This window comes from Protobothrops mucrosquamatus, unplaced genomic scaffold (assembly GCF_001527695.2).
Source record: "Protobothrops mucrosquamatus isolate PMUCROS unplaced genomic scaffold, P.Mucros_1.0 scaffold2270, whole genome shotgun sequence".
Taxonomy (NCBI): Eukaryota; Metazoa; Chordata; class Lepidosauria; order Squamata; family Viperidae; genus Protobothrops; species Protobothrops mucrosquamatus.
In genome coordinates, this window is record NW_015388359.1 from 4215 (window position 1) to 75882 (window position 71668).

The 71668-nt window shown below is 46.5% G+C and overlaps 1 protein-coding gene across 1 annotated transcript; it reads right to left on the minus strand.

Annotated features, from left to right (window-relative positions):
* Positions 1 to 16266: 16266 nt before the first annotated feature.
* SOX8 (SRY-box 8) lies at positions 16267 to 38765 on the minus strand. Its single transcript, XM_015824516.1, has 3 exons — positions 38335 to 38765; positions 22049 to 22287; positions 16267 to 17091 (listed from the first exon to the last, which is right to left on the minus strand). The coding sequence occupies exons 1-3, from the start codon at positions 38763 to 38765 to the stop codon at positions 16352 to 16354; spliced, it is 1410 nt and encodes a 469-aa protein (XP_015680002.1). The 3' UTR covers positions 16267 to 16351.
* Positions 38766 to 71668: the final 32903 nt, after the last annotated feature.

The window sequence follows — 71668 nt, forward strand, 5'->3', positions numbered from 1 at the left end:
CCTGCTCCGTCTCTGCCACTTGCCAGCTACGCCTCGGCCGGCGCAGGGGGCAGAACCACGCATGCGCGGCGCTCCCGGGCAGGGAAAGTCCTTGACTTACGACCGTTTGGGTAGTCCTCGACTTACGACCGGTTTAGTCCTCGACTTACGACCGGTTTAGTCCTCGACTTACGACCGGTTGGGGGTCGCGGCATTAAAAATGTTGAGAACCACTGACCTAGACTTATATACCGCTCCACTGTGCTTTTATAGCCCTCTCTGAATGGTTTACAGCAGGGGTAGTCAACCTTGGCTCTTTTATGACTCGTGGACTTCAACTCCCAGAATTCCTGAGCCAGCTAAGCTGGCTCAGGAATTCTGGGAATTGAAGTCCACGAGTCATAAAAGAGCCAAGGTTGACTACCCCTGGTTTACAGTATCAGCCTCTTGCCCCCAACAATCTGGGTCTTCATTTTACCAACCTCAGAAGGATGGAAGGCTGAATCAACCTGGAGCTGGTCAGGACCGAACTCCAGGCTGTGGGCAGAGTCAGCCTGCAACACTGCATTCTAACCATGGCGTCACCACATCAAACCTTAAGAATGAAAAAGAAGTGAGGTTCAAAATTAGGAGCACCCATGGGATATGTTGAACCTGGAAGTTAATGAAAATGAGCCCTTTAAGAGGGGAAAAAATAGCTTTCTTCTGAGTCAGGCTAAACTATGGAAAAACAGGCTAAACAATGGAAAATTTACAGCTTGAAATTCTCTGTGTGATGGACGGTCCAGTTGGGTCCTGGAGATCAGCAGAAGGATGACCAGGGAGGTTTCAGAGCTGAACAAGACCAGCAGTCTCAGGGCTGTTTTGCTCTGCAGTGCCTTAAATTCTCACCAGAATGTAGAAAGGCTACAATTTTCAGAGTCACAAAAAGAGTCTCAGCTCTGCCTCTCCCCCCCCCCCCCCATCATATTGAGCCTGGAAAAGGGTTGGAGTGATGCATCCTTGTTTGCTAACACACATACACCCCCCCACACACACATGCAAAACGGGCAGCAGAACTGGACTGACTTCCAGTCCTTTGCGGACTTGAGTTTCCAGAGGATCCGTCAGTTGATGCAACGGCCGTATAGATCAAGCGTTAGGATGAGACGAAGGGACAGTTTAGAATTCCTGCCCCCCACAACGTGCCTGGCTGGGGTATTCAGGGCAGCTTAATTAGTTGTGCATTCAGTAGCTTGCCATTTTTTTTTCTGTCCAATTAATTCTTTTATTGGGGACCGGATAAAGCGAGACAAAAGCTTTCCAAGCCTTGACAACTCATTAGCATTCAGCTTCTCTCACTCAGCTTCTCACCAGCGGCTGGCCACATCTTCCATTTGTGCAGAAAAAGAGGGGCTTCCCCCCTCCCATTTTTCTTTAATTTAGAAATAAAGATGACTTCCTTTCTCCCCCCCCTCAAATTAACTCTCCCTTCCGCCCTCAGGGAGGGGAGCCAGACCGCAAGAAAAATTCAAGGCAGCTATAACTGTCCATAAGACCAGATCTGGGCTGTAAAACTCCAGATACTTTTAGAGGCCAGCAAATTGATATAAAAACTGTTTCTTTCAGTCCTTCAGGGTAACATTCATTATGTTCATTAAATAAAAAAAAACAAATGTTATTAAAGGCGGGAAATGATTGAAATATATTGTGATGGGTAATCATTTTGGCTTATTTTACTTCTGATACTTAACACCTGACAATATATCCATTATGTTATCTGAGAAACTGCATTAAAGGGATTTGCTGTTACGAATGAAGGCAAATATATATGTCTCCGGATAATGTGGCAGGATCCAGTCTGGGTCAGTCAAGGGACCAGAAATTTAGTCTTCCAAACTTTCGGACTTGTGCCGGACCCTATCCTCAGGGAACATTTCTGTCACCAGAGCATGTGCTTTGGGCTATTCTATGTCTAATATTTATGTGGTGCCTGGTTGTGTGTAGCTTTTTAGGTGTTGATTGGGGTGTTGCTGGGTGGCTATTAAGTCGTTGTGGCCATTTGCAACAAATTGTTGGATTTGCTGTTGCCCTTTTCTAGGATTTTTGGACAGGAATAATGCATGAACATGTTACAGAGCAGCCTACACATTGTATAAACCAGGGGTAGGCAACCATGGCTCTTTTATGACTAGCTGGCTCAGGAATTCTGGGAGTTGAAGTCCACGAGTCATAAAAGAGCCAAGGTTGCCTACTCCTGGTATAAACAAACACAACAGTACACATAATCCTTGACTCACAATACTTTATTTAGTGACCGGTCAAAGTTACAACATTACTGAAATAAGTAACTTATGACTTTTTTCACACTTATGACCGTTGCAGCCTCCCCAAGTTCATGTGATCAAAATTCAGATGCTTGGCAACTGATGGTTGCAGTGTCCCGGGGTCACGTGATCCCCTTTTACAACCTTATGGCAAGCCAAGTCAATGGGAAAGCCAGATTCACTTAACAACCGTGTTATTAACTTAACAACCGCCATGATTCACTTAACAACTGTGGCAGGAAAAGTTGTAAAATGGGGCAAAATTCAGTTAACAACTTTCTCATTTAGCAACAGGAAATTTGGGCTCAATTGTACTGGTAAGTCGAGGACTACCTTGCACTGAAGCAGCTTTCCAATTATCTTTGTCAGGATGTGCTGTAGGTTACCCAAGTCAGCCTACAGCCCAGGAACACCAAGCTGCTAGGCTGGACCCAATTTTGAGATCAGGCAAGGTTGCCCAGGGCAACCAGCATTCATTTTTTCTCCTGGCTCTATATTTATTTCATTTGGCTCTACCAATCTCAAATAAAATATTACCTTCACTCCAAACATATGTTGTGTGCTTCTCTAGCATGCTCTTCCCCAGTCTGGAGTTTTCAAGATCTTGATAGAATAGAGAGTAGAGTGGAGTGGAGTGGAGTGGAGTGGAGTGGAGTGGAGTAGAGTAGAGTAGAGTAGAGTAGAGTAGAGTAGAGTAGAGTAGAGTGGAGTGGAGTGGAGTGGAGTGGAGTGGAGTGGAGTGGAGTGGAGTGGAGTGGAGTGGAATAGAATAGAATAGAAATGGAATGGAATGGAATAAATGGAGTGGAATGGAATCTTGGAATAGACTAGACTAGATTAGACTAGACTAGAGTAGGCTAGACTAGACAATAGAATAGAATGGAATAGGAAATAGAATAGGAAATAGAATAGAAAATAGAATGGAATTGAATGGAATAGGAAATAGAATAGAAAAAATAGAATAGAATAGAATAGAAAATAGAATAGAAAATAGAATAGAAAATAGAATAGAAAATAGAATAGAATAATAACTTTATTGTCACTTAAATGAAATTTCATTGCATACAGCTCTCAAAAGGTCACCACCTCCAATATACACTACATAAACATGACAAAAATAAATAAATACAGAATTATGCATATACCCACATACATTATATGACACAGAGAGACAACACAGTCTAGTTCTGATTATGTATACATGTGCATGGCGAGAAAAACGAATCCTGCCAATTTACCAGACAGATGGCATAGGGAACAAAGCTGTTACAGAATTGGGTAGTTCTGCTAGAAATACTTTGAAACCTCCTCCCAGAATCATCCAGAATCACCTGTTTTGTGTGCTTTCCCTTGACTGTTCCTATTTCCATCTCAGCAGCCAAAATTCAACCCCAAACAAGGATGAATAGGAACTATTTTAGTGGATTTTTTTTTTCTACTTGATGCCTTTGACAGAGAAGTCTTTTATTCCAAGTTCTCTAATTTGAGAGCTGATATAGGTAAGGATGAAAAGAAAGAAAGAAATGAAAGGTGATTAAGACTAAGCAAATTTCCTCTTCCTTACTTCTTGGGACATACCTGTAAATCTGAAATAAGTCACTGGGATTTTTTTGGGAGGAACTAGAATTACTCTTTGCCAATATTTAACAGTTTTATTGTTCATGGATTAAAGGTGAGCAGGAATAATGATTATGTTGACATTTCCCAATTCAGAATAACAAAACATTTGCATCAATTATTTTCACAATCACTTCATAAGATCTCCAATAAATGTTGGTCGTAAGGCAAAAGCTGCCGAAAGAGAGAACAGGGGCCACTGTAAAAACAGGTATTTTAAAAGAAACTTTTAACGGATTCCTTCCACGTCCCGTTAAAAGTTCAGAAACACATGTTATTAAAGATACCCAATTTGCTGAAACCACACTAAATACAAAGAGAGAACGTTTCAGTCTGAATTAGAGAAAAGGGAACTCTTCAGAAGATTTGGGTGCAATTTCTGGTATCTGGCAAAGTTCACTCCATAATTATTGCCCAAGAAAATTACTCTATTTACTCTGCTTAAATTCTATTTTTCACATAGGCGAAACATCCAAGTGTTTTTGTAAGGCATGCTTAGCACTAAAACAACCCCTGAAAGCCTACAAAATACAGGTGGTCGACGTACGACCACAATCGAGCCCAAAATTTATGTTGCTAAGCGAGACATTTCTTAAGTGAGTTTTGCCTGATTTTAGTTGGGAATGTTGCGAATGGCAGTGATATGACTCTGGGATGCCACAACTGCCATAAATGCATGCTGGTATTTTGATCAGCTCACTGTGGGGATGCTGTGATGGTTGTAAGTGTGAGGACAGGTCATAAGTCACTTTTTTCAGAGCTGTGGTAACTCTGAAAGCTTGCGCAATGCATGGCTGTAAGTCAACCTGTATGGATTTTCTTAAATCTATTGCTATTACGTATCAAGAAAACATCCTTCCAGGAGTCGGGATGTCTAGAGATTCTCAGTCATCTAGGCCAGGGCTTTTCAACCAGTGGTACGGGTACCACTTGTGGTACATTGGCACCTTGCAGTTGGTACGCGACCATCCTAGAAAAGTGGTAGTGGGGGAGGGGAATGAGCTGAACCGATGGCAACATCGCACAAGCCTGAGCGAGAGATGGCTGGAGCTGCAGGGCTGTCAGGGCTCAGCGGAAGCGCCAGGATCAATGCCGCTTTCCAGCTGATTGGCACTTCTTTGGGACTGTCAGACTCAGTGGAAGCACCAGGATCAGCGCCAGGCTCCAGCTGGAGCTCGGCGCTGATCCTGGTGCTTCTGCTGAGCCCTAAAGAAGCACCAATCAGCTGGAAAGCAATACTGATCCTGGTGCTTCTGCTGAGCCCAGAAGAAGCGCCGATCAGCTGGAATGTTGCAGCATCTCCAGGGTCTTGTGATTTACATTCAAATGCTTGGCAACCAATTCATATTTATGACGGTCACAGTGTTGCAGGGTCATGTGAAGTGACCAAAACCTGCTGCAACCACCCAGCAGACGGGGGGAATAAAAACCAAACACCCTCCCACCCCACCCCCGCTGCCAATCCTCAACAGAAATGCTCACAACAATGAAAACCTCAGACAGGAGGAAGAGCGCGGCCGAGCGGGCAGGCAGGTGTCTTGCTCGGCTGTGGTTTGGGGGGCACTTTTTTCAGTGCCATTTTTTTTTGTCATCAAGTTTTTGACACCTTGCTAGGCGACTGGTGGTACTCGGATATTGCCATATCCTAAAAGTGGTACAATGGGTGAAAAGGTTGAAAAGCCCTGATCTAGGCCAGGGGTAGGCAACCTTGGCTCTTTTATGACTCGTGGACTTCAACTCCCAGAATTCCTGAGCCAGCATGGCTCAGCTTGGAAACCTCTCCCTTTTCCCCCAGCGTGGCTGGCTCAGGAATTCTGGGAGTTGAAGTCCATGAGTCATAAAAGAGCCAAGGTTGCCTACCCCTGATCTAGGAGGTCCTAGTTGTCTCAAAGGTGCTTTTTTTTTCTTCAAAAGGCAACTGGGCTGTTTTTTTTTCCCCTTTGAGGAAGAAGAAAATATTTCGCTTCTCATACAAGAAGCTTCATCAGTTGTAATAGCATGGGGGAGACGGAAGGATAGGTACTGACAGTTGAGGCTGGATCGGTGGGTGAGTGGAAGGATAGGTTCTGATAGATGGAGGCGGGGGACGGAAGGAATTTATTTCTTTGCAGTCATCTGGTCATTAGGACCTAGATGGTGACCTGTCTTCGGCCGTTGGAGGCTTTGGGGACGACTGGAGGGCACAGGCCTCGTCTCTGGTCGGCGGAGGATGGCCTGGAGGATCCGGGCTTTGGCCCCGTTCCAGCCGATGGAGAACTTGGTGCGACCGAGACTGAAAATCCCTTCCCCCCGCCTCTTCTTTTTGATCTTCCACAGCCGGACTTATGATTTGAGCAATTTATCCGAGGACGGTCCTATTGGCCCTGCGCGATTCACCCCTCGCGCAGGCCTGGCCCATTAAGATCACAAGGGCCCACCTTGAGGATGGGGTTTGGAACCCCGAGAGGTGGCATGCTGCGGGTGCTAATAGAAAATTATTGAAATCGGCCAAATTAAGATNTGACCTAGGGTGAATTTTAAATAGGGAAAATTTTTAAAGATTTTAATAATGACACAGCTATAAATATTTGGTTTTTAATTGGCTTTTATAGGGGAAATGTTTTTGTGTTGTTTTAACATGCTGTGAGCCGCCCTGAGTCCCGTGGGGAGAAGGGCGGCATATAAGTTAGTGAAAATAAATAAATAAATAAATAAATAAAAATTAGTACTCTCTCTGAGAGCTCTTGAAGCCACCTGGGGATTTATCTGTGCCCTCAGGATCACCTCTATCAGGGTGCATCGGTTGTGGAATCTACTTGGAACTACTGGAAGGGCTGCACTGTAGACAGGAGATAGGTGGTGTCTTATTCCTCCCCCTCTGTTGAGAGAAGGGTGTTCAGTTCTAACATAGATGACCTCTTTTACCTATCCTTCCATCCCCTCACCATCACAACTGATGAAGCTTCTTGGATCAGAAGCGAAATGTTTTTTTCTTCTTCCTGAGAAGATTATAGAAAGCTCACTTCCCATGATTCAGGATACTGCTTATAAGCACTATGTGCTTAGAGATCAAAGCATTGTTAGAGACTCCACATACCCACTTCATGGCCCATTTCTGTTGCTCCCCTCTGGGAGGAGGTTTCGAAGTATTTATAGCAGAACTACCAGATTCTGTAACAGCTTTGTTCCTTATGCCATCCATCTGGTAAATTCGCAGGATTCTTTTTTCCGCCGCCAGATATATGTATATATTCAAACCAGACTGCGATGTTTCTCTGTGTCGTATATGTGTGTGTATGTGAGCATATGCATAATGGGATATTTTTTAGAGCTGAATGTAACAAAATTTCATTTTAATGCATGCTGATTAGTGTATTCTATTCTATTCCTCAAGGGAAAAATGGCCCAGTTGCCTTTTGAAAAAAAAGAAAAGCACCTTTGAGACAGGAGCCAAGATAATATAGAATAGAGTAGCGTAGAGTAGCGTAGAGTAGAGTAGAGTAGAGTAGTGTAGACTAGAGTAGAGTAGAGTAGAATAGAGTAGAGTAGAGTAGAGTAGAGTAGAGCTGGAAGGGACCTTGGAGGTCTTCTAGACCACGATTTCTGAAGGTAAGCTGTTCCACTGGTTAATTGTCCTCACTGTTAGGAAGTTTCTCCTTAATTCCAGGTTGCTTCTCTCTTTGATCAGTTTCCAACACTTGTTTCTTGTCCTGCCATCTGGTGCTTTGGAGAATAATTTGACCCCCTCTTCTTTGTGACAGCCCCTCAAATACTGGAATACGGCTATCATGTCACCCGTTTCTTCTTTTCTTTAGACTAGCCAAACCCAAGTACTGCAGCCATTATTCGTATGTTTTAGCCTCCAGGCATTTGATCATCTTAGTTGCTCTTCTCTGAACTTTTTCCAAAATCTCAATATCTTTTTTGTAGTATGGTGACCAAAATTGGCTGCAGTGTTCCAGGTGTGGTCTTACTAGGATTTTATAAAGCGGTACTAATACCTTGCATGATCTTGAGTCTGTACCTCTGTTTATACAACCCAGGATTGTATTAGCTTTTTTGGCTGCTGCTGCACACTGCTGGCTAATGGTCAAGTGATCGTCCACTAGGACTCCAAGTTGCTAGTCAACACATCTGATGTAAGGATAGAAAGTAGATTCAGCAGCAGGTAGATTTTTAATTAGGTACATTTAGACTTCCTTGGCCCTCCAGATTTCCAGATGTGTTGGAACAGTGACTTCCATTCACTGCCAAACAACAGGTACATCTGCAATAAGAGGTCACCTATCGTCAAGGCATGACAAAAACCTTATTCCCTTTTTTACATGCATCACATTATATGAGTGATGCATGTAAAAACAGGGCAGGGTTTGGAGTGCCCAGTTATGGGCCTGCACTTTTTTTGACACCCCCCCCCCCAAATGGCTCTCTCCTTCTGGACAGCTGAGCTTGGAGAGCCCTGATCCCTACCTATCTCCAGATTTAAGCAGCAGAGAAAATTTCTCCGCTGTGTTGAGGCACAAAGAAAAAGGGAAATAAACCTTAGCAGGTAACCTGCTTGTATGAAAGACGCATATCATGTGCTGTTGAGCATAACTCTAGATGTGGATTAACATCAGTGACTTTTTTGTGCAAATGACAGGCTGGCTCATTCTTGTAAGAACAAAGTCAGCAGGTGTCCTCTTTCCTGGTTCTGCCCAGCTTCTCTCAGCCTGACGTCAGCTTTTACTAGCTGCCGGTGGATGAAGGAGGTCCATTGGTTTAAGATGGTCCCATTTTTACAATGCTATTCACACAAATATTTCAGTCAGCCAAGCAAATGTTCCCCCCATAAGGAATCAGCTAAGCCATAAAAGAACTAGAACTTTGCATTTCAGAAATGGGGGCTCACAGCTACCAACGGCTTCCAGGGATCTGACATCCTGGTGGGAATGGGATACAGGATGTTAAAAACTGTTGGCCTATATGTCTATGGAGATTCTCAGTTATCCAGGTCATGGTTGTCACAAAGGTGCTTTTTCAAGAGGCAACTGGACTTTCTTGTTTTTCTTTGAAGACATTTCACTTCTTATCCATGAAGCTTCTTCAGCTGTTGGCCTGTTTCCATTGTAGCTGGCCATTATAGACATGAAGACTCAAGGCTACATGTTTTTCCTTTCCTTTCCTTTCCTTTCCTTTCCCTTCCCTTCCCTTCCCTTCCCTTCCCTTCCCATCCCATCCCATCCCATCCCATCTTGAACTATTTAGTGGTAGCAAGAACCTCTGGGTATTATTGTTCTCTAAGCCAACATGGGAGATGTTGGAACAAAAGGGTTGGGTATAAGTACTTAAAGGAAGAAGATACGGAGGTAGCATACTAACTGAAAACCCTTTCTTTATTAAAGACAGGCATGCAGTACTAATTATTTGAAGCCTTGGATAAGCTATTGTTCCTGGGAGTATGCCACTTAGAGCACAGCTACCAAGCAAATGTCTACGTAAAAATGCATAGCTGATGTCTGGCTTCTCTCAAATTAGCCAAGTCTTATTGGCCAAGGCAATCTCCAGTTTGCAATCCTGGCTTGCAAAGGCTAAGTCAGAAGTCCTGGTTCACAGGCCCCTGAGCAAGGGGGGTAGAAGCAGCAGCAAAGTGGTCATCCTAAACCAGCATTCGCTGTTCTTGTCATCTGGAAATAGGGACCCTGCTTTTCAGAATCCCAGAAGAAGGGAGGAGACCTTTAAGAGGCAGCTGGCTAGCCAGTCTTAGAAACAGGATAGACTGATTCAGATCTGTTGCAGAGGGAAGAGGAGAAAGCATATACAGCAGGGGTGTCAAACTCAATTTCATTGAGGGCCACATCAGCATTGCGGTTGCCCTTGGGGGGCTGGGTGGGTGTGGCCAGGGTGGATGCGGCCTACTGGGTGGGTGTGGCTAGAGTGGGTGTGGCCTACTGGCTGGGCATGGCCAGCTCTACACCGTTCGCGTCAAGGGTGCCTGTGGGGGCCTGGGCAGGAGTGGGACAGATCTGAGGGTCTCTGGCAGAAGGGGGTGGGACCAGGGCAAGTGCCAAGGCATGGTCCACTGGAGGAGACTCACTGTTTCTTTCAGGCCATGGGGGGGCTGGATGGTGGTGCAGGCTGCCCGCAGCCCTGGACAGCAAAGGTCAAACGCCCTGCCTGGCCCTCGAGCACCCACGGCACCAAGCCCAGCCCCACTTCCCCAAGGGGGCGCCCAGCTGCACTTACCTCCTCCTCAAGGCTGCTGCTGCTGTGCTTGCTCTCCTTAGCCAGGTTGTTCATGATGGGTACCAGGGCAAAGTCAGAGGGACACTGAATGTGTTTCAGCATAGATGGCCACCAAAAAATTGTACATTGGCTCCTGGCTGGCCGGCCTGGGCCAGTATCAAGGCAGTGGGGGCCGTTCCCTCACTGTTTCCAGGATGGCTTCGCGGGCCACATGAAACCACTTCGCGGGCCGCATCCGGCCCCCGGGCCTTGTGTTTGACATGTCTGGTATACAGGGAGTCCTTGACTTACAAGAGTTCATTTAGTGACCGTTCAAAGTTACAACAGCACTAAAAGGAAGTGATTTATGACCAATTTTCACACCTATGACCATAGTAGAATCCCTATGGTCATGTGATCAAAATTCAGACGCCTGGCAATTGGCTCACATTTATGACGGTCGCCGTGTCCCAGAATCAAGTGGTCCCCTTTTGAGACCTTCTGACAAGCAAAGTCGACGGGGGAAGCCAGATTCACTTAACCACAGTTTGACTAATTTAAAAACTACAGGGTTTCACTTAACAATTGTGACAAGAATTCACTTAACAAATGTTTCACTTGCCCACAGAAAATTTGGGTTCAATTGTGGTCTTAAGTTTCCTGCCTGAGCAGGAGGTTGGACTCGATGACCTCCAAGGTCCCTTCCAACTTTTTTTTATTATTATTATTATTATTATTATTATTATTATTATTATTATTATTATTATTATTATTATTATTATTATTATTATTATTATTATTATTATTATTACCTGAATATCCGGAGTACCAAGATTGTCCCTGCTGTACCTGATGAACTGCTGTTTACTTAACTGTGGTGTATTGAAGGCTTGGATAGTACGAAACACGGATGCCATGCTTCAAAGTTTACTAACCAGTCTGGCTGGGTTCAAGCATCATATTAGGCCACAACAGGGTTTGCTTCGCCTGTAAGACGTCACTGAATTTAGGTAGCGAAGATGTCACAATGCAGGCAGGTTTTAAAACACCCTCCTTGGATGCAGATCCGTTTTTCAAGCGCACCAGTTTTGTTCATATCCCACACATCCATTCTTTCTCTGAGGATTCCCATGGTGTGTTTTTTTAAATCAAACCTAACAAAATTAGGAACTGGGGGGGGGGGGGGAACTAGATAAAATTATTTCCAAAATTGGTCAAGTCTAAATCTTCTGTTGGGTTTTTGTCATCCAATCTATAAATCCCCCTTTGAGTTGAGCTGGGCTCCCCATGACTTCATGGTGGGAGGGAATAGATTGAGGAACAGCTGCTCTATCCTTATAGCATCTTCCGCCCTCCCCCTCATTTATATGACCTCCATCCTCCCCTCTTTTCACAAAGCAGACGATTTCGCTCTTTAAGAGAGCATTTGGAGATTAGGGATTGAGGCATGGATGGATTTAAACCCTTAGCAGGCTTTGCCTTATTTTTATACTAAAAGTTATAATTGTTTTATGAATTCTCTTAGTATTAGCCTCCCACGTCAGGGTAGCTCGGCAAACAAGCAAGGGAACAGTGGTGTTTTAATGACTTCTATGTCATTGTCTGAACTCTCAAACTAATCTGCATCCCTTACATTTCTTGGCGGCTTCTTATTCAAGTAGTAACCATCACGATCCTGTTCAGCCTGGATGCCATCGCCTTCTCCAATTACAAGCAGCTTCTTCTTCCAGGCTCCTTCACAAAGGCTGCTGTTGTGGAGTAAGATTTAACCGCCATTAAACCAACTTCTCTTATCAAGCAAGAGAGCTAACTCTTGCATAGATTCAATTTTTTTTAAATCTCTATTAGTTTTTATAAGTAGCTCAAAGTGGTGACATACTTAATACGCTTCCCCCCATCTTCCCCATAAGAATAATCCTGTGAGTGGGTGGGCTCAGAGAGTGACTGGCCCAAAGTCACCCAACTGGTTTCCATGCCTAAGGCGGAACTAGAATTCCATCTCCTGATGACTGGCCCAAAGTGATCCAGCCGGCTTCATGGCTAAGGCAGGACTAGAACTCCCAGTCTCCTGGTGATTGGCCCAAAGTCACCCAGCCAGTGTCATGGCTAAGGTGGGACTAGAATTCATGGTCTCCTGGTGATTGGTCCAAAGTCATCCAGCCGGCTTCATGCCTAAGGCAGGACTAGAACTCGCCATCTCCTGGTGATTGGCCCAAAGTCACCCAGCTGGCTTTCATGCTTAAGGCAGAACTAGAATTCACTGTCTCCTGGTGATTGGCCCAAAGTCACCCAGCCAGCTTTCATGGCTAAGGCGGGATAAGAACTCAGATTTTCCTTACCACTAGATCAAACTAGTAGTCAAATTCAGAGCAGATCAAATTCAAGAAATGCTCTGAAAATACACTTTGCTCATTTTGAACTCTAAACTTTGAGAAAGATTTTGGAATTTAGTAAGAACCTTTCCCTTCCCTTTATAATAATTGTCTTCTACCCAATTATAACAAAAGGTTTGCTAAACATGCAACCCTCTGCTAGAGAAGTAAAACCATTTTTTTTTCAGGCTGGTTTTCTTTCTTTGAGAAATTGAGACACGGAATGAACAGGCCAGTGACAGGGATAAAGGCTTTTTTAATTTTATCAAATAGATCTGTACAAAAGTTAGCATTAGTCAGAAGCCAGTGAACAAAACAGATAACTGACAACTTTCAAACTTTATACAGAAAAATAGATTGCATAAGTATTCCATCTTTAGCCCCCCTCTTTTGTGTTCCAAGCCCACCCACCCCACACAAATACGCATCTGTAAAGGAAAATGTGAAAACAAAAACAAACCCAAGAATATGAAACATAGAAAAGATAAGCTAGATAATCTCTGAAAGTTTAAAGTTTTATAAAGATTTGTTTTTCTTTTAAAAGGCACAAAGTTACCATTAGAATAGATGGTTGTTATATGCTCAGCATACAAAGGAACAAATATCAACAGAATTATTAGCCTACACCTAAGGATTAACCAAAACATAGTAGAGAATGTTAATTTTCACAGCTTTGATGAATAGCATCTGATTCTTAAATAGGGCAATATTAAAGTGAAACAGTGAGGAAATTCTGCTAAAACTGATCTTTCTTTAAAAAAAAATAAAAAAAGCTGTGACCCCCAGACCAATTCAAAATTGTAATATTTTCAAAAATATTTTTTTAGTTTGGAATTAGCTTACAATGGGTTTCCTTTTTCATACAAATTCACTCAAGATGGAGTGAATTCACTCCAAATTCACATTTTGCCAGGACAGAACAGAAATTCCAGTGAAGGACTCACAGTGCAAAATTTCAGGTTGCACCTGTTTCCTCTGGCAGGTGTCTGTGGAGATTCTCAGTCATCCAGGTCATAGTTGTTTCCATGGTACTTTTTCAAAAGGCACCTGGAGTGGGGGTTTTTTGGGGGGGGGAGGAGGAGGAGGAGGGAGGAAGGAGGAAGGAGGAAGGAGGAAGGAGGAAGGAGGAGGAAGGAGGAGGAGGAGGAGGAGGAGGAGGAGAAGGAGAAGGAGAAGGAGAAGGAGAAGGAGAAGGAGAAGAAGAAGGAGAAGAAGAAGNAGAAGAAGAAGAAGAAGAAGAAGAAGAAGAAGAAGAAGAAGAAGAAGAAGAAGAAGAAGAAGAAGAAGAAGAAGAAGAAGAAGAAGAAGAAGAAGAAGAAGAAGAAGAAGAAGAAGAAGAAGAAGAAGAAGAAGAAGAAGAAGAAGAAGAAGAAGAAGAAGAAGAAGAAGAAGAAGAAGAAAGTTGTCATTGTTATTGTGCTTCTCAGCCAAGAAGCGTATGGATGAGAAGCGAAATGTCTTAATTCTTCTCAAGGGAAAAAACAGTCCAGTTGCCTTTTGAAAAAACATCTTTGAGACTCTGGCAGGTGATCTGCTTTCCTTGAAATTTCCTACAGTTCTAGCAGGAAGCTCGTATCACACCTTGCCAGGTAAGATATTGTAATTTCCTTCCGATGGGGAACACCTTGCACAGTATTTTTGCACGTGTGGAATTCCTAGCGGTGGAATTTGGCTTGCAAAAGCTGGGTTGTGCGAAGGCACTTTGGAGATGCCACTGTGGAAGTTCAAGTGGGTCAACCACGGCCCCAAAACTGAGCTTGTTCAATTTGCTTGATAAAAGCATATATTCTGAATTCCATTAGTGCAACCTAAGTTCCAGCCCCCTCTGACTTAACAGGCAATGGATGAGAAAGTGTTTAGAAAAGGTTAACTCCATGAAACCTCTCTAAATAGAAATTAAAAGGACAAAAATTTAGAAAGCACCAGTATGGAGGCACACAGCCTATTTATGGCTGGAAAACCATCAAGAGAAAAAAAACATGTCACTTTTTCTTCATCTGGAATACCAAATATCAAGGTCACCTACTGACTCCGGAAAAGATGGAAAAAACAAGTCAGTGCCAGGAATTCATTTCCACAACCCAGACCTTCAGGTAAGCAACAGTCCTGCAAATTCAGGATCAGACATAGGTGGGCTCCCACTACATTCTAAGGCAGGGGTCTTCAAACTTGGACCTTTTATGACTTGTGGACTTCAACTCCCAGAATTCCTCAGCCAGGCACGCGTGCCTGGCTGAGGAATTCTGGGAGTTGAAGTCCACAAGTCATAAAAGGTCCAAGTTTGAAGACCTCTGTTCTAAGGCAATGTTTCTTAACCTCAGCAACTTTAAGACACGTGGACTTCAATTCCCAGGCTATGCAAAATCAACCATGCTTCTTCCAATTTACCAAGCTCTAAATCAGTGGTTCTCAACCTGTGGGTCGGGACCCCATTTGGGGTCGATCGACCATTTCATGGGGGTCGCCAAGCAAGGCTGTCCGCCATTTTTTTTATCCGCCATTTTTTTCCCCCTTTTCCAGCGGGTGCCTTACCTCCCTTGGGCTGGGCCAGCTGGTGGTCGGCCTGCTCCGTCTCTGCCGCTTGCCAGCTACACCTCGGCCGGCGCAGGGGGCGGAACCACGCATGTGCGGCGCTCCCGGGCAGGGAAAGTCCTCGACTTACGACCGGTTGGGTAGTCCTCGACTTACAACCGGTTTAGTCCTCGACTTACGACCGGTTTAGTCCTCGACTTACGACCGGTTTAGTCCTCGACTTACGACCAGTTGGGGTCGCGGCATTAAAAAGGTTGAGAACCACTGCTCTAAATGATTGTTTAGAAGCCATACAGCTATGCTGGGGCCAACAACTGGAAGAGCTAGATGAGCATTCTCTGGTTCCAGTGGCAGTCTACCTCAAATTCCATGTATTTGAGAAAAACAATATGGAGTGGCCGTCATCTTCATAGCACCTGGAAGTGAATGATAGCCAGAAGCAACCTGGCACAACTTTTGTTGAAACGGGGTGTGAATTCTGCTTTTTCTCCACCTCTTAGGTTCCTATATTATCACTGTTTCTTTTGAAGCATTTCTAATTTTCCTTTCTGACAAACTTTAAACGCTGCTTTTTTTCCTCTTTTTAACGAGTAGTGTAATTAGGGAGATGAGAAAACTCCTCCACTACTTCATGGACTATAAAGTCTTTATTTTATTTAAATTTCTACCTCTTGCACAGAATTACTTCATTAATTAAAAGGACAAAAATTACACAGAACATAAATACATATTTAACAGATTTACTCTCAAACAATGACAATATATATATATATATCAATGCACTTTTTAAGCTTCCAAACAAAATGTTAATTACAGCCAAACCTTGCTCAGAACTTCAACTAAAATTAAGAAATGCTGACATTAGTTGGTCCCCAAAGATTCTTGAATGGTCCCTCAGTATTGTTAATTGAACACTTAGGGTTTTTTAAAAAAAAACCCAGATGGATTTTTGTGCAAGGCTGATCTGTCCCTCGTTTGCCATGAAACCTTAAGCACCATCTTCGCCTCGACTTTTACAGAGTCCTGGATTTGAAATCCAAACTCCTCTCAAAGTTCTCACAGAGGAGTTGGAATGGATTGTCCTTCATCTTGTTCAAGAGCATTCATTGGTCCCGGTGTTGTTTAATATTATTTGCGAATCAGAATAAACAAAATAGAACTCTGCCTTGGAAAATCTAAGAGATTCTATGGAGGGATTGGCCAGGCAAAATGGGAGGCACTTCGGACTATGCAATGATGCTCCATTATGGTTCTTTGTTACTAATTATTATCATCCTTTCTTTGCTCCACCTTTGTTTCGGTGTAGTGCACACTGTTGAAGGCTGGCGGGGAAGACCTGGAGAAGTGGCTCCTTCCATCAGCTCAAGGTCTCGTCAGGGTTGTGTAGACTGGCTGGTCCCAGTTCGCCGTGGGGCTGTGAGAAGGGGGGATGGACAGGCTGTTGAGGATGGGGGTGGCATACGGCCGGCGAGAGGAATGGAAATATGGGTATTGGTAAATGCTGGAAGAGTAGCCCGAGTAGGGATTATAGTAGTTAGAACCCTGAAGATCTGTGTAGTCACACTGGGAGCTGGAAAAAGACCCCGTGGCTAAGCTCGGGGATACGGTGGTGGCACATGCCTGAGCACTATAGGATCCGTAGTCCGAATGGGTTGGAGAGTTGTGAGGCTGGTCACTGTAATGGCTAGGGCTGAGCTGTTCGGTCTTGATGTGAGGCCTCTGCTGGCTGGTTTCACTGGAAGAAGGAGAGGCAGACGCTGGGCTCTTGTGAGTCCATCCCTGGGAAGCCCCACCAGTGCTGCCGTTGGCCGCGTGAGCGTAAGAGGTCCCATAAGATCCTGCGGTGGAGCTCTGCCCGTGGCTGGCTGGCATGGCAGAGTGCCCATTGAGTGGCAAGTACTGGTCAAATTCATGGATGTCAAAGGCCTCCATGTTGTTGATGACCTCACTGCTCAACTCGGAGATGTCCACGTTGCTGAAATCAATGTTCTGTCGACCGCTTTCCATGAGGCGCCGGCCTTCGTGCTTCAGCTCTTGCTTGCCCCCAGGGTGTAGGTCTGTCTTAGGGGTGGTAGGTGGGGTAGGAGGCCCATGGGGCTGCCCTAGAGGAAAGTGCATTTAAAACAAAATCATCGTCTTACAAGTGGAAGATGGTTTAGCTTAAGCGCCAGCCCTGAAAGATATAGGGTGATCTTATTTAATAAAAATAAAAGAAGTAAGAAGCCGATCTGCAGAAAAGCAGAGGATCATCTGCTCTGGAAATCGGCTTTGGAAATCCTGCTATCAAGATATAAAAGAAGCATGGCTGCAGGCCAGGCCATTATTTCTAGAGGTACCCACCTACCAGAAAAACATTAAGCTGGGATGGTGAGGAGCAGGAGGGCCAATTTTAACAGAATAACAGAGTTGGAAGGGATCTTGGAGGTCTTCTAGTCCAACCCCCTGCTTGAGCAGGAAACCCAGTGGTGGGATTCAGCCGGTTCACACCACTTCAGCAGAACCGGTAGCTATTTTTTTGTTGCCCAGGCCCAGAATGGACTTCTGGAACTGGCATCCACACAGAGAACTGGTTGTTCACATATTTGAATCCCATCACTGAAGAGACCCTATACCATTCAAGTGGTTGTCCAATCTCTTTTTGAGAGCCTCAAGTGATGGAGCACTCACAACTTCTGAAGGCAAGTTGTTCCATCAATTAACTGTTCTCACAGTTAGGAAATTTCTCCTGAATTCCAGGTTGCTTCTCTCCTAGTTTAGTTTCCATCCATTGTTTCTTATCTTGCCTTCTGGTGCTTTGGAAAATAGTTTGCCCCCCTCTTCTTTGTGGCAGCCTCTCAAATATTGGAACACTGCTATATTTGAGGGGCTAAGAAAAGGCAAGGAGCAACCTGACAAACTTGCTTTCTGGCCAATGTGGGCTTATGATGTGGCAACCATTTGGCAGAGCATCTACAGTGTAAACTTAGAATCCCAGTTGTGCTAAACAGAAGGAACATGGGAGAGACCAATTAAGGGTTGACTGTACAGTGTACTCATTAGAAAATGAGTGGAATATCCAAAGCTTTACCTTCTACCACTTCCACCTTTGGGCCACCTTAGCAATTTTAAGATGTGTGGACTTCAATTTCCAGAATACCCCAGCTGGCACTGAAGACTACACATCTTAAAATGTCTAAGGATGGGAGACACTGAGCGAGCTCAAAACTTCTTATCTGACAGGGAAAGGATTCTCTTACATTCAAGGGAAGGTCTTTCCAAACCAACCAGACATTAAGGATAACATCTGGCACCCCTGGCCTGTAAAGCAAATGCTTTCCTAATAGCCTTCCCAACTCTGCATGTCGATTTGGTGAACTGCATATGCAGAAAAGTTTTGGAACGCCGTTCTGAGTGTAACCAACTGCAACGGAGAGAAATGGAAGCTATCGGGGGATAACAAGAAGTTGTCAAACCATTTAGCATAGCATGGGCCAGCTGAAAGAACTATACCACACATTGGTCAGGACTTAACCCAGGTCTGATTTGACTTGCTTTGCAGAATGAAGCTGAGTGTGCACTTTGATCTGATGAATGAAATTTGTCCAAATTTGTGAATGGCAACTTCGAGTGCACCTATTGTTTTATGGCAGTTTAGTGCTTTATAATTGGTTTTTCTGGTTTTATGACAAAAACTGCCTGGAGTAAACCAATTTAATACGAAAGGGATGCAGACACATGGCAAAGTCCATCAAATCTTCACACTGATTCAAAGATGCCAGACCAGAAGTCCCAAATCCATTCAGTGGGACAACTTGCTTCTAGAAGTTTTAGCTGCTCCAATACTGGAGGTTTTAAAGAAGAGATTGGACAACCATTTGTCTGAAATGGTCTAGGGCAGGGGTAGCCAACCTTGGCTCTTTTATGACTCATGGACTTCAGCTCCCAGAATTCCTGAGCCAGCCATGCTGAAGGGAAAGGGAGAGGCTTCCAAGCTGAGCTATGCTGGCTCTGGAATCCTGGGAGTTGAAGTCCACAATTCATAAAAGAGCCAAGGTTGCCTACCCCTGGTATAGGGGTTTCCTGCCTCCTGCTTGGAGGACTAGAAGACCTCCAAGCCAAGGTCCCTCCCAACTCTGTTATTCTGTTATTCTAGGGAAGCAGGGAAAGAAGTCCAAGGAAAGAGAGACATAAATCAAAAGAAGGGGAATCTATCAACAGTTCTTCTGATAAAGAGCAGCTCAGCTCAGGTGGGGAGAAGCATTTCCAATCGTGCAAATGAACTCCTTATAAAGGAGGCTGGGAAATTACTCTTGCAGGTTCTAGCGATCTGCATTTGCCCCTAACTCTAGCATTAAAGAGACTTTATTGGAATCTGGCTAGTTCTTGCTTTCTTGGTCTAGTGCAACTGAGTGAGTCTGGAGAACAGCCTTTGAATCTTTCACAGAAGCTTCACACAGCCCTTATATCAGTGGTCTCCAATCTTTCTGGCTTTGGGGACCAGCAGCGGTTCCAATGGGAGGGGGGGGGGGGATGGTTCCGCACAAGCAGTGGGTGTGCACACAAGTGGAGCTGCCTGTGTGAGTGTGCTCACCCACTGCTTATGTGGCCCAATTCCAAATGGGCCGTGGCCCGGGGGTTGGGGACCCCTGCCGAATATCATGTGTATGTCTGCATACACACATACACGCAAGGGAATTGAGCTGTAAGGGGCCTTGGAGGTCTTCTAGTCCAGCCCCCTGCTCAAGCAGGAGACACTGCACCATTTCAGACAAGTGACTGTCCAGTCTCTTCTTAAAAACCTCCAGTGATGAAGCCCCCATAACTTCTGAAGGCAAGCTGATCCACTGGTTAATTGTCCTGCTGTGAAGCTGACAAGGGCAACTACTTTTAGAAATCTGAGCATGTGGTCTGAACAGCAGGGAAAGTTACTGATGACTTTGCATGCCCAAACTGCAGGATCACGACGACTCCAGCTTTGTAACAAGGACAGATAAGACATCAATGCTCTATTGTGACGGGGGAGCCTCGGGAGGGCTCATCCCACTCCCCCCCCGACTTTCCTATTTTTCAGAAAATATGTTATTGTTGCAATAAGCACAGCAGAGGCTTAAACTGCATTTTTTTCCCATCCATTTCCTGCTGAAAACCCATCTCCCACCTAATTCCAGTAGCAAAGTACAGAGAGTCCTTGCCTTACGACCACAACAGAGCCCCAAATTTCTGTTGTTAAGTGAGACATTTGTTGTGAGTTTTGCCCCATTTTACGACCTTTCTTGACACAGTTGTTAAGCCAATCATTGCAGCTGTTAAGTTAGTAACCCAGTTGTTAAGTGAATCTGGCTTTCCCCATTGGCTTTTGCTTGTCAAAAGGTCACAAAAGGTCACATGGCCCTGGGACACGGCAACCGTCATAAATACGAGTCAGTTGCCAAGTGTCTGAATTTTGATCACATGGCCATGGAGATGCAATATAGGTTGTAAGTGTGCAAGGATTTCTTGGGAAGCTGCAAAAAAAATAGGGATGAGCTGCACCGAGTCGGGCTTTCTAAGCTGCCAGAATCCAGTTTCAGTGAGGAACTTTGATTTATCAATTTCTCAAAAACTTTTAAAAATATCCCTGCCGTGCAACAGCTGGAAATAAAAAAAAAAGGGGGGGAAACCAGGAAGTTGCTTATTGGGGGAAATTACACCTTTTGCAGCCTTCTGACAAGCAAAGTCAATTGGGGAGCCAGATTCACTGAATAACCGGGTTACTAGCTTAATCGCTGCAGTGATTTACTTAACAGATGTGGCAAGAAAAGTCGTAAAATGGGACAAAACTCATTGAACAACTGTCTCAGCAACAGAAATTTTGGGCTCAATTGTGGTCCTAAGCCAGGAATGCTGGCTCAGGAATTCTGGGAGCTGAAGTCCACAAGTCACAAAAGGGCCATAGTTCCCCACCCCTGCTATAGGGTCTCCCATAGAATGCATAAAGATACATGCATGGGGGCCCTGCTCCCAAGACCCCTTGGAAGGAAAAGGAGACCCATGTGCAAGAGCTGTCCACAAACGTGTTCAGAGTGCACCAATTTCTGAACATGAATATACTTTTAGCCCTCAGCTGTGGAACTGAGCACAGAGCCACAAGGTCTTGGCTTTATGCCCAGGAGCAGAAGCCAGAAATGGAAAAATCCCAGCTTTCTTGCAAAAAAAAAGACTGTGAGTAGAAGAGAAGTAGAGAAGAAACTGCCAATTTTGTAGGGGGGGGAGGGGGATATTCTCAGATTGTAGCCTGTGTTGGCCAAGGCACCTGGGACAGCTCCAAAGAAAAAGTGGGAGCCCATGGGAAGCATCCTGCAAGCGCCACCGTTCTGGAAGGAGAAAGGCCCCAGAAGTCTCATGGAGAAGGACATCTACTCTATCAAACTTCATTGATTGATTGATTGATTAATGTTCTCATGGTATCTGGAACTGAGCCTTTCTTTTCCCAAGAAAATCATCCCAAATAAATGCACCAAACGGGAGAACTTGAAATATGACCAGAGCTGCCGAATCTCCACCTACATTCATGCTATTTCTCATGACACGAGACATCCAAGATAAAGCAAATTAAGGATTCTGCCCTTGAACAAACTGTCATGTCTGCCATCTCCAACTTCTTCCCTTCATTGGCATCCTCCCATAAATTGTAAGGGAGGAGAGAAGGAATTGGGGGGAGTAACATGTGGGCCTGGGAATGAAAAGGGGGGAGGGGAGGGAAGACACATTGACAAGCATCAGAGGTGCTAAGTTGGAATAAACCAACATCCAAGGACACCTGGCCTGGGAATTGAATGTGAAACTAGATTGAGAGGCGCCAAGCTCCGAGCCATTCCCAAAACATCTTGAAGGCAACCTATTGGACACTGATAAACTGGTCAAGGGGGGGGGCAGGTGTAACCTTTATGCAGGAATACTCAGATCTAGCTTTACTTTCGCTGCAACCACTTAACTTTAGTAAAAGAACCTATTGCTTCAACCAAACAGAGTCGAGGGTCTTTCTTTCCTAAATGTCTAAGATGGGGCAGGTCTGACACAAAAACTCTTCCCTTCCCTCACCTGTGTGGTCACTGGGGTGATGCACTTCACTCATCGAGCCCAGCCCTGAGTCTGATTTGTAGATCTGGGATCCTCCGTGATGGTTCAGCTCAGCTCCTGAATCTGAATCGCTCTGGCCGGCTTTGACACTTTTCCTCCGACGTGGCTGGTATTTGTAATCTGGGTGATCCTTTTTATGTTGAACTCTCAACCGTTCCGCTTCCTCCACAAAGGGACGCTTCTCATTTTCACTCAGCAAGCTTAAAAAAAAAGAGAGAGGAAAACTAAATGAGTCATTCATGTATGCCTTTAACCCAATTTAAGACTAACACTCTTATGTAGTCCCAAAAACATAATCGGTGCCCTGTTGGATCAGATCAACAGCCCATCTAATCCAGCAGCCTGTTCTCTCGGTGGCCAACCAATTGCACAAGGAAGCCCACCAGTCTCCCAACAGAGGGTCTTCACAGGCAGTCCCACTGCCGTCAAAGCTAAGAGTCATGGATCCCCCAGGACTTCTATGAATCTGTCCAAACCTTTTTTTGAAGCTAAGAAAACTTTTGGGTACAGCAAGCATCACATCTCGTGATGGCAAATTCCAAACTTGAATCACTCGTGTTGAGTTGTGTGGTTACATATGTCCTAATTCTTCCAGGATTCAATTGTATTGGTTGGTTCTAGTATTTGAGGAAAAGGAAAATAACTTCCCCTTGTTCACTTTATCCATCCCACATCTAACTTTGTACAACACTGACATCTCATTCACCTCCTTTCTAGATTAAAAAAAATCTTTGTTCACAGGGAAGATGTTCCAACCCCTTGATCACCTTAGTTACCCTCCTCTAACCTTCTCCAAGTTCCCTTATGTCCCTTACAAGATGCCCTGAACAAAACTGTGCACAATATTCCAGATGTGGTCACACTAGTGATTCTTCTAAGGGCGTTATAATATTGGGTAATGGTAAGTGAGAATGACCTTGGGAGACAGGGAGAAGAGACTCAGCCAAGGAAATTGTCAGGTAAAAGGCAACTTAGCCAGCAGCAGGAATGGGGATGGGGCAAGAAGATGCTCAGAAGAGACCCTCCCCCATTTCTTGAGCTGTAAAGGGGATGGGGGGAGGGGAAATATACTTTTGAATTTGCAAGTTTCTGTTAATATAACCTTACAATAATGTAGACTTAGCTCATCTGGCCTTGCTTACTATTTGGTCTTTCTGTCAGACTTGCCACAGCGTAAACCTCTAAATAGAAACAAGCCTTGGCTCCATTTGTTGAGAAAGGTATAGTTTATTAGAAGTTGAGCGTATTACAATAATGCATAGCCAGAACCGAGAATCGCGCGCCAAAATCCTTATGTTCAACTTTTCCCTCCCTTAGCCGCCTCCCATCGCTGACCACACACGCATACACACGCACACCGTATCCAATCAGATTGAAGCAAGGTACCAGAGTTTGCCTCTATGGACACATGAGTCCAAATATTTCCTTCACTTCAAAGTGTTGCTTGTCCTCAATGAGATCAGGAGGGGGAAGGGCTTCTGCTGATGGTCGTAATGGGGAGCATTTTGCTGGTTTAAGCAGATTACGGTGGAAGACAGGATGTATCCTCTTAAGGTTTTTTGGTCATTTAAGTCTGACAGTTACCGGGTTGATCATTCTTACCATAGGGAAAGGGCCTACAAATTTTCTCCCAGCTTTCTCAAGGGTTGTCTAGACCAATCTCTGGCCGTGGCCCACTACTGGACCTTGAGACATTCGGAACCGGGCTGCAGAAGTGGTGGGCGAGCATGCGCATCCCCACTTGCACAAGCAACAGGTGGATATGTGCCTGCCACCCACATGGATCCATCCCATCTCCTCCCTCCGCCCGGTTCACAAAACTGGAAATGTTGGGGAACTCTGGTCTAGACCAGGGGTAGGCGACCTTGGCTCTTTTATGACTCGTGGACTTCAACTCCCAGAATTCCTGAGCCAGCCACGTTGAGGAGAAATGGAGAGGTTTCCAAGCTGAGCTATGCTGGCTCTGGAATCCTGGGAGTTGAAGTCCACGAGTCATAAAAGAGCCAAGGTTGCCTACCCCTGGTCTAGACTGTAGATTCATGGTGGACAAATACACTTCATCCCCTATCTTGATTTTTTTCTGAGGGGACTTCTTGTCAGCATATTTCTTATAGGTTTTTCTGGCTTCATCCAACGCCTTGCGAACTCTTGGCCAGGGATATTAGCACCTCTCTTGTTGATATCGTTTCTCATTATCCCAAACACACAGTGTGTAGAGGATACACCCTGTGCTAATACCTTCATTGAACGTCATATGTACCTTGGGTCATTGAACTGTTTCTCATTACTCTAAAATCTCTTTCCCCCATTGGTCCCTGCAGGCTCTGATCTCATTCCTTTGCATAAGTAGTTAGAATTTTTGGTCCAAGGTACATATCATGCAAGACCCCCATCCTTCTTCTCCATGGGATTTTAACTGCCTGTCCAAATGGGAAATTATCTCCAATGCAGAGCTCAATATTTTTTACTTAATGAAAATAAGCAACAAACCACACTTTTAAAAACTGAGATACACCAAACCAATTCCTCATGGCCCACATCACTATGTTTTACCCCAATCTCCAGTAGCACATAACAAATATAGTCACATTTTTTGTTACATTGCTTTAATATTATTTTTCCCGTTAAAGATGGCACTGCCAATGGCAGCCTTGGTGAAATGCTCTCTAGTTGTAACTATGATTTATAACCTATCACTTGCTGTTTATATGAACATTATGAACTTCTGCACTGGAGACAAATTCCTTGTGTGGCCACTCACACTTGGCCAATAAAGAATTCTATTCTATTCTATTCTATTCTATTCTATTCTATTCTATTCTATTCTATACTATACTATACTATACTATACTATACTATACTATACTATACTATTCTTCATTATTCTATTCATTATTATTCTATTCTATTCTATTCATTATTCTATTCATCATTATTCTATTCATTATTCTGTTCATCATTATTCTATTCTATTCTATTCTATTCATTATTCTATTCATCATTATTCTATTTTATTTATTCTATTCTATTCTATTTATTCTGCCAAATTACAGGATAAATTTCATGACAAACAATATTAAAGATGGTTTCTGGGGGGGAAATGATTACAGTTTTAAAAACACAGAACAGCCAAAGACATTTCAGAACAATAAATTACTTAACCTTTACAGAACTAGAAGATATGCTTCCAATAACAATAAATAAATAAATAAATAAATAAATAAATAAATAAATAAACAAACAAACAAACAAACAAACAAACAAGCAATATAACCAAGGAGTATGTTAGCATGTACATGGCTCTATCTGAAATCAACAGAACTATTTAACTGGTTGGATTCTATGGCCAATCCTTCATTTTAGCCTTTCCCCAACCCTTTGCCATCCAGATGTGCTGTGAATGTCATGGCTAGAATTGTTGTGATTCCAACTGTTGCAACATCTGAAGACTATCACACTGGGGAAGACCACCATAACCGACATCCCCTGGAATGCATCCCACAGATGCTTTACTTTTCACTCCACAAACTGAGCTGGACTTGGGATCCCATGAATAAAGCCCTACTGTCAACACTGCCTCACTCCAGCTTCACACAAGGACAGAATCCAAATGAAAATGAGCTTTCTTCACATTTCCTATGCTTTTAAGTATTTTAAACAAAGCTTCTAAACTTTGCGACAAGTTTAAGAGACAAGCTTTTCCTTTATAATGAATAACCCAAAAAATATCGCAATCCGCCAACGCGCCATGGCTGACTTGTTGTGGCCAACGTGCTGCAGGACAACTTGCCAAGGCCAGCATGCCATGGGATAATTCCCCAATCCAATTCTTTAAAACGATTTAAAAAATGTTTTTAATTTTTGTCATTTACATTTCACTCTGTCCCTCCTTTTGCAGCATTTAATGATTCTGTTCCATCAGCCGAGGTGACGCAGTGGTTAGAATGCAGTACTGCAGGCTAATTCTGCTGACTGCCGACTGTCAGCAGTTTGGCAGTTCGAGTCTCACCGGCTCAAGGTTGACTCAGCCTTCCACCCTTCTGAGGTCAGTAAAATGAGGACCCAGATTGCTGGGGGCAAGAGGCTGACCCTGTAAACCGCTTAGAGAGAGTTGTAAAACACTATAAAGCGGTCTAAGTGCTATTGCCCTTCCTTCCTTCCTCCCTCCCTCCCTAGTAGCTAGAATGCAGCATTACAGGCTGACTCTGCCCATAGTCAGAAGTTTGATCCTGACCAGCTCCAGGTTGACTCAGTCTTTCATCCTTCCCAGGTCAGTAAAATGAGGAGCCAGATTGTTGAGGGCAAGAGTCTAACCCTGTAAACTGCTTAGAGAGGGCTGTAAAGCATTATGGGGTGGTATATAAGTCTAAGTGCTATTGCCCTTCCTTCCTTCCTTCCTTCCTTCCTTCCTTCCTTCCTTCCTTCCTTCCTTCCCAGTGGTTAGAATGCAGCATTACAGGGTAAAATGGGGACCAGACTGTTGGGGGCAAAAGGCTGACTCTGTAAACCGCTCAGCATTATGGGGCAGTATATAAGTATAAGTGCTGTTGTGAGTTGGCCATGGCAAGTTGGCTGCAGCAAGTTGGTCATGGTGAGTTGGCTGTGGTGAGTTGTCCTACCTAGACCCCAAAAATAATGCAACAGAAAACCAAAGAACGCATTTGTTTCCTCTGTTTCTCTTTAAAAGAGAGAGAGAGATTAGTGGCTTACCTCTCAAATGTCCAAAATCTGCATCGGAGAGAAACTGGCTTGGCTACAATACTGCAATCCTGTAGTTGTTTACTAAGTAGCAGAACTCGACTGAACTCAGCACAGCTCAATTTGGAGCTGAGAACCACAAGAACACAATCTTCCATTTACATTTTTCAACAAGGCCTTGTTCAATAAACAAGGATCTATTTCAGGGGCATCGACTATATTTTCTTTTCCAGCTTTCCACATAAAAGTAAATAGCTTCTGAATGGATAGAAATGGAAATAGAATCATAAGGCTACAAGGGTCCTTGGTGGTCTTCTAGTCCAGCCCCCTGACCCAGGCAGGAGTTGAAAAGTTGTCCAATCTTTTCTTAAAAACTTAAAAACAAAACCCCTCTCAGCAACGGAGCGCCCACAACTCCAGGAGGCAAGCTGCCCCATTAATTAATTGTTCTGTCAAGAAATTCCTCCTTATTTCCAGCTTGGATCGTCCTTTGACGAGTTTCCACCCACTGCTTGTTGTCCTGTCCTCAGGTGCTGTGGGAGTGTAAACTGTCGCTTTTTCCCTTGTGACAACCCTTCAAGGATTGGAAGATGCTATCATGTCTCCCTCTAGTTCTTCTCTTCCTGCTCACATCGAATGTTCTTGCTTTGACAATATATGAAGATGCAGCCATTTTCTCTTTAACCTGCGTGTTATTTTTAGAGTTAGAATTAGATGATGCTGGGCGGGAGGGTGAAGAATGTGTATGGAGTTAGACATAACACCATTGCAGTAGAGTATTCTTCAAGGTTGTTTGAAATAAGAGATAAGAAATGGCGGGTTAGAGAACTGGAGGGAAGGTCTGCATTTCAAACTAATTGGAGAATGTGATTTATGACTGTTAATTGGAGGAGGGAATTGTGCTTTGATACTATGTGTTTAAGGGAGGGGAATTCAGATTTTGGCTTCGACCATGTATCAGTCTAACATCTTCAGCGGAGTTTAGGGGAGTTGTGTGGTTGTGTGTCCCCTAAACTCCACTGGAGATGTTACCTAGCCTGGTAACGAAATGTTCGGAAACCAACGCACAAGCTTGGAGAACGAACCTCCGCCCTCATACCTGTTTATCATATGGTTTAGTCTTCAGACCCCTCGTCATCTTTGTTGCTCTTCTCTGCCATAAACCAAACTGATTCCGAATCAAAGTGTATTGTGCTCTTATCCTCCACAAATATGCCACAGAAATGCCTCAATTGCCATATTGATATATCAGTTTAGCCTCCAGACTCCTTATCACCTTTGTTGCTCTTCTCCTCATTAGAATCAGAATAGAGCTGGAAGGGACCTTGGAGGTCTTCCAATCCAGCCACTTGCTCAAGTAGGAGACCCTATATCATTTCAGACAATTGGCTGTCTAGCCTTTTCTTTAAAACTTCGAGTGATGAAGCACCCACACCGTCTGAAGGCAAGCTGTTCCTCCTTAATTCCAGGTTGCTTCTCTCCTTAAGTAGTTTCCATCCATTGTTTCTTGTCTTGCCTTCTGGTGCTTTGGAGAATAGTTTGGCCCCGTTCTTTGTGGCAGCCCCTCAAATACCGGAATACTGCGATCATGTCACCCCGAGTCCTTCTTTTCTCTAGAGTAGCCAGACCCAATTCCTGCAACCACTTTTCGTATGTTTTGGTCTCCAGGCCTTTAATCATCTCAGTTGCTCTTCTTTGCACTTTTTCCAAAGTCTCAATATCTTTTTTGTAATGTGGTGACCAAAACTGGATGCAGTATTCCAGGTGTGGCCTTACTAAGGCTTTATAAAGTGGTACTAATAAGATCAAATTGATTCCAAACCGAGACTAATAAAACCAAACCAACCATTAAACCAAACTGATTCCGAATCAAAATGTATCCTGCTCTTTATCCTCCACAAATATGCCACAGAAATGCCTTGACTGCCATATTTATACATCATTCAGGGCAACTAAAATACAGCAGTGCTCCCAGAGCCCTTTGCACGCGGCCCAAGGAGCCACAGCATCGTTCTTGCACCTTTTGGCAGCCCTTGGAAAATTCCCAAAGACCCCCTTCAAGAAAAGTACCTGCTTTAAAGATTTTAAAAAAACCCCACCTTTTCCCACCCCTTTTGAGAATTGTCTTGATGTGGGAGGGCGAGTTGCACCCATTTCAGACTCTGACCTAAAACAACCTCTTGGTTGCAAAATTCACACTTAGGACCATTGCAGCATCCCCATGAGTCATGTGGTCAAAATTCAGACGCTTGGCAACTGGTTCATATGTATGATGGTTGTAGTGTCCCAGGGTCATGTGATCCCCTTTTGCGACCTTCTGACAAGCAAAGTCAGTTGGGGAAGCCAAACTCACTTAACAAACATGTTACTAATTTAATCACTGCAATGATTCACTTAATAACTGAGCCTCTACTGATAGAGCACCAACAACTTCTGGAGACAAGCTGTTCTACCGGTTAATTGTTCTGTTAGGAAATTCCTCCTTAGTTCTAGCTTGCTTCTCTCCTTGATTAATTTCCACTCATTGTTTCTTGTCCTGCCTTCTGGTGCTTGACCCCCTCTTCTTTGTGGCAGCCCCTCAAATACTGGAACGCTGCTATCATATCGCCCCTAGTCCTTCTTTTCTCTAGATTGATATATTCCATTCCTGCAACTGTTCTTCATACGTGGGAGAAAAGTTCTTAAATTTCCAAAGCTCTGCTCCCATTAAGTCCCACTCATGTTTTCTGGCATCTCTGGATAACACCCGTCCATTCATCGTAATGTGGGCAATCCATGAAGACCACAAAATAAATGTTACCAAGTTTTGTAAAATGGCCCCAGATTCACTGACTGATTGATTCTGACACTATTTTCCGCAGTGCCCTTTGGTTTGTCACCAATTGCTCAAAAGCCCTTAAAAATTCGTCCAATACACTATTGCTTTATTATTCAACTACAGCCCCAAATGCTAACAACATTAATCTTAATTATTTATTAAGCATTTATCCCTAGATATTGTCCAGACACAGAAAAAACAATTGATACAGTGTGTTATAATCAATTATGACATCACAATATAAAATAAGGAGCTCCTAAACTAAAAAGTCCATGGCATGTAATATTCATTTCTATACATTCAAAGGAAAAAGAAAAGCATTTATTTTAAAGCAATTTCACAAGAGCTCATGAAGAAAAGGGTTTTTTCCCCCCAACTTAAGATGACTCAGTATTAAGCCTAAACCTGATGCAAAATATATATCATAATTAAAGATCCAACATGTGTGTGTGTGTGTGTGTGTGTGTGTGTGTGTGTGTGTGTGTGTTGGGTGAAGCACCCGGTCTACCAAATATAGGACAAAGCAATCTGCTACTGCGTCCAGTCTAGGAGCATTTTTTTTCAGGCAGACGTCACTACTGTGATAACTGTAAATTCAAAATTTTGTAGCTGACAAAGGGAGACTAGTATAGCTATTTCGAGCTCTTTAGCTCTCATCAGCTAGTCATACCCTTCTGAGATTTGAACCTGGGCAGCTTGCATGTTAGGCAGCTATATTAACCTCTAGGCCACAGGTTCCCCTCACTCTTGTCAGCAGAAACCTATATTTGGTGCTTCACCTAACATATAGATATATCCTCCCTGGTTTCTGCTGACAGAAGTGAGGGGAACCTGTGGCCTAGAGGTTAATACAGCTGCCTAACATGCAAACTGCCCAGGTTCGGAAGGTAATAAGAAAACCGATCATGGAGAGGATGTTTAGCAGTCCTGACAATACTGCAGACCCTGGTCAAGCAGCGCTTACATGCCGTGTCCTGGAGAGAAGGAAGTGAAACTCCAATCATCTTTTCTGCCATCCTCACCACTCTCAGCACAACCTTCCTGTCCGAAACAGTAATACCTCCAAACCACACAGTAATACAATGGAGACTTGACTGTCAAGAGTTTCTCTAGGGAGTATAACTTTGCTGAGTATAACTTTGGATTTGTGAGCGGGTGACTACACGGAAGAAAAAAATGACAGAAGTGAACATTCAGAAAGGGACTTTCCACAGAAACACCACACACACAGTAAAACGAGCCACATTATTTCAGATTCATAAAAAAATAAATGATGGTTTGATATATTCACTCGTTAATTCAATGGAAAATAAAACGCTTTTGACTACAATCCTAAATCAATTTCTTCTTGCTGAAACAAAACCAAGAGGCATCTCTTGGGTTACATGTCCCACTTCTTGCGATAGCTCTCTCCAATCCAGTGCCTTCTGGTTGTGTTGACTTTAACATCCCGCACTGGCTGAGGATTACAAAAACCCACATCTCAAATATTTGTAAGGTGTCCGACTGAGAAAGACTGAACTGTAATGAGCCAATATAAATATTCCGAAGCAGTTGGACTGTGGATATGAACACAGGAGGGGGGGGGGGAGAGGAAGAGATAGTTCTCTCCGAAGAGCCATAAGCTTCATTGACAATGCCTTAGAGGTCGCATCAGCTTCCAAAATAAATTCCCCCCTGCGTTAAGAAGGTCTACACACACATTTATATGCAAGGGCTAAATACGTTTACTTCTGAGAGAGTCTGGCGTTCACAGCCTGCCTGAAATACAGTGGCGCAAATCTCGCCAGGACGCATTCCAGCAGCTTCACGTGTTCATCCAGAAATTACAAAAGTAAAAAACAGTTGCAACTTGTGTCCTTCTTTTGTTGCCTATTGCTACCCAGAGATTAGTTTTCGTGTCCAGAAAACTGAAGCTCCCATCCTCCCGCCCAGTAGTAAGCCTCACTGAGATCAAAGAGGCCTATTCTGAGAAACTATATTCCTCGACTTACGACCATAGTCGAGCCCAAAATTTATGTTGCTAGCTGAAAGGTTTGTTAAGCGAGTTTTGTCCCCATTTTACGACCTTTCTTGCCACCATTGTTAAGTGAATCCCTGCACTTAATAACATTCTTGTGAAGTGAATCTGGCTTTGTTTGTCAGAAGGTTGCAAAAGGGGATCGCGGGACCCCGGGAGGGGGACACTGCGACCGTCATAAATGTGAGTCCGTTGCCAAGCGTCTGAATTTTGATCACGTGACCCTGGGGATGCTGCAATGGTCGTAAGGGTGAAAAATGGCTGTCAATTTTTTCACTGCCGTTGTAACTTCGGTCACTAAATGAACAGTGGTTAAGTCAAGGACTACCTATACCAGTGATGGCGAACCTTTTAGAGACCAAGTGCCCAAACCGCAACCCAAAACCCACTTATTTATCGCAAAGTGCCAGGGCTGCATCAGCATTGTGGTGTCCTCAGGGAGGCACTGAGGCACCTCTGAGTGCCACCTCTGGCACACAAAAAGCAGGGGTGCAAAAATGGGCCACCGTGCTTCAAGGTGCAAAAATGGCCACTGCCGCACCACGGGGTGCAGATATAAGGCGCTGCCTCACGCAAGAACAGGGCAGGGCTAGTGAGTATCACGCAGGCACTAACCCCGCCCCATTTGCAGCACGTGTGTGCTCACAGCCCCGTTGCCGCCTGCACGCATGCAAAATGCTTCCCCCTTCCAGTCCACCAATCAACAATGGTTGGTTACCTCTGCCCTACCACCTCTACTCAAGCTTGCTAGTCAGCTGCTTCGCCTCCTTTATGCTGGGTGGGGCTTCTGCTCCGGGTGGCGGTGGCGGCCTGATGGACCTGCTGCTGGCAGTGGTGCGCGTGCCAACAGAGAGGGCTCTGAGTGCCATCTCTGGCACGCATGCCATAGGTTCGCCACCACTGACCTATACAGAAGACTCTTCTCTCGGGGGGGAGGGCGGAAAGCTTAACCATTAAAAAGGGTCCCTGAGATCTTAACAGCACTTTAATTTGGAACCCAAACTAAAACATCCCCTTTAGATCAGAGGTCCCCAACCTTTTGGGCACCAGGGACTGGTTCCGTGGAGAGAGGTTTTTCGCGGACCGGAGGGTGCATGGTTTTGTGTGCTGCCTGCTCCCCGAGGATGGGGCTTTGCTTCTTTGTGCAGCCCGGTTGTTGCCATGCCGCAGCCCGGTACTGGTCCATGGACCAGGGGTTGGGGACCCCTGCTTTAGATAACTGTCTAGGTTTTTTTTTTCAACACATCCAGCAAAAAAGGAGCCCACTAACCTTCTGAATCACACAGAATTCTTTTTACTGTCAGGATTTGTTTTTTCTCCTAAAATCAGAGTCTGCTTTCCTGTAACTCACGGTCAGCCTTCTGTGTTCTACATTTGGGAATGATGGAAAGCAGGTCCGATCAAGTCTTTCAGATTCAGAAAAAGGCTAGCCTATCTTTGCCAAAGCTACATCTACCCACTGCCTTCAACCTCCCTTCAACCGAAGACCTCATTTCTAGTCCCCCAAACATCTTTTCTCTGTTTTTCTTTGCTCTTCTCCCAGTTTTTCTGAATCTTGGTTAAGGTGTGGGAGTCTGAGCAGCCCAAAAGAGAGAGGAACAATGGCATCTCATAGAACATAGAATAACAGAGTTGGAAGGGATCTTGGAGGTCATCTAGTCCAACCCCCTGCTCGAGCAGGTGAGTCTATACCATTTCAGACAAAAGGCTGTCCAGTCTCTTCCTGAAAGTCTCCAGTGATGGAACACCCTCAACTTCTGAAGGCAAGCCCTTGCACTGATTGATTGTTTTCACCATCAGGAAATTTCTCCTTAGTTCTTAGGTTGCTTCTCTCCTTGATTTAGTTTCCATCCACTGTTTCTTGTCCTGCCTTTGGTGCTTTGGAAAATAGCTTGACTCCCTCTTCTTTGTGGCAGCCCCTCAGATACTGGAACAGTGCTATCATGTCCCCCCTCGTCCTTCTCTTCACTAGACTAGACAGCTCTTGATTTGGAAACTCTTTTTAAGCAGTATATAAGCGACTTCTCACGGCACAACACGCGGGAACTTGTAAGAGATTCATCTGCATGTATTTTGCATATGCTTCAACAAAGTATTTGCATCTATCTTGCTAACAGTTCTATCCCACATCCCCCTCCCCAACTTGCTACACAACAGTTCAGGACTTTTTCTTCTCCCCATCACTTCTCCTCTGCAGTGTATAAGGGCTGAGCAAATCATGACAACACCCAAGAGCCAGGCGAGGATTCAAACCCACTTCACACCTGATGTCACTCTACTCCAAATTGAGTGGCAGTAAGACCGATACTTCCTCCATCTTCCGAATAGGAAAATACCCCGGTGCCCACATTTCTAAGCTAGACAAACTTATTTCTTGGCTCACAGAAAAGGTCACTTGGAGCCTAGAATTCCCTTCCAGCATATTGCATCAGATTCAGCAAAGTATAAAGCTTTGCATCCTGAAAAATGCCCTTTAACCTTTGGAAAGAACATGCCTTTTTGGCAACAGCTGAATATGCCCCCAAAGGAGACGCAGCCCAAAACCACAAAGACTCTCAATCGTTCACAAAAAACGTTGCCTTCCAGGGCAAATGGTTCTACCAAAAGCATTTATTGATTTCTAACTACTTAGGAAGATGTAGGTTTATCATGCAATTGGACGTTCAGATGTATTTGTATGTTGGGGTCCCACAGGCGTAAACCTGAACAGGGGATATTTTTTCCCCTCTGAATTTCTCACCAACTAACTTCAGAAATGTCACTTTTAAGCCATCCCATGATTCGGTTTTGGCTTCTCGTATATTCTCGACTGCGGATTGTAAAAAACACGGCTTACGGCTTAGCAAATCTTGCAAACGCAGCTCATTGTGACTGGCTCAGCTCGTTCAATACTGGTCGTGCAGCCCAGCTTCATTGGAAAATACAAGCCAGGGCTGGAAAAGTGAAAACTGGGATGACCTGCCTGTATTCACACATGCAGGGCGAAAACCACCTTCTCTATCTTGCTGGAGGGCAAATACACCCCATACAGGGAGTCCTCCACTTACAGAAACACATTTAGTGACCGTTCGAAGTTACAACAGCACTGAAAAAAGGGACTAATGACCATTTTGCACACTTACAACCAGTGCAGCATCCCCCGTGGACACGTGGTCAAAATTCGGACGCTCGGCAACTGACTCACATGGAGGATGGTTGCAGTGTCCCGGGGTCAGGTGATCCCCTTTTGCGACCTTCTGACAAAGTAAATGGGGTAGCCGGATTCACTTAACAATCACGATACTATCTTACACAACTGCAAGTGTTTCACTTAACAACTATGGCAAGAAAGGTTGTAACATGGGGCAAAACTCACCTAACCAATGTCTCGCTTAGCGACAGAAATGTTGGGTTCAAATTGTGGTCATAAGTTGAGGACCACCTGTACTTCCATGCAGAGAATTGCAGCGGTGGGCGGAGGGGGGGCTGGAATTTCTTCCAGAGGGAGAAAATATTCTGCAAATTCTTTGCCTTACAGAAAAGAGGCTGGTGTACCAAACTATCTCTAGGAGGGAGCTAGCTGTAAGGCAACAGATGCCTGAATAAAATCTCCGAGTCGGAAACTCGCTGGGTGGCCTCATGCTTTGCTCGGAGTCAGGCGAGATACAATGCGCACATAACAACAGTGTGTGTGTGTGTGTGTGTGTGTGTGTGTGTGTGTGTGTGTGTGTGTGTATGTATGCTTTATGGCAATATTGGCTGGGTTCAGACAAGACGCCAAGTCGTGGCAGGTTTGAAGTGCAGTGTGCAAGCGAGCCGTATGGCTGCCTTGGCACATAATGCTCCATAAACAGAGCATTAAAAACCACCAGAGCTGGAGTCATGCACAGGCTTGTTTGAGACCAAAGAAACCGAGGGTAGTGGACAGAGATACAGTAATCCCATGATCTGTCCTATCAAACAGAATTCTTTTAAACTTCCAGTTTGTTTTGTTTATGTAACTGCCCATCTACATATGTGGCTCTGAGCAGTCCATAAAGTTTTAAACTAAAAACAAAACACATAAATAAGAACAAAAAAACCCAACAGTAGCAAAATAAATTAATAAAATAAATGGTAGTAAAAAATAAATTAAAGCAATTAAAAAAAACCTGACCACACACACTGCACCCTAGGGAAAACAGGTGGCATGCCCCCTATCTATTTACTCATTCTGAATCTGCTCTGTGCTAAGGGGTTTCTAGGTGGCTTAAAAATAATTCATTTTCAAAGAACATTAAAACAGTAAAATACATCAGCTGGGGGGACAGGGAAAAAACCAGCTGTAACAGCCATTATTTCTATCCAAGTCGAGCAGTTTAGTTTCTTTACGGGTTTCAAAAAGTTGTTTCAAAAAAGTGTTGTTAACGAAAGCCTCTGACTTTTTAATTTTAACTGTATTTAAGTGACAGCAGCCTGAGAAAGAAAAAGCACGGGGTGTGTCGTATTGCACTGTACCAAAATGACAGTTCTTCTAACTATCCCATTCATTTATTAGGGATAGTTTCAGCTCATCATTATTTTTCTAAACCCGTACTCATTTTCTCAAGAGTGCCAGGAAAAAGGATGAGCTTCTAAAAAACTTATATATAATAGAAGTACATATAAAGCAAATATAAACACCCCCGTGTTTTCATAGGTCAGCCAGTATGCTATGCCTGCAAAGTACAAAGCAGGGAATATTAAGCTTTTCTATTCTTCCCTACACAGCTCTGTTCCAATGTGCTACTTAAAATCTCGACAGGGCTTCCCTGTAACTCAAGAGCAATGAAAGTTTGCAGCAAACCTTGGGAGCCAAGCTAATAGAAAATTCCAGAGGGGCAGCTGCGCTCCAGCAAAACAAAGAAAGTCTTGTGGCACCTGGAAAAAAAAATTGAAGCCAGGCGTCAGCTTCTGGGGGCATCGAGGTCTAGTCCACGCAAACTTTTGCCACAATAAATAGGTTGGACTTTTAAAGTATCCTTTTTCTCTAAGTAAAACTGACAACCGTTTTGATTTTTTTTCCACAGGCAACAAGAGTTGTTTTAAAAAGTGATCTTATGGAGAAGTGTGAGCCAGGAAAGCTCAAATGATCATAAAATCGTTAGTCTCTAGGGCGCCACAAACCGATTTAAGCGGGTGCTTTAATTCCTTCGACCAAGAACATAGTTTGTTACATCCCTTTCATACAATGCGATACACCTTGTGACGTGGGTCCCTTTTGAGGGGTTCGGGCTCCTCTTCCCCATAAAAGAAAACTGGTGTTTATTCACACTGTCACTTGATTGGAAAACAAGCTGGGAAGAGACGGGAACCAGGTTCCAAACTGACCCGAACCCTTGTGACAATGACCAATATCTCACCACCCAGAGCTTAAAAGTGAGATACTGAAATATTCCAGGAATTTGGCACTACGGTGATGCTTTATAAGGCTAAAAGGAGAAAGGAAAGTAAGAGCCCTTTCCAGAAGCCTCTCTCCTAGTTTGTTTTATAATGCACCATGTTTCCAGCTTTGGAACATCAGTGGCCATTCAAGCCAGTTGCTTGAACCAGGGCTAGGAAAAGCCACCTTTTAACAGGTAGACCCCAGCAGCCTCAAAGGCTCAGATCAGGGTGGGTGGGAGGGAGGGAGGGGGGGCTTAAAGTAAATCCCTTTGAACTTCCAGGAATGTCCCTGATGTGACCCTTAATTTCCTTCCAGCTGTCCTTCATTACCCTGGCTGCACTTTTGATTCCCTCCATGTGTTCCTTAACTTCAGGATTTATCCCTCAAAGAGCAAATGGGGAGGGGGGGTGTTCTCAGAGGCTCTATCAGGCCCCCCACAGTAGCCCCGAAAAGCCAGAGCACGTCCAGGCTTGGATGTTGTAAGCCAATGTTTGGAAACACCTCCCTCAGAGCCAGGTTTTGCATTCACACGTATCATCGCCCCGTTCCAGTCTGATCCCTTCCCGAACACGGGTGTCCGCTGAAAATGAGGGAGCTCCTAATTTTTCAGCCCTTCCAAGGCGCAGCTCCCCTCTTTCATCAAACCGACACCCCAACAGGACAGGAATGGCCTGCAGACAGAAACCGACGAAAGTCGAATCGGTTTTCAAGGCGGCTTAGTCAGGAAAAAGGTCCGAACACGCCCAGGTCGGTCGGTCGGTCGGTCCAAACGCCGCATCTGAGCGGCCGCTCCGCCACTTCTTCCGCTTACTGAGACCCACCACCCATCCCGGGCTTAAAAACCTCCCGGGCCAGCCCGACACACGCCTTTCCCGACAACCGGAGGATGGAGCTCCCACCGTCCACAGCCGGCCATACATACTCCCGGCCCGCTCGCTGGCAACGACGCTGAGAAATCGGTCCAAAGGCAGCCCGGTCGCTTAGCTCCGATTCGCAAAGCTGGCAGCTTCGGACGGAGAAAGTCCCCCCAGACAGCGGCGGGAGGACCAGCACCCAGCCGGGCCGACCGCAAGCCCTCGGGGGCTCCGGCGCCCCAAACGCAACCGGCCGTTGGATTCCCCCGAGTGGGAGAAGGCGTCGTCTGCACCGCGCACCGAATCACAAGCCTGGGAAGAGGGGAGACCGCGGGGGAGATCGACCGATCGATCGACCGACCGAGGTGAGACGATGACGACGCCCCCCCCTCTCTCCCGGGCCCTGCCGCTCCCCCCCCCCGGCCCGCCGCCGCCGCTGCTCCCCGCCCGGGCCCGCCGCCGCCGCGCACTCACCGCCAGAGCTTGCCCAGCGTCTTGCTGAGCTCAGCGTTGTGCAGGTGCGGGTACTGGTCGGCCAGCTTCCTGCGCGCCGCCTGCGCCCAGACCATGAAGGCGTTCATGGGCCGCTTGACGTGCGGCTTGGCCTTCAGCGCCCCGTGGCCCCGCACCGGCATGGGCACCAGGCTCCAGTCGTAGCCCTTCAGCACCTGCGAGACGGCGTCCCGGATGCAGGCGGGGAAGCGCTCGTCCGCCTCCCCCGCCTCGCCCTTGGACGAGCGCGGCGCCGAGCCAGGCGGCGGCGGCGGCGGCGTCGGACCCTCCGAGCCGGCCGGAGAGCAGGGCGCGTCCGAGTCCGAGTCCACGTGCGAGAGGGAGCTGGCCGTGCCGGCCGGGCTGCCCGGCGCCTCCGGGGCTTTGGCCTGCTCCTCGCTCATGTTGAGCATCGGCGGCGCGGGTCGGGCCGGGCCGGGCGAGCGGGGGACNCGGCGCGCCCGGAGCTCCGGACTCAGCCGCCGGCTGGGCTCCTTCTCCCGCTGCCCGGCTCCGGCTCCCTCCGCCGCCGCCGCCGCCGCCTCTGCCGTGCGCCCAGGCGAAGCGGAGCGCCCGACCTGCCCGACGGCGCCGCTTGATCCAAACGCTTCGACCCGGCGCGGCCAGCGACTTTCTTCCCCGGCGGGGCGAGCCGGCTCCGCCTCTTCCCTCGTTCCCATTGGCCGGCCGAGAACGGGCTACTCTGCATAAAAGGCGGGGCTTCGGCTCTCCCCGGGTTCTTAAAGCGACCCAGGAATGAAAACTAAAATGAAATGAAAAACGGAGGGAGGGAAAGTTGACAGACGGTTTGTTTGCAGTTTGGCTGCGTGGAAAAATTGGGGGTGGGAGAAACTGCGAATGTAAAATTTGGGAGTGCGGTATAAAATAGTAGTTACTTGGGTATAAAATATAAAGTACGGTATAAAATAGTAGTTACTTGGGTATAAAATATAAAGTACGGTATAAAATAGTAGTTACTTGGGGAGTAAATGTACTAGCTAGCTCTTCCCAACATTGTGCTGTCCGGACGTGCTGGATCAACACGCGTTCTTCCGTGGAGCCTGGGCTCTGTAGTTCAAGGCATCCCGAAGCGCTTCGGTTAAAAGAGCTTTGCTAGATGGGGCTGGGCTCCAGAAGTCTCCCTAATGCGGCGCGGGTGGGCCGAACAAATTATGCCCAGGTTTGCTTCGGACCTCTGGAATTGGACCTGGATTGGCCTGAATGTGGAGGGTGGGTAATGGGACAGAAGGGCGCGTCTGATTAATCCACGCAAATCAGCAGGAAAGCCCCAACCCTCCTCACCCCTCCCAGGGTCCAGTGGGGTCCCCCCGAGTCGCTTCAGCGCCCGGCCATCGCCCTTCCCTGGAGACTCTCCCCTTCCCTGGCCGAGCAGGAACTAATCTCTGCAAATGATCACTACTTTCCTGCCGCTGTGAAATTAGAGAAAGTAGACCAACTCGGCCCGCAGCAATTTGGATCCAAGTAAAGGCCGGGAAGGTGATTACGGCACTGAGTAACCGAAGGGTAATTACGTTTACCTCGTCGAGGCTCTATTCCCACGACACGCTGACTCCCGCTTAAGTGCACTTGGCTGGCTGCGCTTTCCCAAGTTCCTGGGTTCGCGCAACCCGCTGAATCATAAAACTCTTCACTTTAGCCCAGTGGTTCTCAACCTTTTTAATGCCGCGACCCCAACCGGTCGTAAGTCAAGGACTAAACCAGTCGTAAGTTGAGGACTACCCAACCGGTCGTAAGTCGAGGACTTTCCCTGCCCGGGAGCGCCGCGCATGCATGGTTCCGCCCCCTGCGCTGGCCGAAGCGTAGCTGGCAAGCGGCAGAGACAGAGCAGGCTGACCACCAGCTGGCCCAGCCCAAGGGAGGTAAGGCACCCGCTGGAAATGGGGGGAAAAATGGACAAAAAAATGGACAAAAAAATGGCGGACAGCCTTGCTTGGCGACCCCCATGAAATGGTCGATCGACCCCAAACGGGGTCCCGACCCACAGGTTGAGAACCACTGCTTTAGCCCAGGGGTAGTCAACCTTGGCTCTTTTATGACTCGTGGACTTCAACTCCCAGAATTCCTGAGCCAGCTTAGCTGGCTCAGGAATTCTGGGAGTTGAAGTCCACGAGTCATAAAAGAGCCAAGGTTGACTACCCCTGCTTTAGCGGAAGCTGTGGCTAGCAGAAGCCAGTGATCTCCGGCTGGGTCCATCGGAGTTTGGCTGGGCTCAGCCACAACGAGGGATTCAGAACCTCGCCCTTCTTCTGCTGCACGCTTACCCACGCTTAACCAAGTTAACCACGATTAACCAAGTTAGTCGTTTGTTTGGATTCGCAGGCTATCCACCCCCTTGACTAAACAGTCTCCAGCCAAAGCTAAGGAGTAACTAGCTAGTGCCCGCTTGGGATGCTGTGGGAACGCAGCCTTTCTACGGTTTCTTTGCGAGGGCAAGGAGATCTGGTTTGGCAGGCTGATTTTCACAGAGGCCTCGGACTGGGACCTTGTTCAGTCCAAAGTGGTTGCGCTCCAGGTTCACTCTGGAATAGCTGCGCTCGCCCACCGACCGGCTGCACCAGCCCCGCTCCTGGGCAAAGGCGGCGAAGCCAAAGCGGGAGGCGCAGAGCTCCTCTTTCAGCCGCAGATTCGGTTTCGGAGCTTGATTTAAAACAGTGGTTCTCAACCTTTTTAATGCCGCGACCCCAACCGGTCGTAAGTCGAGGACTAAACCGGTCGTAAGTCGAGGACTAAACCGGTCGTAAGTTGAGGACTAAACTGGTCGTAAGTCGAGGACTACCCAACCGGTCGTAAGTCGAGGACTTTCCCTGCCCGGGAGCGCCGCGCATGCGTGGTTCCGCCCCCTGCGCCGGCCGAGGCGTAGCTGGCAAGCGGCAGAGACGGAGCAGGCCGACCACCAGCTGGCCCAGCCCAAGGGAGGTAAGGCACCTGCCGGAAAAGGGGGAAAAAATGGCGGACAAAAAAAATGGCGGACAGCCTTGCTTGGCAACCCCCATGAAATGGTCGATCGACCCCAAATGGGGTCCCGACCCACAGGTTGAGAACTACTGATTTAAAACGTTCCAGGAAGCTGGAGGGGGAAACCCTGGTGTGAAATCCTCTTTTCATCTCATCCTCCTACCATCGGGTAGGAGATACAGAAACATAGCCAGCCGTACCAACAGGCTGTGAAGAACAGCTTTTATCCATGGGCTGTGGGGCTTCTGAATGGGACATAACTTTACGCATGACAGACTGGCGAGGCCGGCGTGATGTGCAATTAGCTCACAGGGTGTAATAAGTTGGGGGGTTTGTAGTCAATGTGAGTTATGGTTACGGAGGGAAGCTTAGCCAATTTCACTGTATACATGTTATACTTTGATAGTAAAGGTTCATTCATTCATTCATTCATTCTCCCTCGGAGCCGCTCAAGTCATTTTCTGCCCCCAAAGGCTGTGGGGTCTGTAAGCCAAGGGCCTGCGCCTCTTTGGTGGCAGAAATGGAGCTGCGCCCGAGTGGGGCAGTCTACCTCTAAGGAAGGCTAGTTTAAGGGCTTCGAGAGATTCTTACATCTTAGGCCAGTGGTGGCGAACCTATGGCATATGTGCCAGCGGCAGCACTCAGAGCCCTCTCTGTGGGCACACGTGCCATGCCCCGGAGATGGCAACCGTCCCTCTTCAACCAGCCGCCTGCTAACTCACCGAGGTCCCACATGGCCGGATGCACCCCAGCACCCATGTGCTCGCTGGCCTCTGTGTGCAGGGGCTGATGGTATTAGGCAGCAGCCGCCCCGGCCCGCCTCACCTTGCCCTGTGACAATGGCACCCCCGCCCTGCCTCACCTTGCCTCGCCTCACCCCGCAGGACAAGCCTCCTGCCCACCGCCCCACCCACCAGAGACCTCCTGGATCTCCCCCAACCCTGCCCGGCCCCCACAGGCATCCCTCCCCACGAGCAACATCGAGGTGATCACGTCCACCTTGGCCACACCCACCCCTTTTCCGGCGGGTGCCTTACCTCCCTTGAGCTGGGCCAGCTGGTGGTCGGCCTGCTCCGTCTCTGCCACTTGCCAGCTACGCCTCGGCCAGCGCAGGGGGTGGAACCACACATGCGCGGCGCTCCCGGGCAGGGAAAGTCCTCGACTTACGACCGGTTGGGTAGTCCTCGACTTACGACCGGTTTAGTCCTTGACTTACGACCGGTTTAGTCCTCGACTTACGACCAGTTGGGGTCGCGGCATTAAAAAGGTTGAGAACCACTGTGTTATACTTTGATAATAAAGGTTCATTCATTCATTCATTCTCCCTTGGAGCCGCTCAAGTCATTTTCTGCCCCCAAAGGCTGTGGGGTCTGTAAGCCAAGGGCCTGCGCCTCTTTGGTGGGAGAAATGGAGCTGCGCCCGAGTGGGGCAGTCTACCTCTAAGGAAGGCTAGTTTAAGGGCTTCGAGAGATTCTTACATCTTAGGCCAGTGGGGGCGAACCTATGGCATATGTGCCAGAGGCAGCACTCAGAGCCCTCTCTGTGGGCACACGTGGCATGCCCCGGAGATGGCAACCGTCCCTCTTCAACCAGCCGCCTGCTAACTCGCCGAGGTCCCACATGGCCGGATGCATCCCAGCACCCATGTGCTCGCTGGCCTCTGTGTGCAGGGGATGATGGTATTAGGCAGCAGCCGCCCCGGCCCGCCTCACCTTGCCCTGTGACAATGGCACCCCCGCCCTGCCTCACCTTGCCTCGCCTCACCCCGCAGGACAAGCCTCCTGCCCACTGCCCCACCTGCCAGAGACCCCCTGGATCTCCCCCAACCCTGCCCGGCCCCCACAGGCGACCCTCCCCACGAGCAACATCGAGGTGATCACGCCCACCTTGGCCACACCCACCCAACCTGCCATGATCACAACAGCCACGCCCACCCAGTGGGCCACGCCCACCTGGCACCCAGCGATAAATAAGTGGGTTTTGGGTTGCAGTTTGGGCACTCGGTCTCTAAAAGGTTCGCCATCCCTGTCTTAGGCCACACGATTAAACCATAGCCTGTTGCGCACGACCCAGCCCGTTTGGATTGAGTCTAAAAAGAACTGCGGTTAAGCAGACCACACACCTAAGCGCAGAGCCAGGCCGGTTGAAGGTGGGGGTGGGGGGGGTTCCAGATTCGGGCGGGGGGGAGGTGGGAGTGGGCAAAGTCAGCTTCTGCCCTCAGGCGTCATCAGCCCAAAGACAGGGGAAGGGGGGTCTTTGGGGGCAGAGATCACAACTGGGGAGGGGGCAGCAAAGGCAGAGCTCAACCTGCGATCTGTTCCCACTTCTGCAGAAGCTGCGCCGGGCATGCAGCTGCGTTGGCTCGCCTTACCAAGCCACCATCTATTAAACAGGCCTCCCATGCCACAAGGTCCATTTTTGCCTCGGTGGCACCAAGTTAAGATCCCGGCCGAGGAGCGGTGGGCGGGGAAGAAGCGCCTTTGCAGAATGAAGCGACCCAGAAAACCTTTTGCCGCACCTGACGCGCCCGGCTGCTCCTAGAACGCGCCAGACACAAACTTAACCACGTTTCAGCCCACCTGTTTATCGTGAGGGTTCAGTGGCTGCCTGGCCCAGAAGGATTTGGCCTTGGCAACCTGAACGCGGTGCGCGGGTGCTCCAATAGGAACAGCGAAGTACCCGTGTCGTGTGAACATGGCTCCCCGCCCCGAGGAAAAACGGCAGTGGCGTGTAATCTCCGTCCGGCTACCTTTTCCCGGATCCAAGGGAAGCCCCCGTTCCTGGTAGCAAATAGTTTTTGCAGCTGCCTTCGCACAAGGTGGGGGATGAGTTAACTTGGGCTCCCTGGGGGAGTTAGTTGGCCGAAAATCGCTGAAAGTTCCGTGTCTTTCTGGCCCCAGGGATGAATTCGGCCCTTCCCCCCGAAGTAAAACGTATCGTGTGAACGCAGCCAGCGTCCCTTCCGCTCCAGCATCCGTGTCCCGCTTAAAACGTGTCCCGTTTTTAGAACAGGCCCGTTATTTAATTTGATTTTAGAACTGCCTATATTTATCATGGTTTTTATTATCGCCTGTTCACCGCCCTGAGTCCCGTAAGGGAGATAGGGCGGTATATAAATTAATTAAATAAATAAATAAATAAATAAATAAATAAATAAATAAATAAAACATAGAAACCCGCAAGGGGCGGGCCGGGGCTAGTCGCGAACCAAGAACGAGCCACCTAAGCCGAGCGCGGGTTGCAAGGAGGGAGAAAGCGAAGGCAGCACGCTCGCTGCTACAGATCCTATCTGGGCTGCTACCAACCTGAGCTCGTAATATTAGCAAATCCGGGGTGGCGCAGCAGCGATCCTAAGTGCCCGCCTAGCGTTAGTGCACCATAGAATCCAAAGGCAGGAGGCGGGGCCTGCTTCCCCGCGCATCTCTCTTGCAAAGAAGTCCCAGAGGTGCCTTTTTCAGAGGCAACTGGACTTTCTCGTTTTCCTTTGAAGCCGTTTCGCTTCTCATCCCAGAAGCTTCTTCAGCTCTGACTGGATGGTGGAGAATTCCACCAGAACGGAAGAGCAGAAGAAGCTTCTGGGATGAGAAGCGAAACATCTTCAAAGAAAAACCAGAAAGTCCAGTTGCCTCTGAAAAAAAGCACCTCTGGGACAACCAGGACCTGGATGACTGAGGATCTCCGTGGGCATCGAGCCCTTGCTTGACCTAGCTCTCCTGGCTGCAGTCTCTGCTACCTTTGAATTCCCCTATCACCGTGGTGGCGAACCTATAGGCACGTGTGCCACAGGTGACACGCAGAGCCCTGTCTGTGGGCATGTGCGCCCTCGCCCCAGTCCTAGGCCTTCAGCTGGGTTTTATAAAACCTTTTCGCTTTAGGCGTCCGCTGCCATGCTCAAAAAAAAAAAAAAAGGTCAATCAATTTCAACGTCTCCTGGGGAAAAAAAAGATCTTGCAAAGTTGGAATTGATTGAACATTTTGGTCCCACCCAGTTATCAAAACTGTTACCTGTTACCAGTTTTGTTACCACCGCAGCCACGCCCACCCAACGGGCCATGCCCATCCAATTGGCTACACCAGTGGTTCTCAACCTGTGGGTCGGGACCCCATTTGGGGTCGATCGACCATTTCACGGGGGTCGCCAAGCAAGGCTGTCCCCATTTTTTTGTCCGCCATCTTTTGTCCGCCATTTTTTCCCCCCTTTTCCGGCGGGTGCCTTACCTCCCTTGGGCTGGGCCAGCTGGTGGTCGGCCTGCTCCGTCTCTGCCGCTTGCCAGCTATGCCTCGGCCGGCGCAGGGGGCGGAACCATGCATGTGCGGCATTCCCGGGCAGGGAAAGTCCTCGACTTACGACCGGTTGGGTAGTCCTCGACTTACGACTGGTTTACTCCTCGACTTATGACCGGTTTAGTCCTCGACTTACGACTGGTTTAGTCCTCGACTTACAACCGGTTGGGGTCGCGGCATTAAAAAGGTTGAGAACCACTGGGCTACACCCATCCAATGGCCCACACCCATCCAATGGGCCACGCCCACCCGGCACCCACCGATACATAAGTGGGTTGGGCACTCGGTCTCACTGCCCTATCACATCTTGAGTTTCCTTTGAATTGGGGCTGCATTTTAAAGAACCGGGAGACTTTTGGAGGGGGGCAGTTTAGCAGCCAATACCTTTCCTACGTTGCAGCAAGACAACTAGTACACTTTAATTCAAAGAATCTTAATTCAAAGAAGCCAGACTTAGGACCTGGAAGAAAAAAAGGTGTCCGGGCCCTATTGCTGCCCACCGCTATGATGGTTGGCTGGGGAATTCTGGGAGTTGAAGTCCACCTATCTTGAAGTTGCCAAGGTTGAGAAACTGTGGTCTATACTGGGTCCACAATATCGTCACAATCAGAATGAAATAACAGAGTTGGAAGAGACCTTGTAGGTCATCTAGTCCAACCCACCCAACCACCATTTCTGACAGATGGCAGTCCGGTCTCTTCTTGAAAGCTTCCAGTGATCATTTTGCTCTCGCTCAGTTTCATTGGATGGCAGAGGTGGGTTAAGGAGCATGGAGGCTCACGTGATTAGGATGCTGGCTTGGAGATTCGCAAGACCATGTTCAAGACCCGAGTGCTGCGGTGTGGCGGGTGAGCTCCTGTCCTTTGCTCCAGCTCCTGGATGGGGACATGAGAGGAGCCCCTAACTGGGCATCGCTTGGACAACGGTGATGTCACCGGTAATCCTTTCAATCCAGAAGTGCCTCCGACACAAATGGGACAGGACTGGTGGGTTTACAATGGATGGAGATTTGTGTGCAATTGCAAAACCAAAAAACCCCCGAATTCATCCCCAGGAATCAACCTTTCTCACCTTACACTCTTCAGTGTGCTGGAAGTACCGTGTTCCTAACTTAACAACTGCAGTGATTGACTTAACAAATGTGGCAGGAAAAGTCATCCAATGGGGCCAAACTCACCTAACAAAATTTCCCACTTAACAACATAAATTTGGGGCTCAGTTGTGTTCGTAGGTTGAGGACTACCTGTACAGTCTACAACATGGGTAAACCTGGACTGGGTCTTTCCAGGCCCAGCTGATAACTAGGATGTCCCAGTTATTCTGGGAGCTGAACTTTTTGGGAGGTAACCAGGTTGGAGAAAACATAAGAAGACCCTTACTAGTTTTGTTTTTTTGGGTGAAACTGACCAGGCCAAAGGTTGCAAAAAGTGGGGTAGGCAACAGCCAGTGGGGGAAGGAAACAGCACCCCAGTTGGCCTCTTCATATCTTTGCGCCAAGGAGGGAATTGCTCCAGGTAGTCCTCGGCTTACAACCATTTGTTTAGAGACCATTTGAAATTACAGGTAGTCCTCAACTTACAGCAGTTCATTTAGTGATCATTCAAAGTTACAATGGCACTGAAAAAAATTGACTTATGACTGCTTTTCATACTTACGACGGTGGCAGCATCCCCGTGCTCACGTGATTTACATTTGGGTGCTGGACAACTGGGTCATATTTATGAGTGTTGCTTTGTCCCGGGGGGTTCACTTGATCCCCTTTTGTGACCTTCTGACAAGCAGATTCACTTAACAACCGGGTTCCTAACTTAACAACTGCAGGGATTCACTTAATAACTGTGGCAAGAAAGGTTGTAAATTGGGGCAAAATTCGCTTAACAAATCTCTCACTTAGCAACTTAGTAAATTTTGGGCTCAATTCTTGTCCTAATTCGAGCACTATCTGTACAACGGCCCAGAAAAAAAGGCGACGTGCAACTGACCCTCCCACTTACAGAATCCCTTTGCAGCATCCCTACAGTTCAGGAGCTTGGCAACCGTTGTGCAGTTATGAGGGTTTCATTGCCTCGTGGTCCTGTGGTTGCTATTTCTGCCCTTCCCAGCTGGTTTCCCACAACCAGAGTCATTGGGGGAAGCCGGGTTCACTTAACAACTGCAGTGATTCGTTTAAGGAGCCTAGCAAAAAAAGTCCCAAGCTTGGGCCCCCATTCACTTAAGAGCCACCTGGCTTAGTAATGCTCTGTGAGGGAGATGAGCTGTTTAAAAATGTGATTAAATAAATAAATAAATGGAAGTTCTGGTTCCAATAGAGCAGTGGTTCTCAACCTTTTTAATGCCGCGACCCCAACCGGTCGTAAGTCGAGAACTAAACCGGTCGTAAGTCGAGGACTAAACCGGTCGTAAGTCGAGGACTACCCAACCGGTCGTAAGTTGAGAACTTTCCCTGCCCGGGAGCGCCGCGCATGCGTGGTTCCGCCCCCTGCGCCGGCCGAGGCGTAGCTGGCAAGCGGCAGAGACGGAGCAGGCCGACCACCAGCTGGCCCAGCCCAAGGGAGGTAAGGCACCTGCCGGAAAAGGGGGAAAAAAATGGCGGACAAAAAAAATGAATGACAAAAAAAATGGCGGACAGCCTTGCTTGGCGACCCCCGTGAAATGGTCAATCGACCCCAAATGGGGTCCCGACCCACAGGTTGAGAACCACTGCAATAGAGGTTGTAAGTTAAAGATTACATATTTTTAGTTTTTTATCCCACTTTTATTTCTACATCTCAAAGTAAGGTAGTTAATGCTCTTCCTTCCCACTTCCCCCGACAATAACAATCCTCCGAGGCAGGTTGGGCTGAAAGAAGGGGACTGGTCCAAAGTCACTCTGCTTGCCTTTTACACTTAAAGGAGGACTAGAACCCACAACCACCCAATGTTTATACCCTCAGCTTCACCATGACACCAAGCTTGAGAAAGTGCAGTTTCTGTAAAAAGAAAAAAAAATCCCTTTAAAATCATTTCCTTGAGATTGTTCCGCTGAAGTTGGAAAAAGCCCCTTGCCTTCCACAGAAAAGAGGAAACTCGTGGCAGATACTTGGCGGAATTTTGGTCAACCCCAAGGTCATCCTGCCTGGGTGCCACTTCTTGACTTTTACATGATTGGCTTCAGCAAATAAGGAAGGTGGCATTTAAGAAAAAGTTTTTTATTTTCAGTTTGAAGCATACCAAACCTTTTGTCCAGGACTTTCAGTGGCAAAGAAAAGTCCCTCTCAGAGCGCACTGCTGTGCTTTTCCAGTTCAACTCCAGCCCCCATGCTTCCCAGCCAACGTATCCTTACTCATCTGCCACTTGAAAATGGCCATAGATTTGGCAAGAGGTCCCTACACTGCTATAGTCAAGGCCATGGTTTTCCCAGTTGCAATGTATGGCTGTGAAAGTTGGACCATAAGAAAGGCTGAGCGCCAAAGAATTGAGGCCTTTGAACTATGGTGCTGGAGAAGACTCCTGCGAGTCCCCTGGACTGCAAGGCGATCAAACCGGTCAGTCTTAGAAGAAATCAACCCCGACTGCTCTTTAGAAGGCCAGATCCTGAAGTTGAAACTCAAGTACTTTGGCCACCTAATGAGAAGAAAGGACTCACTGGAGAAGAGCCTGATGCTGGGAAAGATTGAGGGCAAGAGAAGAATGGAACGACAGAGAATGAGGTGGCTGGATGGAGTCACTGAAGCAGTAGGTGTGAACTTAAATGGACTCCAGAAGATGGTAGAGGACAGCAAGGCCTGGAGGAACGTTGTCCATGGGGTCGCGATGGGTCGGACACGACTTCACAACAACAACAACAATCCTACACTGCGTAAGATGTGGCTCTCCGTGGAGGCAATTCATTCCACGCCTGGACTTAAAAGTCTATGGCAGTGGTGGCGAACCTATGGCACGCGTGCCACAGGTGGCACGCAGAGCCGTTCCTGGTGGCACGCAGAGCCGTTCCTGCCTCCCTCCTCTTTGCGCATGCGCAGCTTTTTTCTATATAAACTAAGGAAGTTTCGGTTTCGGAGCACATGGCAGAAAGCGAGACAGAGAACAAGCGGCAGAAAGCAAGAGAGAGAACAAGTAAAAGCGGTAAGTTTCATCTCTGGCCTGCCGCTGAGCTTCCTCTGCTTGGCCACCGGACACCCCAGTGGCCCCAGAACACCCTACCTGCATTTCCTGCAATTTTGCAGCCTGGCCCAGCGGCTAGAAAACACCCCGCGGCCGCCGGCATTTCCCGTAAATTTGCAGCCGGCTTCCCCTCGTGCAGCCCGCCCCGCGCCCTCTCCGCCTGCCACTGATCGCAGCGGACAAGCCGGGGGCCACCGGGGAAGGCCGAGGCCAAAGAGCCTGGCCCAGCGGCTAGAAAACACCTCGCGGCCGCCAGCATTTCCCGTAAATTTGCAGCCGGCTTCCCCTCGTGCAGCCAGCCCCGCGCCCTCTCCGCCTGCCTAATACTGGCCCAAATCTTCAGAGATCGCTCTCAAACCATCCTGACCTGCCAGGAACAATACTAGGGGGAGGGAGAGAGCGACCTGACAAGCAGACAAACACGCACATGCGTTCCCGGGCCCACGTACTTTCCGCGCCAAGTTCTTCCCTTCCTATCCCTACCAAGGCACAGACTGCTCCAGGCACCTGTCGCCCTTAGAGCGCAGGCTCCTCCCCAGCTGACTGGCTTGGCCTCCTCTGGTCCGTCCTTCCTCACCTGTCCCGCGGGTCGACCCAGCTGGTGGTTTTGGTGGCGTGGTCGATGTCGTAGTCGCGAGCTTCGTCCCAGCCTTCGGGCAAAGGCAGCTCCTGCCGGGGCATTTTTCCCGGCAGCAGGCGCAGCAGTGGAGAGACGGACCGAGGCCGGAGGCGGTGGCGGCCACCCCATGCAAAGGGTTCAGCAACCCCCCGCCCAGCCCAGCAGCTGGCACGGCAAGCTGGGGCGAGGGGTCGCGGCGAACAAGGAAACCGGAGCCAGGCAGCTGACCAGGCGGGAGTCTCGCATCCTCAGCCACGCAGGGAGTAAGGAGAAGCGGCACATGCGGGGGAAGAAGAGCTTTCCGAATGTTGCAGGCAACACGCGACAGCCCAGGCGAGCCGGGCTGGCTGCCTGCCGTCCGTCCGTCCTCTCCCCCGCTTCTCTCTCTCTCTCTTCAGCAAGAGACCCCCGAAGCCAGAGAAGAGGGCGGAGCTACGCTGCCGTGGAGCCTGGTGCCTAGAGAGGTCGAGCCCACTTATTTTACCGTGCTTTTGCTTCCAGCGAAGTAGAGCCGTCAGCTTAGCCAAGGCTCCGGTGCCAAGCTTGCTTAAATCTTCCACCTTCTCCTCACCGGAGCCCCCTTTGTCTGCAACCTGCCCTAGCCCCTGCCTCACCTTGCCTTGCCCCAGGAGCAACATCGAGGTGGCCACGCCCATTTGATGACCACACCCACTTGGCTACGCCCATTTTGTGGCCACGCCCACTTGACCACACCCACTTGGTCACGCCCCCGGCACCCGGCGATGTATAAGTGGGTTTCAGGTTACAGTTTGGGCACTCGGTCTCTAAAAGGTTCGCCACCACTGGTCTATGGAGATTCTCAGTCATCCAGGTGGTCCCAAAAGGCAAGTGGAGATTCTTTGTTGTTTTTTTTTCCCCTTGAAGACGTTTCATTTCTCATCCAAGAATTGAAGAAGCTTCTTGGATGAGAAGCGAAACGTCTTCAAGGAAAAACAAAGAAAGTCCAGTTCCCTTTTGAAAAAGCACTTTTGGGCCTGGACTTACATAGAATGGAATAGAATTCTTTATTGGCCAAGTGTGATTGAACAGTCAAGGAATTTGTCTCTGAGCTCTCAGATACAACAACAAAGTGATAACAACAAGACATACATACACACAACAACAAAGTGATAGGTCATAGATCATAATCATAATTACAATCAATCATAAGATACAAACAACAAGTGACAAATCATAAGATACCAATAAGAGAAGATAGTAGGAAAAATGATAATAGCAATACAGTTGATCCTCAACTTACAACAATTCATATGGTGACCACTCAAACTTACAATGGCACTGAAAAAAGTAACTTATGATCGGTTTTCACACTTATGACCATTGTAGCATCCCCATGATCATGCGATCAAACTTCAGATGCTTGGCAATTGACTCATACTTGTGACCGTTGTGGTGTCCCAAGGTCATGTGATCACTTTTTGCAACCTTTGACAAGCAAAGTCAATGGGGAAGCCAGATTCACTTAACAACCATGTTACTAACTTATCAACTGCGGTGATTCATTTAACAACTGTGGCAAGAAAGTCGTCAAATGGGGCCAAACTCCCTTAACAAATGTCTCACTTAGCAACATACGTTTGGGGCTCAACTGTGGTCGTAAATCGAGGACTACCTGTACAGCCCACAACATGGGTAAGCAACCTGGCCTGGGTCTTTCCAGGATCAGCTGAAATGCCTGCGGCCCTCCATGGCCATTCTGTGCTCGCCCCCCTCTCTCGGCTCCTCATGCGCCCTTGGGCTTGGCAACCGACTCATATTTACGATGGTCGCAGTGTCCTGGGGTCATGTGATCAAGTTTGACATCCTTCTGACAAGCAAAGTCAATGGGGAAGCTAGATCTACTTAACATCCGTGTTACTCAGTTAACAATGTGGGAAGTTAACCCAGAGAAGGAAATATTAAAAAGGCAGAAAGAAAGATATTGTTCACCAAAAGGATTTTGAAAAGCATTTTTTGAAAAGCAGAAACCAAACCTGGCCTCATCTCTTTGCCCAAAGCAGTAGCTAGTCTTACACAAATGCAGATGTGGAACCATCAGAAAGTTGAAGCCAGAGCAGTCAAGAAGACAAAGAGAAAATCTGCATACCCCACCCAAGCTCTTAAGAGTCATTAGCCCCATCACCTGGGAAGCAGGATATGATAATGGGATTAAACCACAGATATCAAGGCCTAGAAAAACACTCAGAAATAGCCTCAAAGTTCATGCCACAGGAACAGGAAACTGTTCCAAGCAGGGCTGGAGAGGGTATAAAAGCCCTTCTACCCATGTGCTCTCTCTCTTTCTTCTCCTCTGCTCCTTCTTGCAAGGACCATCTTTCTTCTGCAATAAACTGTAACCTTCTTCCCAAAGCAGTCGCCGTGTTTGCTTATTTATTCCCGGCTTGGATGAACCAGGATGAAGACTTACTTCTAACAACAACTAAGAATAGAATAGAATAGAATAGAATAGAATAGAATAGAATAGAATAGAATAGAATAGAATAGAATAGAAGTGGGGTGGGATAGAGTAGAGTAGAGTAGAGTGGAGTGGAATGGAGTGGGGTGGGGTGGGATAGGATAGAGTAGAGTAGAATAGAGTAGAATAGAATAGAATAGGAGTGGGGTGGGATAGAGTAGAGTAGAGTAGAGTGGAGTGGAATGGAATGGAGTGGGGTGGGGTGGGATAGGATAGAGTAGAGTAGAATAGAGTAGAATAGAATAGAATAGGAGNCGCTTAGGCGGCGGCCGCCGCGGCGGGGGGCAGCCGGGCCGGCGGGAGACGCCCCTGACCCGCGGGAGCCGCGCGCCCCTCCGGCGCCTCCCCTGCGCCCCGGCTCCTTCTGGCTGACGCGCCTGGCGCTGCTGCGCGCCACCGCGCTCATTTACTGTAAGTGCCTGGCCGGGGGCGGGAGGGGCAGGGGGCCCCCGGGTTGCCCTCCCCGGCGCCCCTTTGGCAGCGCAGCTCTGCCCCCCAGAGGAACCGCCTTTCCCGCTTGGATCGAGCCTTCCCCACCACGCCCCGTCCCCGCCAGTCTGGCTGTCCTAGGTTGCAGCTGGGGGTGGGGAGGGGTCAAGGTGGTGGGGGATTATGGGAGTTTTTGGATTGCAGCCCGGTCTGGCTGGGGTCCGGCTCCTTGGCGAAGCTTGGCTCCAGAAATCGTGGGCGCTCCATCACTGGAGGGTTTTAGGAAGAGACTGGAAAGCCACTTGTTTGAAATGGTACAGGGTCTCCTGCTTGAGCAGGGGGTTGGTCTAGACCAGGGGTAGGCAACCTTGGCTCTTTTATGACTCGTGGACTTCAACTCCCAGAATTCCTGAGCCAGCATGGCTAAGCTTGGAAACTCTCCCTTTCCCCTCAGCATGGCTGGCTCAGGAATTCTGGGAGTTGAAGTCCACGAGTCATAAAAGAGCCAAGGTTGCCTACCTCTGGCCTAGGCCGTTTTATGACTCTTGGACTTCAACTCCCAGAATTCCTGAGACAGCATGGGGAAGCTATGGCCCCCTCATGACTTGTGGACTTCAACTCCCAGAATTCCTCAGCCAGCCAGGCTCAGCTTGGAAACCTCTCCCTTTCCCCTCAGCATGGCTGGCTCAGGAATTCTGGGAGTTGAAGTCCACGAGTCATAAAAGAGCCAAGGTTGACTACCCCTGGTCTAGATTCTAGAAGACCTCTGAGGTCCCTTCCAACTGTTACTCTGCTATACTTCCTTCCTTCCTTCCTTCCTTCCTTCCTTCCTTCCTTCCTTCCTTCCTCGCTCGCTCGCTCGCTCGCTCGCTCACTCACTGGGAGCTTTTAAGAAGAGCCTGGACAGCCACTTGTCTGGCATGGTCTAGGGTGGAATGGGCAAGGGGTTGGACTAGAAGACCTCCAAGCACCCTTCCAGCTGTGTTCTGATGTTAGTCCAGTTAGTCCAGTTCTGAATGAGGGCTAGCAAGGGAGTGCTTCAGGGGAAAAGAAAAGATGGTGAGCAAACCATGATGGAGAGGCACAGCTGCCCTGGGAGGGAAACCTCCGTGGTCAGATTCGCATGACATGCAAGACACGTGATACTGCACTGGGCTGTGAGAATAACCTTGAGGAAGAGCTGCACGAAGGCAGGGTCAGATAAGAGACAACCAAGTCCAAAGCCCCATTGGAATTCGAGAAAGCATCTCAAACTGGTTCCCTTAAGACAGGGGTCTTCAAACTTGGCCATTTTGTGACTTGTGGACTTCAATTCCCAGAATTCCTCAGCCAGCATGCCTGGCTGAGGAATTCTGGGAGTTGAAGTCCACAAGTCTCCGTGGTGGCTCCCTCCTTTTAGAATTCATCACTGTGGAGATTAGATTTATTTATTTACAAAATGTATTGGCTGCTCTTCTTACCATAGAGCAGGGATCTTCAGACTTGGCCCTTTTATGACTTGTGGACTTCAACTCCCAGAATTCCTCAGCCAGCGTGCCTGGCTAAGGAATTCTGGGAGTTGAAGTCCACAAGTCATAAAAGGGCCAGGTTTGAAGACCCCTGCCATAGAGTCACTCTTCTTACCACAGAGTTACATATAAACTAAAACATGAAAAGTTAAAAACAAACATTAAAACCAAAGACACATGGGGAGGGTGGGAATGGAGTGGGGGGGGAGAGGTGGGATCTGTTATTACTGGATCAACCACCTCCATTGCTCTCACTGGAGACCCAAGCCAACGGGCACAGCCCTTAGGAAAAGATAGGAGGATTGGGGCCAACCTCACATGGGGGGGCAAGATGTTCCAGAGAGCAGATTGCCCCTCCCCCTTTGATACTCTTTCACAAGACCATGAAAAACCTGGTTTTTCCAACGGGCCTGGGGAATCCAGAGTGGGATGGAGTCCATCAAGTGACATTTCTGTGGCTAAGTGAAATATTTGTTAAGTGAGCTTTGCCCCATTTTACGACTTTTCTTGCCCCCGTTGTTAAGTGAATCATTGCAGTTAAGTTAGTAACATGGTTGTTAAGTGAATCTGGCTTCCCCATTGACTTTGTCAGGAGGATGTCAAAGTTTTGATCACGTGATCCTAGGACACTGCAACCAATCTAAACAGGAGTCAGTTGCCAAGCATTTGAATTTTGATCACGTGGTCTTTTGTGTGTCTAAAATATGCAGTGATCATAAGTGTGAAAAATGGTCATAAGTCACTTTTTTCAGTGCCGTTGTAACTTTGAACGGTCCCTAAATGAACTGAGGACTACCTATGATGGTTTCCCAGCTACGTTTCCTGCAAGTGTAATATTGAAACTTTTCCAGTGATGGAAAACCCTGCATGGATTTATTCAGGTGATGGAAACTGATATTCTTCCTCGCCTTTTAAGTAAGCTTTGCTTTTGGTGAGCATGAAATTCATTCGTGAAGACAAATATGATAAACAAGTTTGTGTTGCTTCTACTCTTTAATGTCCATCCTGAAAAACGATTGTTTGGGACTTCTTTTGCTTAGTGGAGTGAAATAACTTTTTTCTTCAAATTTGTGGTGCAGTCAATCAGAGGCTGCAGGCATTTTTTTTCTCTGTGTGCGTCTAAAATATGATTCGGTTTTCACAGTAAGCATTGTGACTCTTGGTTTTTTTCTCCCAGTAGTTTGATCTTCAAATGCAAGTGAAGGTTTTTTTTTTCCTATTTTATGCTTTAAAAAAGAGGAGAGACGAAAGGATTGTGTGGTAGGAAAGTTTTGGATTTCGCGTCGTTGAATTTTGATAGAGCATGGAGAATGTGATCCCTTCCTCCATCTACCCCAGACATGTCAAACACAAGGCTCGGGAGCTAGATACGGCCTGTGAAGCCATCCTGGAAACAGTGAGGGAACGGCCCCCTCTGCCTTGGCCCTGGCCCAGGCCGGCCGGGAGCCAATGTACAATTTTGTGGTGGCCCTCTATGCTGAAACGCATTCAGTCTTAGCTCCACAAGGCCGTCTGGAAACAGCGAGGAACCAGCCCCTGCCGTGTCGGCCCTGCCCCCTGGGTGCATGCTGGGGAGGTGTCACCCTTTATGAGGAATGAAGAAATGTACCATCGCCTGGAAGTGGCCAGCAAATGGCCCTCGCCTACTTCACATATCCGGCTTGATGGGCTCTGCCCTGGTCCCACCCCCTTCTGCCAGAGACCCTCAGATCTGTCCCACTCCTGCCCAGACCCCCACAGGCACCCTTGACGCAAATGATGTAGAACTGGCCATGCCCACCCAGTAGGCCACACCTACTCCATCCATGCCCCCCCAGTAGGCCGCCCCCCCTTCCCCCTCCGGAAGGCAACTGCAATGCTGATGCAGCCCTCAATGAAATTGAGTTTGACACCCCTGCTCTACCCTGACAAGTTGAAGTCGAGGTAGGAAGCACAAGAGGGGACAGGTCAAGCAAGGCCTGCCAATCATCCAGCATCCTGGAATTTTCAGCTTGTTCCTGTTCTGCATGAATACAGGCAGTCCTCAATGTACGACCACAGTTGAGCCCAAAATGTATGTTGTTAAGTGAGAAATTTGTTAAGCGACTTTTGCTCCATTTTACCTCTTTCCTTGCCCCATTTGTTAAGCGAATCATTGCAGTTGTTAAATTAGTAACACGGTTTTTCAGTGAACCTGGCTTTCCCGTTGACTTTGCTGGTCTGAAGGTCGCAAAAGGGGATCACGTGACCCCAGGGGGACACTGCGACCGTCATAACTATGAGTTCAAGCATTTGAATTTTGATCACGTGACCCTGGGGATGCTGCAGTGGCCGTAAGTGTGGAAAAACGGTCCTAAGTCACTTTTTTCAGTGCCGTCGTAACTTTGAACGGTCACTAAAGGAACTGTTGTAAGTAGAGGACCACCAGTAGTGCATATTGGGAGAATCTCAAGGCTTTGCAACATTTAAAAGGGGCCAGGCTTGCTGGCTGCAGGGCTAACCAGTGATGGAGCTGAAGACCAGCCCTCTTTCTTCTGAAGAAAGATGAACCAGGAGGGGAGTGTCAGGGTGAGAGGACAGTTTCACCAGAAGATAAAGAAAGGACTGAAGAGTATGGTCTAGGGCAGGGGTCTTCAAACTTGGCCCTTTTATGACTTGTGGACTTCAACTCCCAGAATTCCACGCGTGCCTGGCTGAGGAATTTTGGGAGTTGAAGTCCACAAGTCATAAAAGGGCCAAGTTTGAAGACCCCTGGTCTAGGGTCTCCTGCATAAGCAGGGGATTGGACTAGAAGACCTCCATGGTCCCTTCCAACTCTGAGGATGAAGGTGGCATTTCCAAGAGAAGAAAGTATACCTGGTGTTGATAACATCTCCCCAAAAAGTGCTTGTCTAATGGACTTCGTTAGGACAAGATCAGCAGGGAAGGGAAAGACATAGACCGGGGGTAGGCAACCTTGGCTCTTTTATGACTCGTGGACTTCCAACTCCCAGAATTCCTGAGCCAGCAGGAATGAGGTCCACGAGTCATAAAAGAGCCAAGGTTGCCTACCCCTGACATAGACCAAAGTTGTGCTTTTCAGAATAGCTCTCCCCGAAGACATCTGCCCATCCCATGTGCTTCAGGTCCTTTCCTGGAAACAATGCCATCTCACGGGACCCAGGAGGCAGGCCTTTTCTATCTCTCCCCCTGAGATACGGCAGGCCCCAAATCCAGTTGACCTTTGGAAGGTCCATGAAGAAAGGCTTTTTCCTCCAGCCCTGGAGAATTGGAGTTCCCATCTGCAGATGGGTATGAACATGCGTTCCTGGTCACCTCGTAATGTTTTGGATTGTAGCTTGGATTTTTAGCTTTTGTTCCTTTGGGTCTACCCCAAATGCTGGAGTTGCAATGTTTAAGTTGGGTTCCCCTATCAGTTGTTGGAAGGAACGAACCCCACCAGTGGGCTGATGGAAAGAATCACACCCTTTGAATGAAAAAGAGAGGACTTTGGACTCACTAAAAATATTGTCAGGAGGCCTATCTGCACTTAGATTTGGAGAAAGGTGAGGTCAATTTGGATGAAGTTTTGTCCTCTTAGATCTGGTTAAGAGGCACGTCAGGTACCTTCCACCTTTTTATCTCAGTATTTTATTTATTCCCGAGGTTACTTCTTGTTCTTTTGGAAGAAGGACTTGGTGTCAGCATTGGTCTTGAAGGAAAGACTCTCTTGCGGCTAATTATGTCCTCCTTGAGGTTTCTTTTGTGTAACCTGCATGTAAATACAGTGTACACACTTTTTTTCCCTTACCCCTTTTGGCAATGTGTATTTTTCCCTAATTTGCTCTTCTCTTGTTTATGTTTGCACTTAAGCCTGGGGCTTAATTTGGACTTTTTTTTGCAGCTGATGAGCAGTTTAGAGGGCAGCAATTTTGAGGTAGGTTTTGATTACCACTTGCAAGAAAATCTCCTTAGCAAATTGCCATGTTAATCAAAGTTAATTAGGTTGTGGAAGACGTGACCCTCCTCTCCCATACCAAGGAAGTGGATTTTTATTTTTAAACAAGATGATTTGGGGGAATTGTATGAAGGAAGGTCCTGGGTTCAGTTGGATACCTTAAGATGGGATGGCCAAAGGCTCCACGTGGACAAGTGATGGCTTCTCTTAATATGAGCAGCTACAGATGTCTTATTTCTTCCCCAAGGCTTATTGGCTGTTGATGGGGTTTTTAGTTGTTCTCCACCAAAAAACCTGCAAGTAACCGTGATATGATTTCTCATGGTGTGCCAGTAAACCCAGTCCTGAGATATTTGAGAGGCCACAGAAGCGGAGTTCAGAGCTTTCATGCAGGCACTTTGTTATTCGTCCTTGCTTTTGATGAGAGTCTCTTATTTATGCAGGCAGAAGTTTTTAACTGATGCATTCAGGCAACCATTCCAAACTATTTGGGTCAGGAAAACCATTCTTCCAAACTTTGAGGGAGAGAATATTAATCCAAGTGTGTGACTGTATATGGGCACTCTTTATATGGCTTCCTATAGCTTTGAGATATGTACATATGTGTGTGTAATATGTGTGTGTATGTATATATATATATTTAGAATAGAATAGAGCTGGAAGGGATCTTGGAGGTCTTCTAGTCCAGGGGTCCCCTAACCCCCGGTCCATGGACCAGTACCGGGCCGTGGCATGCTAGCAACTGGGCTGCACAAACGAGCAAAGCCCCATCCGCGGAATGTAGGCAGCACACAAAACCTCTCTCCACGGAGCCAGTCCCTGGTGCCCAAAAGGTTGGGGACCTCTGTTCTAGTCCAGCCCTCTGCCCAAACAGGAGAACCTATACCGTTTCAGACTGTGTGTGTGTGTGTATGTAATAATGATGATGATGATGATGATGATGTTGGAAGGGACCTTGGAGGTCATCTAGTCCAACCCCTGCTCAGGCAGGAAACCCTATACCATTTCAGATAAATAGCTGTCCAGTCTCTTCTTAAAAACTTCCAGTGTTGGAGCATTCACCACTTCTGGAGGCAGGTTGTTCCACTGTTTAATTGTTCTAACTGTCAGGAAGTTTCTCCTTAGTTCTAGGTTGCTTCTCTCCTTGATTAGTTTCCATCCGTTGCTTCTTGTCCTGTCTTCCGGCGCTTTGGAGAATAGCTTATGTATATGTATATGTATATATGTGTGTATATATGTATATGTATATGTATATGTATATATATATAGCTAACAAAGTGAGAAAGAGCCTGTGGCCTAGTGGCTAACATCTCTGCTTAACATGCAGACAGCCCAGGTTCGAATCTCAGAAGGGTATGTCTGGCTGATGAAACCAAATAAGGTTAGAAATAGCTATCCCAGTACTCCCTTAATTCTTTGTTAGCAGTCCAAATTTTGAAAAATGTATATGTATGTATATATTATTGGGGCAGTTTAAAAGGGTCACCTGGTTAATTGGAAAGTAAAGCAAATGGTATAATTATTGTATTGATTATGAGCAAAATGATATGAACTGTAAGAGTCAGCTTGGTGTAGTGGTTCGTTAAGGTACCAGTCTAGAAGTTGGGAAGTTGGGAATTCTAGTCTTGCCTTAGACTTGGAAGCCAGTCAGATGACCTTGGGCCAGTCCCTCTCCTTTAGACCTAAGGAGGCAAGGACAAAAGTCTTGCCAGTCTCCAGTTGGACTGCATAATAAAATCCAGGCTATGATTTACATATATCAAATGATCATCTCTGTATATTCTCACCTGGGCCTTATCTAATGGGGACCTTCTCCAGTTTTTTCACCAAAGGAGGTGAGATGGACCTCTGTCAGGGGAAGGGAGGGAGATGCCATCTGTAAACCATCTTATACAGGTTTTCTTTATATGATGTCGCCAGTGTGATTTTGTTATTTCGTTCCCATACTTGCTGCCATTGATCCATATTTATATTATATCCTAGATCTATTGCCCATGTCACCATTGTTTCTTTAACCTGCTCCTCATATAACTTATATTCCAACAAGTATTTATAAATATTCTTTATTTGTTTTTTCTCCGAGCCTAGCAATATTTTATCTAACCCCGTATCTTGTCTGTTAATACCCCATTCTTGCTTATCCTTCATGTATCTTGCTTGTATCTGGAGATAGACCACCACTCCAAGTCTATTCGTTGTCTTAGCTCTTGTTTTTGTTTTAAATAACCTTCTTCTGTCAAAATGTCTTTATATATAATAGCCTTGTCTTTCCTATACAAATTGGGATATGTGACTGCCTCCAATGGCGATAGCCAAGCCGGAATCTTTGTGTAATATTGACGTTTGACTATATTCCAGCTTTTTATTAATTTTCCCAAGCTTTTAAACTAGCTTTTAATTGTCTTTAATTCATGTCATTTTAAAATTTGAAAGTCTATCTTCCTGCTGCTGCTGCTAGTTCCTATGGCATTTTTATTTTGCATTTTATTTGATTTTACCTAGATAAGTTTTTATTCAAATGATATCTTTTAGAGTGTTAGATTGTAAACTGTCTCAACAATTTTGGCAATTGGGTGGTTTAATTTTCTTTTATAAATAATAAAAAGTAAATACTGTACCTACGTCATGGTTGGATTGCCACAATACAGAGTCACACCTGAAAGAACCACACACTTGCCTTTTTCTTGATTTTTGTCTGCAGTATGGGAGGTAGATGGGGCCCAAGCTATAACTAGATTTAAAGATAAGACCAGTGCCTTGACTGAGGGCTCACGTTCACATATTATGCTAAGCCAGGGCTGTCAAACTCGCAACGTCACATGACATGTCGCGACATATCGTGACTTTTTTTCCATTGCCGGCAATGGGGTGGGCACGGGTTTGGTACGATGCATCCGGCCCGTGGGCCGGCAGTTTGACACCCCTGTGCTAAGCCATGATTTAGATTTGAATTCGGTTATAGGACCTCATTTGTTGTGTTTCACAAATCATGGTTGATGGCTTTGCATATTCAGTGAAGTCTAACTATTGTGACTTTTTTCAATAACCATGCTTAAATAAAGCCTTGTTTTATCTGATAATCCAAACAACATCGGTAAGTGCTTTGGGGTAACTATAAGTGAAATAGAGAACTGAAGATTTTAGAAGTCCCCCAAAGTCACCTGCTCGGAACAAGGTCCTGCATTTCCTGCTTTCAGTCAAGATAATTTAAAGGTAAAGACAGGATTGTAAAACTGAATATGGGTTCAAAAATTGCCATTTACCAAGGCATGTATTGCCCCTAAGCAATACATAATCTTGATTAATTTCATACTGGGTGCAAAGTTGACTTGATCTTTGTTGGGGATCAGCAAAGAAAGCATGACTTGGTTGGTTCTTCTTGATCTCTCAGCACTTTTTGAGACCAGATACGTTGATCTCCACTCAACAATAGGAGGCATTTGCTTTGTTGTTGTCTCTCAGGTAGGTTTCTGACGATTTCTGTTGGAGATGATTGGCTTCAGTTGCTTCTCAAAATGGGAGCTTTTTGATGGCATCTTCCATAGGTCTATTATATCTTCAGTATTTCTCAATATCTATATGGAATTGTTGGGGCAAATTTTCAGACCTGGAGTAAGATGCTGCTAATATGTTGATGACAGCCAGATCTTTTTCTCCATGACAGGGGTCTTCAAACTTGGCCCTTTTATGAGTTGTGGTCTTCAACTCCCAAATTCCTCAGCCAGGCATGCCTGGCTGAGGAATTCTGGGAGTTGAAGACCACAACTCATAAAAGGGCCAAGTTTGAAGACCCCTGCTCCGTGACTTTCCTAGAGTGTGGCTCCCTTGAATGCCTGTCTGCAGGCATTGATGGTTGAATGGAACTGATAATTGAAAGGAAGCCCATACAAGACAAATGTGTTTGTTTCAGGGGGTCACAATTCCAGAGAGGAGACAGACTTCTTCCGGTACACGATTTTCAAATGTTTTTGTTCTCTCTCTCTGGTTTCCAGCTTGAGCCAGCTATGTCATTGACATGGTCACAGTGTCATAAGAAAATGAGCCTAGGCAGTGCATGTGGCAGTAACCTCCAACCTTGATTTTAGCAGTATGGTTTATGTGGTGTGTTCTTAGCACTTCGTTAAAACACTTTAGTAGGGAACTTAGCAGTCAGTATGATAGCCCTTATTGCTGATTAGTTTCTGGGCAAAACTCAAGGCCCTGGTCTTCACTTTTAGATCTATTATAGCTTGGGCCCAGCTATTGAGAAAATGTTTCTTTTGAAAACACCCCTGTCCTTCAAACTGAGATGTTAAAAGATATTTGCTTATAGACTCATCTGTTGTCAATCAAGGGATAAGCCTTTTCTTTAGTGGTCACAGTTCTTTGGAGAACACTTCAGGCTGAGGTGAGGAGCCTGCCCTTCCAGACTATTTATTATTAGTTTTGATTGCTTTAAATATCTCTGTTTTTAATGTTATTTTTTTTTTGTAAATACTAATAGACTTTCCTACTTAATGGTGTAATATAAAGAGTCGTGGTGGCGCAATGGTTAGAATGCAGTATTGCAGGCTAATTCTGCTGACTGCCGGCTGCCAGCAGTTCGGCAGTTTGATCCTGACCGGCTCAAGTTTGACTCAGTCTTCTGTCCTTCTGAGGTCGGTAAAATGAGGAGCTGGATTGTTGGGGGCAAAAGGTTGACTCTATAAACCGCTTAGAGAGGGCTGTAAAGCACTGTAAAGTGGTACATAAGTCTAAGCGCTTCCTTCCTTCCTTCCTTCCTTCCTTCCTTCCTTCCTTCCTTCCTTCCCAGTGGTTAGAATGCAGCATTATAGGCTGACTCTGCCCACAGTGAGAAGTTCGATTCTCACCAGATCAAGGTTGACTCAGCCTTCCATCCTTCTGAGTTTGGTAAAATGAAGACCCAGATAGTTGGGGGCAATAGGCTGACATTTGTAAATCACTTAGAGAGGGCTGTAAAGCACTGTGAAGCGGTATCTAAGTTTAAGCGCTATTGCTATAATAAACACAAAAGTACAGTTATAGAGCAGAAATTACTTAGACTCCTCCTCTGTTTCTGCCCTGGGTATTCAACATTTCCCCAGAAGACTAGGTTCATTCTGTAAAGTCCAAGCAGTTCTTATTTTTGTAGCCTCTTTTGGATGCAAGCTTGATGTTAAGTCATTGTTTTTTTTATTTCAGAGAGATGAATGGTTCAGCTTTCAGAATAAAGTCTGTGTTGCATGAAGTCCTTTCCGAACACCTTGAAAAAAAAAAGAGATATAAATATAATGAATAAAAATAATGTGAAAGTATGCATATAAAAGGAGGGTCTCTTCGGTAGGTTGCCTTAGGCCCGTGGTGGCGAACCTATGGCACGTGTGCCACAGGTGGCACTCTGAGCCCTCTCTGTGGGCACGGGTGCCGTCGCCCCAGTCCTAGGCCTTCAGCTGGGTTTTATAAAACCTTTTCGCTTTAGGCCTCCGCTGCCGTGTGCAAAAAAAAAAGGTTCAATCAATCAGTCAATTTCAACTTGCGGGGAAAAAAAGATCTTGCAAAGTTGGAATTGATTGATTGAACTTTTTAGTCCCACCCAGTCTGCCGTTACCACCACAGCCACACCCACCCAATGGGCCATGCCCATCCAATTGGCCACACCCACCCAATGGGCCACACCCACCCAGCACCCAACGATACATAAGTGGGTTTTGGGTTGCAGTTTGGGCATTCGGGCTCTAAAAGGTTCGCCATCACTGCCTTAGGCTGAAGAATAGGAAACTGAAATAGATTCAGTCCTTGTATAGTGAGTTTGCCCTTTCACTTTGAAAATGGCTGAATTTTCAAAGTGAAAGGACAAATATCCAGTATTTGAGGGGCTGTCACAAAGATAAAGGGGACAAACAAGAAACAATGGATGGAAACTAATCAAGGAGAGAAGCAACCTAGAACGAAGGAGAAATTTCCTAACAGTGAGAACAATTAATCGGTGGAACAACTTGCCTTCAGAAGTTGTGGGTGCTCCATCACTGGAGGCTTTTAAGAAGAGACTGGACAGTCACCTGTCTGAAATAGTATAGGGTCTCCTGCTTGTGCAGGGAGTTGGACTAGAAGACCTTCAAGGTCCCTTCCAATTCTGCTATTCTATGTTATTCAATTCCTACAGAGGTTCAAATGTAGATTGTTAATCTCTTGGATTCCTCCTCACTGTTCTTGTTGGTGTTCCTTTCAGTTGTTGCCTTTCTGGTTGCCTACCATCAAAACAAAGCACTTATTGGGGACCGAGGGCTTCTGCCATGCAAGCTGTACCTGGAGAATGTGAAGCGCCATTTCAAGGGCAGAATAAACATGGAGACATTAAGCTATGCCCCAACTTTGATCTGGTTCCTGGATTGGTCCAGCATGGACAGCATCCTTGATGCCTTCGCTCTCATTGGTTTGGCCATCTCGGCTTTTGTCCTGGTCACTGGATGTGCCAACATGATTCTCATGGCTGCTGTGTGGATAATCTACCTCTCCTTAATTAACGTGGGACAGATCTGGTAAGCCATCTCGTTTCTTACTTTTCTGCTTGAGGATAGCAATAGCAATAACAATTAGACTTGTATGCCACTTCACGATGCTTTACAGCCCTCTCTAAGCGGTTTACAGGGTCAGCCTATTGCCCCCAACAATCTGGGTCCTCATTTTACCGACCTCGGAAGGTTGGAAGGCTGAGTCATCCTTGACCTGGTGAGACTCGAACTGCTGGCAGTAGGTAGAATTAGCCTGCAATACTGCATTTTGGCCACTGCGCCACTGTGGCAATAGAATAGAATAGAATAGAATAGAATAGAATAGCACTTAGACTAATATTCTGCTTTTACAGCTTTCTCTAAGGGGTTTACAGAGTCAGCCTGTTGCCCCCAACAATCTGGGTCCTCATTTTACCGACCTTCCGGAAGGATGGAAGGTTGAGCCAACCTTGAGCTGGTTCAAAGTTACAACGGCACTGAAAAAAGTGTCTTATGACTGTTTTTCACACATATGACCGTTGCAGCATCCCCAGGGTCACATGATCAAAATCCAGACGCTTGGCAACTGACTCATATTTATGACGGTTGCAGTGTCCCGGGGTCACGTGATCCCTTTCTGCAACCTTCTGACAAGCAAAGTCAATGGGCGAAGCCAGATTCATTGAATAACCATGTTGCTGACTTATCAAGTCCAGTGATTCACTCAACCACTGTGGCAAGAAAAGTCGTAAAATGGGGCAAGACTCACTTAAGAAACTTCACACTTAGCAACATAAATCTTGGGCTCAATTGTGGTCATAGGTTGAGGACTACCTGTAATTGTTTTAGATTTAGTTTGAATTTAATTAAATATGAGAGCCAGTTTGGTGTAGTGGTTAGGGCAGGAGTAGGCAACCTTGGCTCTTTTATGACTCATGGACTTCAACTCCCAGAATTCCTGAGTCAGCCACGCTGAGGGGAAAGAGAGAGGTTTCCAAGCTGAGCCATGCTGGCTCAGGAATTCTGGGAGTTGAAGTCCACGAGTCACAAAAGAGCCAAGGTTGCCTACCCCTGCCCCAGGGGAAGGAGAGATTCTCCAATAATTTCTCAAGGCTGAAAGATACTTAATGGGGAGAGATGAGATTTCTTCCCTTAGGAAACAAAGAAGATGGCGGGAGCGTTCTTAGGAAGGTGTCCTGAAACTTTTCACCCTGGCAGGGAATTTGCTTTAGAAATCCTTTGAGTTAAACTGAATGATAGAGTAAAATACAGCTTATACATTTATTAACTTTATCCTGGCTTTTTGTTCAGGAGGTGGACTATCATTGTTTTTTTTTTTTTTTAAAAAAAAAGATAGACAGAGATGGCGACTTGCCTAGGTTATATTGTATTTGTATAATATTTATACTATAAATATATTTATTAAAATCTAAATAGATTTGTGTAATATATATGGGGTGAGAGATAATATTTGGCCCAAAATCTTGCCAAAAGGTTCTGTGGTCAAGGACAGACTAGAACAGTGGTGGCGAACCTATGGCACGGGTGCCAGAGGCGGCACTCAGAGCCCTCTCTGTGGGCATGTGTGCCATCGCCCCAGTCCTAGGCCTTCAGCTGGGTTTTATAAAACCTTTTCGCTTTAGGCCTCCGCTGCCGTGTGCCAAAAAAAAAAAAAAAAGGTTCAATCAGTCAATTTCAACTTCTCGCGGGAAAAAAAAAGATCTTGCAAAGTTGGAATTGATTGATTGAACTTTTTAGTCCCACCCAGTCTGCCATTACCACTGCAGCCATGCCCAGCCAATGGGCCACACCCACCCGGCACTCGGCGATGCATAAGTGGGTTTTGGGTTGCAGTTTGGCCACTCAGTCTCTAAAAGGTTCGCCATCACTGGACTAGAATGTCTATGGAGATTGTCCATCATCTGGGTCATGGTGGTCCCAAAGGTGCTTTTTTAAAAAGGGAACTGGTCTTTCTTTGTTTTTCCTTTAAGACGTGTCACTTCTCATCCAAGAAGCTTCTTCAGTTCTGACTGAATGGTGGAGAATTCCACCAGAACTGAAGAAGCTTCTTGGATGAGAAGCAAAACGTCTTCAAAGAAAAACAAACAAAGACCAGTTCCCTTTTTAAAAAAGCACCTTGGGAAGGGAGTTGAATCTAGATCTCCCCTCTCCTAGTCCAGCATCTTCCTCTCTACTTCCCATTGACTCTTCCCATTGTCTAGCAACATTTCTGGGATACATTTATTTACAAGGAAGCCTCTGTGTCTCCACTAGCTGCTGGCAAATTTCTCAACACAAGTGAGCATCCTAGGAATATCTTGAGCAGTTTGCCTTTCAGTAAATTGGTGTTTTGTGACTGGCTAAGCCCACTGCTGAGGGAATTTTGTGGTGCTCAAATCCCTTTCGGCTTATTGGCCTGGACCAATTGTCTGATCTGGTTCTAAAAGGAACAGTTAAAAGAACTGGAAGCAAAACACAGCTAAGCATTTCGGTGACCTGCACGCGCCATCATACTTTCCTAGAGAAGGTGGCAGAAGGTGGTTTTCAACGAAAAGGTTTTAGCAACATGCTTACATTCCAAAGAATTCAAGATTATGATGTAATATTTTAGGATTTTGCATCTTATAGCTTGGAATGTCAAAGGATAGTGCTGTATTTAGAATGGAATAGAATGGAATAGAATAGAATAGAATAGTTGGAAGGGACCTTTTGGTCATCTAGTCCAGGGCTTTTCAACCAGTGGTACGGGTACCACCTGTGGTACATTGGCACCTGGCAGATGGTACGTGACCATACCAGAAAAGTGGTAGTGGGGGAGGGAAATGAGCTGAACCGGTGGCAGCGCCGCACAAGCCTGAGCGAGAGATGGCTGGAGCTGCAGGGCTGTCAGGGCTCAGCAGAAGCGCCAGGATCAGCGCTTCTTCGGGGCTGTCAGGGCTCAGTGGAAGCGCCAGGATCAGCGCCAGGCTCCAGCTGGAGCTCGGCGCTGATCCTGGCGCTTCTGCTGAGCCCAGAAGTGCTGATCAGATGGAATGTTGCAGCATTTTGAGGGTCTTGTGATTTACATTCAGATGCTTAGCAACTGATTCATATTTATGACGGTCACAGTGTCCCAAGGTCATGTGAAGTGACCAAAACCTGCTGCAACCACCCAGCAGACGGGGGGAATAAAAACCAAACACCCCCCACCCCACCCCCGCTGCCAATCCTCAACAGAAATGCTCACAACAATGAAAACCTCGAACAGGAGGAAGAGCACCACCGGGTGGGCAGGCAGGTATCTTGCTCGGCTGTGGCTTGTGGGGCACTTTCTTCAATGCCATTGTAACTTTGAACAGTCACTAATCGAACTGTTGTAAGTCAAGGACTACTTGTACTTCATCACTTTTTTCCTTTTTTTTTTTTGGGTCATCAAGTTTTTGGCACCTTGCTAGGCGACTGTTGGTACTCAGATGTTGCCATATCCTAAAAGTGGTACAATGGGTGAAAAGATTGAAAAGCCCTGATCTAGTCCAACCCCCCGCCCAAGCAGGAGACCCTGCACCATTTCTGACAGATGGCAGTCCAGTCTCTTCTTGAAAGCTTCCAGTGAGGAAGCTCCCACAACTTCTGAAGGCAGTCTGTTCCATTTCACAAATATGGGTTCCTAAATGAGGATTTTTCTACTTTAGGAAATGAAGAAACATCCTTTTGCATTGCAAAAATCAGATTATAAATCTCAATTCATAGGAGCTGCGGCTGTTCTCCTTGATGGGGAACTGAAATGTCCCGAGACGCATCTTCCACAGAACTGGTAGGAGCGTCCTGCTCTTTCGTGGAGAACTCCCAGGTCCAGGCATTGAGCAGCTTGTGAACAGAGCGCGTGATGCTCCCTTTGCTGTGCACACTTGCCCTCCCAAATGGAGGTGTGAGCTGAATTTGTTGCTCGCAACTGCCTTTCTCACAAGGCATCTTCTGAAAAGCAAGTCCTTTCGTGCACATGGTTCACTTTAGCACTGTGGTTTTGTAGAAATTGCTTTGGATATTTGAGACTGGATTGTTAGGCTAAGGTTACCTGGGGTAACTCTATAGAGTCAGTGGACGGAGTCAGTTTTTGCCCACTTGCCGGGTAATTTATGGCAGCTGGTAATCAAGAGCTAATGGCAGTTTGATCAAGGGTGATGATAACACAAGGAAGAGAAATTCCTGTTTTACCCCAGTCTCCATTTATCTTCATTTTAGTGATAGCACAATATGTGAAAGGGCTGTGTGAAAGGATCCTATTCCTGAGATTGTTCAGTTGCGGTTATATTTGGTGGTTTTTTTTTTAAAAAAAAATCAAATTCCCAGCAAGGGGTCAAGACCATGTCATTATTGTTGTGTTTACACTGCAATGAGAGTTGCTTAGAGAGATGGTTGTGGATGATGCAAATGGAGGTTTTGGGGGGTGTAATTAGTACAGTTCCCCCCTGCTCAATTCAGATTGTAAACCCCTTTCCAATGGAAATTGGACCTGGGGTTGGGTAGCTTCTAGGGGAAAATAATTTTACTTTATCTTCCCCAGTAGCCAGGGTAGCTAAAAATTCTCACCGTGTTTATTTTATTTTTTAATGCCTTTCTGGAGTATCCTCTTGAGCCAATTGTGCCTGATTCTTGAGATTGCAACTTAAGAAAGCAAAGACCCTTTTGAGGGAAGCTTGACTCTTGCCAACCACATCAAATAAAATGTTTCTTTTGAAGCAATAGAGAATGAACTGGTTTGCCGTTTCCTTTTTCTAGGACTTGTTTGGACCAGGAAGCCCCAAATGTCCTGTGAACCACCTTGAGTTGCCATGTGCGAGTAGGTGGCAACATAAATTTGATAGATAGATAGATAGATAGATAGATAGATAGATAGATAGATAGATAGATAGATAGATAGATAGATAGATAGATAGATAGATAGATAGATAGATAGATAGAGATGGATGATAGATAGATAGATATAGATGGATGATAGATAGATAGATAGATAGATAGATAGATAGATAGATAGATAGATATAGATGGATGATAGATAGATAGATAGATAGATAGATATAGATGGATGATAGATAGATAGATAGATAGATAGATAGATAGATAGATAGATAGATAGATAGATAGATAGATAGATAGATAGATAGAGATGGATGATAGATAGATAGATAGATAGATAGATNAAGGTTGAGCCAACCTTGAGCTGGTTCAAAGTTACAACGGCACTGAAAAAAGTGTCTTATGACTGTTTTTCACACATATGACCGTTGCAGCATCCCCAGGGTCACATGATCAAAATCCAGACGCTTGGCAACTGACTCATATTTATGACGGTTGCAGTGTCCCGGGGTCACGTGATCCCTTTCTGCAACCTTCTGACAAACAAAGTCAATGGGCGAAGCCAGATTCATTGAATAACCATGTTGCTGACTTATCAAGTCCAGTGATTCACTCAACCACTGTGGCAAGAAAAGTCGTAAAATGGGGCAAGACTCACTTAAGAAACTTCACACTTAGCAACATAAATCTTGGGCTCAATTGTGGTCATAGGTTGAGGACTACCTGTAATTGTTTTAGATTTAGTTTGAATTTAATTAAATATGAGAGCCAGTTTGGTGTAGTGGTTAGGGCAGGGGTAGGCAACCTCGGCTCTTTTATGACTCATGGACTTCAACTCCCAGAATTCCTGAGTCAGCCACGCTGAGGGGAAAGAGAGAGGTTTCCAAGCTGAGCCATGTTGGCTCAGGAATTCTGGGAGTTGAAGTCCACGAGTCACAAAAGAGCCAAGGTTGCCTACCCCTGCCCCAGGGGAAGGAGAGATTCTCCAATAATTTCTCAAGGCTGAAAGATACTTAATGGGGAGAGATGAGATTTCTTCCCTTAGGAAGCAAAGACGATGGCGGGAGCGTTCTTAGGAAGGTGTCCTGAAACTTTTCACCCTGGCAGGGAATTTGCTTTAGAAATCCTTTGAGTTAAACTGAATGATAGAGTAAAATACAGCTTATACATTTACTAACTTTATCCTGGCTTTTTGTTCAGGAGGTGGACTATCATTGTTTTTTTTTTTTTTAAAAAAAAAAGATAGACAGAGATGGCGACTTGCCTAGGTTATATTGTATTTGTATAATATTTATACTATAAATATATTTATTAAAATCTAAATAGATTTGTGTAATATATATGGGGTGAGAGATAATATTTGGCCCAAAATCTTGCCAAAAGGTTCTGTGGTCAAGGACAGACTAGAACAGTGGTGGCGAACCTATGGCACGGGTGCCAGAGGCGGCACTCAGAGCTCTCTCTGTGGGCATGTGTGCCATCGCCCCAGTCCTAGGCCTTCAGCTGGGTTTTATAAAACCTTTTCATTTTAGGCCTCCGCTGCCGTGTGCCAAAAAAAAAAAAAGGTTCAATCAATCAATTTCAACTTCTCGCGGGAAAAAAAAAGATCTTGCAAAGTTGGAATTGATTGATTGAACTTTTTAGTCCCACCCAGTCTG

Coding starts and splice junctions, on each gene's coding strand:
- SOX8 (XM_015824516.1), bottom strand. CDS start 38,765: ATGCTCAACATGAGCGAGGAGCAGGCCAAAGCCCCGGAGGCGCCGGGC. Junction 22,288..38,334: donor ACGCTGGGCAAGCTCTGGCG/GTGAGTGCGCGG, acceptor TTTTTTTTTAAG/CTTGCTGAGTGAAAATGAGA. Junction 17,092..22,048: donor TCACCCCAGTGACCACACAG/GTGAGGGAAGGG, acceptor ACTTTCCTCTAG/GGCAGCCCCATGGGCCTCCT.